The sequence below is a fragment of the Musca domestica genome, unplaced genomic scaffold, assembly GCF_030504385.1.
Source record: "Musca domestica strain aabys unplaced genomic scaffold, Musca_domestica.polishedcontigs.V.1.1 1284, whole genome shotgun sequence".
Taxonomy (NCBI): domain Eukaryota; kingdom Metazoa; phylum Arthropoda; class Insecta; order Diptera; family Muscidae; genus Musca; species Musca domestica.
Window position 1 is genome coordinate 1 of NW_026712170.1, and position 61,101 is coordinate 61,101.

Genomic DNA, 61,101 nt, shown 5'->3' on the forward strand with positions numbered 1-61,101 from the left:
ATTCAACAAAAAGTCCATAAAAAGGAAGACGAGTAGACAATGTTAAATGTTCATTCATAGTTTACAGAACTGCTTTATTTCTGGATAGACAAGTGGACAAACAAAGGAAATAAACTGCAGATGTGAGAAGCGAGATATAGACTCAAGGAAGACAAATATTCCATGACAAATGGTTGGCTGGAAAATATTTCGTTCCCTCTTCCTTTCCCCTCCATCCATCTCAATAAGCTACTTATAGGACAAAATTTAACTAAAGATAACAAAATGGACGTACATATATGAAGGAGGTCCTTTTTTAAGCACATCGAAGAGAGGAAAGTGAAAGGGGGGGGGGGGGGAGAAATGGCCATGGCTATGATGATATCATTTGGGTGTCAGGAAAAAAAGGCCAGACAGAAGTTGTTGGAGAAACATAAAAAAACGTCGTGTAAACGAATCACAAATTTTATTTGATGAACTTAATATTTGCCATATTTAAGGATTGCTATTTATCTAGTTGCTTACTGTTTGCCTAAGGATGTTACAGGATTTATCTAACATGGCTGGTAGTTATTCTTTAAAAACTTCAGGAAATGGGGACTAGAAAATTTAATTTTAATTTAATTTTAATTTAATGTAGGAATGTAGGTAATATTTTTAAAAATTATTTTTTGAAGGCCTACCCATGAATGTGGATTTTTTAAAATATTTTTTCTAGGATTAACTATAAATGTGAATTTTTTTAAAATATTTTTTCAAGGACTATGTACAAATATGGATTTTTTTAAAAGTAATTTTTCAAGGCCTACCTATAACGATTTCTATTTTTAAAATATTTTTAAAGGCCTACCTATAAAAGATGATTTTTTAAAAATATCATTTTTAAGGCCTATCTATAAAAGTGGATTTTTTAAATTATTTTTTCAAGGAATACCTATAAATGTGTATTTTTTGTAAATATTTTTTCAAGGACTATCAACAAACCTGGATTTAAAAAAAAAATATTTTCAAGGCCTACCTTTACAAGCGGATTTTTCAAAAATATTTTTTCAAGGCCTATCTATAAACACGGATTTTTTAAAAATATTTTTTCACACCCTAATTATAAACGTGAATTTTTAAAAATTATTTTCTCATGGCCTACCCATAAACGTGGATTTTTAATTTTTATTTCAAGTAGGCCAATAATTGTTAATTTTTTAAAAATACTTTTTAAAGGCCTACCTATAAACGTGGATTTTCAAAAATCATTTTCGCAAAGCCTACCCGCAAACGTGGATTTTTTAAAATATTTTTCAAGGCCAACCTATAAACGTGGATTTAAAAAAAATCTAGGACTACCAATAAACGTGGATTAAAAAAAATCAAGGCCTACCCATAAACGTGGATTTTTTTAAATATTTTTTCAAGGACTATCAATAAACGTGGATTTTTTTAAAAATATTTTTTTAAAGACTATCAATAAACGTGGATTTTTTAAAAATATTTTTTCAAGGACTATCAATAAAGGTTGATTTTTTAAAAATATCTTTTCAAGAACCTTTAACATACGCGGATTTTTTAAAAATATTTTTCAAGGACTATCAATAAATGTTGATTTTTTAAAAATATTTTTTCAAAGACTATCAATAAAGGCTGATTTTTAAAAATATTTTTTCAAGGACCTTTAACATACGCGGATTTGTCAAAAATATTTTTTTTAGGCTCAAATATAAACGTGGAGTTTTTAAATATATTTTTAAAGGCCTACTTATAAACGTGGATTTTTTTTAATATTTTTCAAGGCCTACTAATAAACGTGGATTTAAAAAAAAAACATTTTTTTCTAAAGGATTTATAATGTGAATTTTTTTAAAAAACATTTTTTTCTAAGGGATTTTAAATGTGGATTTTTTTAAAAATACTTTTTCAAGGACTATCTATAAATGTGGATTTTTTAAAAATATTTTTTCAAGGCCTACCTATAAACGTGATTTTTTTTTAATATTTGCTCAAGGACTATCAATAAATGCGGTTTTTTTTTAACAAAATTTTAGGAAGGACTATCAATAAATGTGGATTTTTTTAAAAATATTTTTTTAAAACCTACCCATAAACGAGGATTATTTTAAAATATCTTTTCAAAGCTTCCTATAAACGTGGATTTTTAAAAATATTTTTTCAAGGCCTACCTATAAACGTGGATTTTTAAAAATATTTTCTTGTTAAGGCATATAAACGTGGATTTTTTTAAATATTTTTTTAAAGGACTATCAATAAACGTAGATTTTTTTAAATATTTTTTTAAAGGACTATCAATAAACGTAGATTTTTTAAAAATATTTCTCATGGCATACCCATCAACGTGGATTTTTTAAAAAAAAAATTGTTGGCCTACTTACAAACGTTGATTTTTTTAAAAATATTTTTTCAAAGCCTATCTATAAACGAGGATTTTTAAAAAAACGAGGATTTTTATAAAAATATTTTTTTAAGGACTATCAATAAACGTGGATTTTTTAAAAATATTTTTTAAGGACTATCAATAAACGTGGATTTTTTTTAAATATTTTTTAAGGACTATCAATAAACGTGGATTTTTTAAAAATTTTTTTAAGGACTACTTATAAACGTGGATTTTTTAAAATATTTTTCAAGGCCTACTAATAAACGTGGATTTTTTAAAATATTTTTCAAGGCCTACTAATAAACGTGGATTTTTTAAAATATTTTTCAAGGCCTACTAATAAACGTAAATTTTTTTAAAAAACATTTTCTTCTAAAAGATTTTAAATGTGGATTTTTTTAAAAATATTTTTCAAGGACTATCTATAAAAATATTTTTTTAAAGCCTACCCATAAACGTGGATAATTTTAAAATATTTTTTCAAAGGCTCCCTATAAACGTGGATTTTTTAAAAATACTTTTTCAACATCCAAATATAAACGTGGATTTTTAACGATCTTTTTTTAAGGCATACCAATACACGTGGATTGTTTTAGTCCTTTAAATAGTCTTATAAATATCCTTTAAAAATTCTTAAAAAAATCCACGTTTATAATCCTTCAAATATAATTTAAAAATTCTTTAAAATATCCACGTTTATAGTCCTTTAAATATCCTTTAAAAATTCTTTAAAAAATCCACGTTTATAGTCCTTTAAATAACCTTTAAAAATTCTTAAAAAAAATCCACGTTTCTAGTCCTTTAAATATCCTTTTAAAATTCTTTAAAAAATCCACGTTTATAGTCCTTTAAATATCCTTTAAAAATTCTTTAAAAAATTCACGTTTATAGTCCTTTAAATGTCCTTTAAAAATTCTTTAAAAAATCCACGTTTATAGTCCTTTAAATATCCTTTAAAAATTCTTTAAAAAATCCACGTTTATAGTCCTTTAAATATCCTTTAAAAAATCCACGTTTATAGTCCTTTAAATATCCTTTAAAAATTCTTTAAAAAATTCACGTTTATAGTCCTTTAAATATCCTTTAAAAATTCTTTAAAAAATCCACGTTTATAGTCCTTTAAATATCCTTTAAAAATTCTTTAAAAAATCCACGTTTATAGTCCTTTTAATATCATTTAAAAATTCTTTAAAAAATCCACGTTTATAGTCCTTTTAATATCCTTTAAAAATTCTTTAAAAAATCCACGTTTATAGTCCTTTAAATATCCTTTAAAAATTCTTTAAAAAATCCACGTTTATAGTCCTTTAAATATCCTTTAAAAATTCTATAAAAAATCCACGTTTATATTCCTTTAAAAATTCTTTAAAAAATCATAGCTCTTTAGTCCTTTAAAAATTCTTAAAAAAAATACACGTTTATAGTCATTTAAATACCCTTTAAAAATTCTTTAAAAAATCCACGTTTATAGTCCTTTTAATATCCTTTAAAAATTCTTTAAAAAATTCACGTTTATAGTCCTTTAAATATCCTTTAAAAATGCTTTAAAAAAAGTCCAGGTTTATAATCCTTTAAATATCCTTAAAAAATTCTTTAAAAAATCCACGTTTATAGTCCTTTTAATATCCTTTAAAAATTCTTAAAAAAATGCACGTTTATAGTCCTTATCGATTATTTTAAATCTAATTATTTTGATTTTATAAAACATTGCCATAAATCAAAATTAAAAACGTGATTTCGAGTTAATGAAATATAATATTGACATGTAAATCGTGATGAGGCAAAAAATTTTCTTAAATATTAATAGAAATAATAGTGAATATGAATTTCGAAATAAGGTAAGCCATATTTGTATTGAATTTCCAATATTCAATTTTTTTTCTTACTCTCACATTCATAGTTGATGCACTCGCCAAAGGTTGGCCATTAAATGCCGACAAAACGTCACGACAAGTTTGACGTCAAAATTCGTTAACTGAAATTTAACGGAATTTTCATAATCGTAGCTCTGCACTGAGAGGGGAATTTTTTTTATAGCAGTAGCATTTTTGGGCTTGGAGAAGGAATAATAAAACAAAGTCACTTTCCACGAATCAGGCTAAAGTTATAATCAAATTTAAACATGTCTGGACGACTATGAAGATTTTACAAAGAAAATAATAAAATATAAAAAATTAAAAAAAAAAAAACAAAAACAGTTGATAAATTATTTTTATTATTATTATTATAATTTTTTTTTTTTGTTTTTGTGAAAAAATCGCGTTGGCCGAAAAACTGTTCTTAAAAAATTCAAATTTTTGTAAAAATTTTCTTTAGAAAATTTGACAAAATTTTTAAAAATCCGCCTTAATGAAAAGGAAATTCTGTTTGACCTTTTGAAAGCCAATACAATTTGTTTGTTTTTTTTTTTTTTTTTTTTTTTCAAAACTTTTTATTTGCAAAAAAACGCTAAAAACACTTGCCCACCACCAAGGTTCTATTTGTTTTATTTAATTTATTTATTATTTTAGTTTTGTTTTCTTTTTTTTTCTGCGAATGTGAGTTATTGGCCTGGGACGTTTCAAGTGCACTATAATTAGCATACCGGTCATACACGTCGATTTGTAGATGCACACACACAGATAAATAAGTGGTTAAAACTTTTTTTGTTTGACAGCCATGAATCAGTCATCGTTGTTTTTTCGGTAAGGCATTAAGTGTGGAACAACACGTGACCTATGGAAATTATGAAAAGGGAGTTTTTTGATTGTTTTTTGATTTTTTTGCTAAGCAAAAAATTAATAATAATTTTTTAATTAAAAACATATTGCAAGTATATTCCAGCAAGGTGGATTAAAAAATACTTTTTTAAAAACTATCAACAACGTGGATTTTTTAAAAATATTTTTTAAAAATATTTTTCAATTTTTTTAAATATTTTTTTTTTCAATTTTTTTTTTTAAAAATATTTTTTCAAAAAATTTTTTTCACTTTTTTTTTAAATATTTTTCAATGGATTTTTAAAAAATATATTTTTTTCAACAATGTGGATTTTTTTAAAAACATTTTTTCACCCAGGTGGACTTTTTACAAAATATTTTTTCAAAACATTTTTTAAAAATATTTTTTTTTTCATATTTTTTATATGTTTTTTCAACAACGTGGATTTAAAAAAAAATCAACAACGTGGATCTTTTACAAAATATTTTTTCAAAAATTTTTTTAAAAATATTTTTTCAATTTTTTTTAAATATTTTTTTCAACAACGTGGATTTTTTAAAAACATTTTTTTACAAGGTGGATTTTTTTTTAAAAATATTTTTTCAACAATTATCAACAACGTTGATTTTTTAAAAATATTTTTTCAACAACTATCAACAACGTGGATTTTTTAAAAATATTTTTTTCATCAATTATCAACAACGTGGATTTTTTAAAAATATTTTTTCAACAATTATCAACAACGTGGATTTTTTAAAAATGTTTTTTTCATCAATTATCAACAACGTGGATTTTTTAAAAATATTTTTTTAACAACTATCAACAACGTGGATTTTTTAAAAATATTTTTTTAACAACTATCAACAACGTGGATTTTTTAAAAATATTTTTTCAACAACGTGGATTTTTTAAAAATATTTTTTTTAACAACATGGATTTAAAAAAAAAACACTTTTTCAACAACTTGGGTTTTTTAGGTGGATTTTTTTTTTAAATATTTTTCAACAACGTGGATTTTTAAAAAAAAATATTTTTTCAACAATTATCAACAACGTGGATTTTTTTAAAATATTTTTTTCAACAACTATTAGCAACATGGATTTTTTAAAGATATTTTTTTAACAACAATTAGCAACGTGGATTTTTTTAAAAATATTTTTTTCAACACCTATCAACAACGTGGATTTTCTAAAAATATTTTTTTCAACAACTATCAACAACGTGGATTTTCTAAAAATATTTTTTTCAACAACTATCAACAACGTGGATTTTCTAAAAATATTTTTTTCAACAACTATCAACAACGTGGATTTTTAAAAAATATTTTTTGAACAACGTGGATTTTTTAAAAATATTTTATATTTTTTTTCAGGTACTATCAATAACGTGGATTTTTTTAAAATATTTTTGCAATTACATTTAACAACGTGGATTTTTTAAAAATATTTTTTCAACAACTATCAACAACGTGGATTTTTTAAAATATTTTTTCAACAACTATCAACAACGTGGATTTTTTAAAAATATTTTTTCAACAACTATCAACAACGTGGATTTTTTAAAAATATTTTTTCAACAACGTGGATTTTTTTAAAATATTTTTTCAACAACTATCAACAACGTGGATTTTTTAAAAATATTTTTTCAACAACTATCAACAACGTGGATTTTTTAAAAATATTTTTTCAACAACTATCAACAACGTGGATTTTTTAAAAATATTTTTTCAACAACTATCAACAACGTGGATTTTTTAAAAATATTTTTTCAACAACGTGGATTTTTTAAAAATATTTTTTCAACAACGTGGATTTTTTAAAAATATTTTTTCAACAACGTGGATTTTTTAAAAATATTTTTTCAACAACGTGGATTTTTTAAAAATATTTTTTCAACAACTATTTTTTCAACTTAGCACCGTGGATTTAAAAAAAAAATTAACAACTATTAGCACCGTGGATTTTTTGAAAATATATTTTAACAAATATTGGAAACGTGGATTTTTTAAAAATATTATTTCAACAACTATCAAAAACGTGGATTTTTTAAAAATATTTTTTCAACAACTATCTACAACATTTACTTTTTAAAAATATTTTTTTCAACAAATATCAATAACATATTTTTTTCAACATCACATTCAATAATTGAAAATATTTTTTCATATTTTCACTTTCACCAAATCTCGATATTCTGAACATCTTCTAAGTGAGTGCACAATGATTTGAAGACCAAAGGTCGAGAAGATTCAAGCAGTGATTAAACGAATTGTACTGCTACCATAAAATCCAAAACCTTATCTTGAAAAGAAAGCAAACAAATACTAATCCCAGATGGGCAAGATCAGATGGGTCAGTGGGGTCGCACTCTACGATCGGCAGTGGTTAGGGAAATGAGCCAGCAAAGCGCTTATCAGTACTGGAAATAATTATCATAAAAATTTCAAAACTTATGAAGCCCAAAATAATTGATAATATTTAGAAATTGTTAGAAAATAAAAACAAAAATAATAAAATAATTTTAAAAAAATTTGAATGACATTTTTTTTTAAATTTTGGAAATTCAATTGTTAAAATATAACATAACAATAACCTTTGGCATTCCATTTTAGATTTACAAAAAAAAAAAAAAAAAGAGCAGCTTTCATCTCAGCTTGGTAGAACTATTTAATATTTTTGACAAAGACTTTCGGAAGCTATTTGCTTTGATTGCCTTCTTTCTTTTGAAGATTGAGGTTATTCCCATTACATGAATACACACATACACATTTTCATAATTAACTGCTAATTATCAGAATTTCCGAATATTTGGATTTCGGTCGTTTTCCCTGTAAGCCAGGTTATCAACGAATTCTACGAAACAGCATTTTCCCAAAGATCATTTCGGTGTTGTTTACCAAACAATTAAGAGAGAAAACAAGAGAGAGAGAGAGGGAGAGAAATGTATTTTTCTATCTACGATGGGAAAATCCAGTACAGGGTTGCCATACGGATTGTGAATAAAAAATATTTTTTTAAAGAATATTTTTTAACGACTAACAGAGGCATGGATTTTTTAAAGAATATTTTTTCAAGACCTATCTCAGGCGTGGATTTTTTAAAGAATATTTTTTCAAGACCTATATCAGGCGTGGATTTTTTAAAGAATATTTTTTCAGACCTATCTCAGGCGTGGATTTTTTAAAGAATATTTTTTCAGACCTATCTCAGGCGTGGATTTTTTAAAGAATATTTTTTCAAGACCTATCTCAGGCGTGGATTTTTTAAAGAATATTTTTTCAAGACCTATCTCAGGCGTGGATTTTTTAAAGAATATTTTTTCAAGACCTATCTCAGGCGTGGATTTTTTAAAGAATATTTTTTCAAGACCTATCTCAGGCGTGGATTTTTTAAAGAATATTTTTTCAAGACCTATCTCAGGCGTGGATTTTTTAAAGAATATTTTTTCAAGACCTATCTCAGGCGTGGATTTTTTAAAGAATATTTTTTCAAGACCTATCTCAGGCGTGGATTTTTTAAAGAATATTTTTTCAAGGCATATATGAGGCGTGGATATATTAAAGAATATTTTTTCAAGGCCTATATGAGGCGTGGATATATTAAAGAATATTTTTTTAAGGCCTATATGGGGCGTGGATTTATTAAAGAATATTTTTTCAAGGCCTATATGGGGCGTGGATTTTTTAAAGAATATTTTTTCAAGGCCTATCCCAGGCGTGGATTTTTTAAAGAATATTTTTTCAAGACTTATATGAGGCGTGGGTTTATTAAAGAATATTTTTTCAAGACCTATATGAGGCGTGGATTTATTAAAGAATATTTTTTCAAGACCTATCTGAGGCGTGGATTTATTAAAAAATATTTTTTCAAGACCTATTTGAGGCGTGGATTTTTTAAAAAAATATTCTTTCAAGACCTATTTGAGGCGTGGATATATTAAAAAATATTTTTTCAAGACCTATTTGAGGCGTGGATATATTAAAAAATATTTTTTCAAGACCTATTTGAGGCGTGGATATATTAAAAAATATTTTTTCAAAGCCCATATAAGGCGTGGATTTTTTTAAAAAATATTTTTTCAAGACCTATTTGAGGCGTGGATTTATTAAAAAATATTTTTTCAAAGCCCATATGAGGCGTGGATTTTTTAAAAAAATATTTTTTCAAAGCCCATATGAGGCGTGGATTTTTTAAAAAAATATTTTTTCAAAGCCCATATGAGGCGTGGATTTTTTAAAAAAATATTTTTTCAAAGCCCATATGAGGCGTGGATTTTTTAAAAAAATATTTTTTCAAAGCCCATATGAGGCGTGGATTTTTTAAAAAAATATTTTTTCAAAGCCCATATGAGGCGTGGATTTTTTAAAAAAATATTTTTTCAAAGCCCATATGAGGCGTGGATTTTTTAAAAAAATATTTTTTCAAAGCCCATATGAGGCGTGGATTTTTTAAAAAAATATTTTTTCAAAGCCGGTTTTGAAAAAGTGTGTTATTCTGTATATATGTACCCTCTTTGAGTTTTTAAAATGGTTTTCGAATAGTTTAATTTCAAAAAAGATCTCAATTTTAGCGTGAAAATTGTGGCCAATTTCAAACTGCCTTGGAAATAATTAAATAAATCACTCTACTTTTTTTTTTGATTTTTGGGTTACGGAAATATTTTTATTTCTAATTTTTTTATTACAAAATTTAATTTTTTTTATAAAAAAAAATTGGTCGATTTTTGATATAATTGGTCGGTTATGAAGAAATGTATTATTCTGCATTTATATACCTTTTTCGAGAATTTTAAATGTTTTTCGATGGGGTTTAAGTTCAAAGAGGTCTTAATTTTGGCGTGAAATTTTGTGGCCGATTTCGCATGGCCTTGGAAATAATTAAATTAATTTCTTTACCAATTTTTTATTAATTAAATAATTTATTTTATTTATTTATTTTTTTTTATCAAAAACGTTTTTTTTTTTTTGGTTTTTAGTTACAAAATTTAATTTGTTTAAAAAAAAAATTTGGTCGATTTTTGGTATAATTGGTCGGTTTTGAAAAAAGTGTCTTTCTGTACCTAGCTAGCTTTTTTGAGATTTTAAAATGTTTTTCGATGTGTTTTAAGGCCAATGAAGGTCTTAATTTTCTTGTGAAATATGTGGCATATTTTGAATCGCCTTGGAATTAATTAAATTAAAGGCTTTACCAATTTTGTAATAATTATTATATTTTTTGTATTTGTCGGAAACGTTTTTATTTATTTTTTTTTTAGTTAAAAAAAATAGTTTTCCTAATAAAAAAAATTGATTTTTAATACAAAAAAAATTTGGTCGATTTTTTGTATAATTGGTCGGTTTAAAAAAAGGGTTATTCTGTACCTTTTTGTCGGAAATGTTTTTAAATTACAAAATTTAATTTTTTAATAAAATATTTTTTGGTCGATTTTTGCTATAATTGATCGGTTTTTAAAAAAGGAAATGTTTACGTTTTTTAGTTAAAAAAAATAGTTTTTTCAATAAAAAATTTATTTTTTAATAAAAAAAAAATTTGGTCGATTTTTGGTAAAATTGGTCGGTTTTAAAAAAATCTTTATTCTGTAGTTTTTTGTCGAAAATGTTTTTATTTTTTTAGTTAAAAAATTATTTTTTTCAATAATTTTTTTTTAATAAAAAAATTGGTCGATTTTTGGTATAATTAGTCGGTTTTGAAAAAAATATTTATTCTGTGCCTTTTTGTCGGAAATCTTTGTATTTATGTTTTTAAATTACAAAATTTAATTTTTTTAATAAAAAAAATTTTGGTCGACTTTTGGCTTAATTGGTCGGTTTTGAAAATAATTAAATTAACTTCTGTACCAATTTTGTAATTATTATTATTTTTTGTCGGAATTGTTTTTATTTATGTTTTTTAATTAAAAAATTAGTTCTTTTAATAAAAAAGAAATTTGGTCGATTTTTGGTATAATTGGTCGGTTTTTAAAATAGTGTTATTCTGTACCTTTTTGTCGGAAATGGTTTTTATTTATGTTTTTTAAATTACAAAATTTAATTATTTTAATAAAAAAAATTGGTCGATTATTGGTATAATTGGTCGGAATTGGAAAAAAGTGATTTTCTGTTCCTAGCTACCTTTTTGGAGTTTTTAAAATATTTTTCGATTATTATTTTTTTTATTTTTCGGAAATGTTTTTATTTATGTTTTTAGTTAAAAAATTAGTTTTTTTTGTATGAAAAAAATTTGCCCATTTTTGCTATAATTGGTCGGTTTTGAAAAAAATCGTTATTCTGTACCTTTTTGTCGGAAATGTTTTTATTTATGTTTTTAAATCACAAAATTTAATTTTTGATTAAAAAATGTATTGGTCGATTTGTGATATAATTGGTTGGTTTTGGAAATAATTAAATTAACTTCTATACCAATTTTGTAATTATTATTATTTTATTTTTGTCTGAAATGTTTTTATTTATGTTTTTTAATTAAAAAATTTGTTCCTTTAATATTTTTTTTAATAAAAAAAAAATTGGTCGATTTTTGGTAAAATTGATCTGTTTTGAAAAAAGTCTTATTTTGTACCTTTTTGTCGGAAATGTTTTTATTTATGTTTTTAAACTACAAAATTTAATTTTTTTAATAAAAAAATTTTGGTCGATTTTTGGTATAATTGGTCGGTTTTGAAAAAAGTCTTATTCTGTACCTTTTTGTAGGAAATGTTTTTATTTATGTTTTTAAATTACAAAATTTAATTTTTTTTAATAAAAAAAAAATTTTGGTCGATTTTTGGTATAATTGGTCGGTTTTGGAAATAATTAAATTAACTTTTACACCAATTTTGTAATTATTATTATTTTTTTGTCGGAAATGTTTTTATTTATGTTTTTTAATTAAAAAACTTTTTCTTTTAATAATTTTTTTAATAAAAAAATTGGTCGATTTTTGGTCTAATTGGTCGGTTTTGAAGAAATGATTCTGTACATTTTGTAGGAAATGTTTCTATTTATGCTTCTTTATTGCAAAATTTAATTTTTTTAATAAAAAAATTTGATCGATTTTTGGTATAATTGGTTGGTTTTGGAAATAATTAAATTAACTTCTATACCAATTTTGTAATTATTATTATTTTATTTTTGTCTGAAATGTTTTTATTTATGTTTTTTAATTAAAAAATTTGTTCCTTTAATATTTTTTTAATAAAAAAAAAATTGGTCGATTTTTGGTAAAATTGGTCGGTTTTGAAAAAAGTCTTATTCTGTACCTTTTTTTCGGAAATATTTTTATTTGTGTTTTTAAATTGCAAACTTTATTTTTTTTAATAAAAAAATGTTTGGTAGAATTTTGGTATAATTGGTCGGTTTTGGAAATAATTAAATTAACCTCATTACCAATTTTGTAAATATATTATTTTTTGTCGGATATGTTATTATTTATGTTGTTCATTTAATATTTTTTTAATATAAAAAATTTGGTCGATTTTTGGTATAATTGATCGGTTTTGAAAAAAATGGTTATTCTGTACCTTTTTGTCGGAAAAGTTTCTATTTATGGTTTTTTAATTACAAAATTTAATTTTTTTATTAAAAAAATTTTGGTCGATTTTTGGTATAATTGGTCGGTTTTGGTTATTCTGTACCATTTTGTCGGAAAAGTTTTTATTTATGTTTTTTAACTAAAAAAAATGTTTTTTTTTAATAAAAAATTGGTCGATTTTTGGTATAAATGGTCGGTTTTGAAAAGATGGGTTTCAATGGTTTTTAAGTTCAAGGAGACCCCTTATTTTTGCTGGAAATTATTATTCTTGAGTTATTAATTTTGGATTTTTATTTTTTTAATTTTTTCATTTTTTAAAATTAAATTATTATTACCTTTAAAGCGGCAACCCTATTATGTTTGAGATAGAACCGGCTTAATCTCTCTCACCCAAAAAGCACAGTCTCTCATCATTACAATCTGAACAGAGCCCAGCTCAAAACAGATAACCCGGAGTAGATAATGCCGGTCTCGCAACACAATCTGTTGACGCTCGCTCGCTCGCTCACTGACTGGCTCAACTCAGTCCGGCTCATCTGCCAACGACTACATTATAGCCCTGCACACAAAAATTCTAGCCAGTCTTCGTGTGGCTGTCAAAGCGGCAAGATCAACTTGAGTTCTCCCCCAGGGAGATTTATTTTTAATAAAAAAAAATTAATTTTTTAATTACGGGTTTTGTGACAGAAATTACGAATCTCGAGGTGCGATAATCAGAAACAAAAACGGTGAAGTAAATTTTGAAAAAAAAAAAACTCCAACGACATGACTTGTCAACGTAGGTCTACGTTGTGTCTCTTGCTGGTCTTTATGCAAATATTTGCATGCTGTCGGGCAGAAGGGTAAGTGCTGGTTATTACTTAATGAGGTTTCAAACCAAGTGACTGTATTTAGGTGTGTGTGCGTGTGTGTGTCTTGCCAATGTTTGTAACATGACTTTCAAGTGCGAAAAACAAAAAACAACAACAACAAAAAGTTTTGTTTTCTTCTGACTTGTTTTGGTAGGCCATTTGGGATTTCCCCCAACACTCGATTGTTGGTAGAATGTGCAACGGTGCCAATTTTATAATACAACATCAACAACAAAAACAAACACAAAAGCAAAAAAATCCCCCTCAGTCGCCTGTCTGAAAGCAAATATGGTTACAGTGTTTAGTCAGTCGTTCATTTACTTTGTGTGAATATTTAATTTCATTGGAAAATACACGAGCCAATTTTTCCCAGAAAAACAAAGAACGACGAGAAAAAAAAAACACAAAACGTATTTTAAACCTCAGAGACAGTTTGCCATAAATAATAATAAAATATTAATATGAAGAAAATTAAAACTGAAAATTAATATTATTTTAAGAATGGCTTTTTTCACTTTGGCTGTTGAAATTGTTTCAGAGGAAATGAGATTAAAATTAAAAATAATATAAAAAAGAAATTAGTTAGGCACGTAAAAAATGGAGATGGGAGAGTTATTTGGAGGAATATTCTTTTTTTTTTTTTTTTTTGATAAAGGAAAGGGGATATTTAATTAAAGAAAATAAGAAATTATTTAAAAATATTTTTTTTTTCAAAGCAATTCACTTTGAAGGGAGGTTGCCAGGTCCAAGAGGTCCTTAAAAAAAATTTAAAAAAAAAACTTTTTATAGGTGATCCTTGAAACTTTTTTTGGGATTCATGTAACGACCAACTAGATCGCAAAATAATATTTTTTTTTAATAAATAAAATTAATTTTTATAAAAAAAATTGATTTTTTTATACAAAAAATGGTTTTTCTAGATCCAAAAATAATAATTTTTTAAATGAAAAAAAATAATTTTTTAAATGAAAAAAATAATTTTTTAAATATAATTTTTTAATGAAACTTCCCCTTTAAATAAAAGAATTAAATAATTTTTTAAAAATATTTTTTTCGACGAAATTTACTTTGAAGAGAGGTTAAAAATATCTAAAAAAAAAGTTTTTATTGGTGATCTTTGAAACTTTTTTTGGGATACACGTAACGACCAACCAGATCCCAAAATAATATTTTTTTAATAATTTGTTTTAATAAAAAAAAAATTATTTTTTATTAAAAAAATAATTTTTTAATAAAAAAATTGTTATTCTATACCTTCGTACCTTTTTTGAGTTTTTAAAACATGTTTCAATGGGTTTTAACTTTAGAAAAGGTCTTAATTTTCGCGTATAAAAAATATGAAAATGGAGCAGTTATTTAGAGGAATATTATTTCTTTTGGTAAAAATTAAGAAATTGTTTAAAAATATTTTTTTTTTTTTTTCAAAGAAATTCACTCTGAGATCTAAGAGATCCTCAAAAAAAATCAAAAAAAAAAAAGTTTTTATTGGTGATCCTTGAAACTTTGTTTGGGGATGCAAGCAACGACCAACTAGATACCAAAATAATAATTTTTTAAATGAAAAAAATAATTTTTTAAATATAATTTTTTTAATGAAAGGAGGAGGATATTTAAATAAAAAAAATAAAGAAATTGTTTAAAAATATTATTTTTCAACGAAATTCACATTGAAGGGAGGTTGCCAGGTCCAAGAGGTCCTTCTTAAAAAATAGTATTTATACACGTAACGACCAACTAGATCCCAAAATAATGTTTTTTTAATTAAAAAAATTATTTTTTAATAAAAAAAATTGATTTTTTAATAAAAAAAATTGATTTTTTAATAAAAAAAAATTTGATTTTTTTTAATAAAAACAAAATTGATTTTTTTAAAAAAATATAGATTTTTTTAATAAAAGAAATATGTATTTTTAATAAAAAAATTGATTTTTAATAAATAATTTAATTTAATAAATAAAGAATTGATTTTTTTTAGTAAAAAATTGATTTTTTAATAAAAAAAATGATTTGTTTGAAAATTGATTTTTTTAAAAAGTTTTTATAGGTGTTCCTTATAACATTTTTGGGATACACGTAACGACCAACTAGATCCCAAAATAATATCTGTTAATAAAAAAATTGAGTTTTTAATAAATAATTGTTTTTTTTTAATAAAAAAAATTGAAAGAAAACCTTTTTTAAATAAAAAAATTGATTTTTAATAAAAAATTATTTTTTTTAATAAAAAACTTTGATTTTTTAATAAAAGAAATTAATTTTTTTAATAAAAAAAATTATTTTTTTCAATAATAAAATTGATTTAAAAAAAATATAAGTGATCCTTGAAACATTTTTTTGGACACACGTAACGACCAACTAGATCCCAAAATAATATCTTTTAATAAATAAAATTGATTTTTTTTTGTAAAAAAAATAGATTTTTCTAGATCTAAAAATAATATTTTTAATGAAAAAATTATTTTTTTTTTAATAATTTATTTTAATGAATGGGAGGGGATATTTAATTAAAAATTAATAAATTGTTTAAAAATATTTTTTTTTTTCAACGAAATTTACTTTGAAAAAAGGTTATCCTTGAAACTTTTTTGGAATACACGTAACGACCAACTAGATCCCGAATTAATATATCTTTAATGAAAAAAAATGTTTTTTTTAATAAAAACAAAATTGATTTGTTTTAATTAAAATTTTTGATTTTTTAATAAAAAATAATTTGTTTTATATAAAATTTGATTTTTTAAATGAAAAAATTGATTTTTTAATAAAACACGTAACGGGATACACGTAACGACCAACTAGATCCCAAAATAATATTTTTTTAAATAAAAAGTTGATTTTTTTTAATAAATACAATTTTTTTTTTTAAATAAAAAAGTGATTTTTTTATAAAAAAAAATTTTTTATAAAAAAATTGATTGTTTTTAAATAAAAAAAAAATTATAACAAAAATTAATTTTTTAATAAAAAAGTAACAAGTAACGATCAACTAGATCCCAAAATAATATTTTGTTAATAAAAAAATAATTTTTTTAATAAAAAAAAATTGATTTTTAAAAAAATTGATTTAAAAAAAAATGTAATAAAAAATTGATTTTTTTAATAAAAAAAAACTTTCTTTGATTTTTTATTAAAAAAAGTGATTTTTTAATAAAAAAAGAACTGATTTTTTTATAAAAAAAAATATTTTTTATAAAAAAAATTGATTGTTTTTAAATAAAAAAATTATATAACAAAAATTAATTTTTTTAATAAAAAAGTTGATTAAAAAAAATTTTTGGGATACAAGTAACGATCAACTAGATCCCAAAATAATATTTTGTTAATAAAAAAATAATTTTTTTAATAAAAAAAAAATTGATTTTTAAAAAAAAATGTAATAAAAAAATTGATTTTTTTAATAAAAAAAACTTTTTTTGATTTTTTATTAAAAAAAGTGATTTTTTAATAAAAAAAAAACTGATTTTTTTAATAAAAAAATAATTTTTTTATTAAAAAATTGTTTTTTTAATAAAAAATTGATTTTTAAATAAAAAATTGATTTTTAAATAAAAAAAAAAATTTTTTGCGATACACGTAACGACTAACTAGATCCCAAAATAATATTTTTTATTTAAAAAATGATTTTGAAATGATATGAAATTGATGATATGAAATTGATTTTTTTATAAAAAAAATTGATTTTTTAATAAACAAATATTTTTTTATAAGAAAATTGAATTTTTCAATAAAAAAAAAAACTTATTTTGGGATACACGTAACGAACAACTAGGCCCAAAAATAATATTTCTTTAATAAAAAAATATTTTTTTTTAATAAAAAAATATTTTTTTAATAAAAAAATTGATTTTTCTTCATTAAAGAAAATTGATTTTTTAATAAAAAAATTGGCTTTTTTTAATAAAAAAAAATGATTTTTTTAATTCAAAGAATATTGAATTAAAAAAAAACGATTTTTGTAAAAAAATAATTCTTTAATAAAAAAAATGTTTAATGGAAAAATTATTTTTTTTTGGTCGATTTTTGGTATAATTCGACTTTGAAAAAATTGTTATTTTGTACCTTCGTACCTTTTTTGAAATTTTAAAATATTTTTGCTTTAGAAAATGTCTTAATTTTTGGGTGAAATTTGTGGCCGATTTCGAATATCATTGGAAATAACTTTTCGTAAGGGAAAAAATTCTATTTTTGATTTTTTATTTAAAAATTTTGATTTTTCTAATCAAAAAAATTTTGGTCGATTTTTGGTATAATTGGTTGGTTTTGAAAAAAAATTGTTTTTCTATAGCTACATACCTTTTTCGAGTGTTTAAAACGAGATTCGTTGGAATTTAAAATGTAGGTATATTTTTAAAAAATATTTTTTTAATGAATATTTTTTTAAAATCTATCACAGGCGTGGATTTTTTAAAGAATAATTTTTTTAAAGTCTATCACAGGCGTGGATTTTTTAAAGAATATTTTTTTCAAGGCCTATATGAGGCGTGGATTTTTTAAAGAATATTTTTTTCAAGGCCTATATGAGGCGTGGATTTTTTAAAGAATATTTTTTCAAGGCCTATATGAGGCATGGATTTTTTAAAGAATATTTTTTCAAGGCCTATATGAGGCGTGGATTTTTTAAAGAATATTTTTTTCAAGGCCTATATCAGGCGTGGATTTTTTAAAGAATATTTTTTCAAGGCCTATATCAGGCGTGGATTTTTTAAAGAATATTTTTTCAAGGCCTATATCAGGCGTGGATTTTTTAAAGAATATTTTTCAAGGCCTATATCAGGCGTGGATTTTTTAAAGAATATTTTTTCAAGGCCTATATCAGGCGTGGATTTTTTAAAGAATATTTTTTCAAGGCCTATATCAGGCGTGGATTTTTTAAAGAATATTTTTTCAAGGCCTATATCAGGCGTGGATTTTTTAAAGAATATTTTTTCAAGGCCTATATCAGGCGTGGATTTTTTAAAGAATATTTTTTCAAGGCCTATATCAGGCGTGGATTTTTTAAAGAATATTTTTTCAAGGCCTATATCAGGCGTGGATTTTTTAAAGAATATTTTTTCAAGGCCTATATCAGGCGTGGATTTTTTAAAGAATATTTTTTCAAGGCCTATATCAGGCGTGGATTTTTTAAAGAATATTTTTTCAAGGCCTATATCAGGCGTGGATTTTTTAAAGAATATTTTTCAAGGCCTATATCAGGCGTGGATTTTTAAAGAATATTTTTTCAAGGCCTATATCAGGCGTGGATTTTTTAAAGAATATTTTTTCAAGGCCTATATCAGGCGTGGATTTTTTAAAGAATATTTTTTCAAGGCCTATATCAGGCGTGGATTTTTTAAAGAATATTTTTCAAGGCCTATATCAGGCGTGGATTTTTTAAAGAATATTTTTCAAGGCCTATATCAGGCGTGGATTTTTTAAAGAATATTTTTTCAAGGCCTATATCAGGCGTGGATTTTTTAAAGAATATTTTTTCAAGGCCTATATCAGGCGTGGATTTTTTAAAGAATATTTTTTCAAGGCCTATATCAGGCGTGGATTTTTTAAAGAATATTTTTTCAAGGCCTTTATGAGGCGTGGATATTTTTTAAAGAATATTTTTTCAAGGCCTTTATGAGGCGTGGATATTTTTTCAAGGCCTATATCAGGCGTGACTTTCATGAGGAATATTTCTTTAAGGGTTATATGAGGCGTGGATTTTTTAAAGAATATTTTTTTCAAGGCCTATATGAGGCGTGGATTTTTTAAAGAATACCTTTTTCAAGGCTTATATGAGGCGTGGATTTTTTAAAGAATTTTTTTTTCAAGGCCTATATGAGTGAATTTTGAATTTTTTTGAGAACCCAATGGAGATTTTTAAATTTACATCAAAGGTATATTTAAAAGGTGAGGTTTTTTTTAATACAACTCTCAACACTCTCACCGACATGATTACTGTGAGAGTAAGAAACTAACGCCCTATTCTCACTAAACCCTGATGCAGATGTAAGCATTTAAACAACACTTAGAACTTTTAAATGTGGTGTAGGTGTAGCATATTCAACTGGAAATCAGAAGGTCGTAGGTTCAAACCCTGGCACTTAAATTTTTTATTTATTTATTTTTTTTTTTATTTATTTATTTATTATTATTATTTATTTATTTATTTATTTTTTTTTTTATTAATTACGATTTTTTTTTCGTACTGATTCTTCAATATTGCTTTCAAAGGTTTCGACTACCATTCATTTTCTAAGAAATTATTTAAAAGGCATATAATTAATATCTAAGTGAATTCTCTTATTTTCATACAAAACTTAAAAAAAACCGGGATTGACTAATTACTTCGACAAATTTGACACTCCCACCAATAGATGTTAAATTCTAATATTTACTTCATATTTTAAGATAAACAAACAAACATCAGAAATCCGGTTTGTAATAATAAATTGTTTTAAATATTTACGCCGTAGCAGCTCGTAAAAATTGGCAATAAAATAAATTATAAAACATTACCGTTGCGAAATATTAACAATTATTCAAAAAAAAAAAAAAAAAAAAAAAAAAAATTGTATAACGCCAAAACACACGACCATCATGAATTCAAAATTAATTGAGTTGTTCTTGTCTCTCGATAATTGTTTTCGGAGACTCGTGGCTAATTAAACTGGAAAGATAATTGGAATTATTGTTTTTTTTTTTTTTTTTGTGGTTCTGAGAAATTTTGAAATAATATAGAGTCGGCAGCAGAGCTATGACGTAGATTTTTAAGTCAGTTTATCCAGTAGATGGACTTAAAAAATACTTTTTTGTTGGGTTTCCCCTGTCAAATATTTGGTGCTCGGACTCATCGATGCCCACTGTGATCAAATTGAATGATCAACTTTCATATTTAATTGATATATTTTAACACTTTCAAAATTGTCGATCTAAAAAAAAAACAGGAAATTACCTCGGCACATGAAGGTTGAGGCTAATGTCAGGTGGAAGTAATGACAATTTCAGTTTGAATTTTTTTTAATTTTTATTTATTTATTTTTTTTTTTTTTTTTGACAAATTGCAATTTTCTGAAATCTCAAATTGATAAGTTTATATTCAAATATTTCATGTCTAGGAAATTTGAAAAAAAAAAAAATGAAATAATTAATATTTTTTTTTGCGTTTTTTAAAAGATTTGAATTTTAGATCTTCAGACTCCCTTCAACTCGTCGGTGGAGATTCCCTTAAGCTTGTCTGTGGAGACTCTCTACCTTAACTTCTTTTTGTGTTCTTTAAAAATTCAATTCAATTCGCCAATGGAGATATCCTTGAGTTTGTCTGTGGAGACTCCCTCAGCTTTTTTGTGGAGACTCCCTTCAGGTTCATTTGAGGTACATCTCCCCTCAGCTTGGCTATGGAGACTCCTGCCTTCAGTTCGTCTATGGGAAACTCCCTTTTAGCTCGTTTATTGGAGACCCCCTTTAGTTCGTCTGTGGAGACTTCCTTGAGTTCGTCTGTGGAGACTCCCGCTACAGCTCATCTATGGGAGACTCCCGCTACAGCTCGTCTATGGGAGACTCCCGCTACAGCTTGTCTATGGGAGACTTCCGCTTCAGCTCGTCTATGGGAGGCTTCTACCCTCAGCTCGTCTATGGGAGGCTCCTACCCTCAGCACGTCTATGGGAGACTCCTCGCTTCAGCTCGTCCATGGGAGACTTCTAGCTTCAGCTCGTCCATGGGAGACTCCTCGCTTCAGCTCGTCTATGGGAGACTCCCGCTTCAACTCATCTGTGGAGACTTACGCTTCAGCTGGTCTATGGAGACTTCCGTTTCAGCTCGTCTATGGGAGACTCCTCGCTTCAGCTCGTCTATGGTAGGCTCCTCCCCTCAACTCGTCTATAGGAGACTCCCCGCTTCAGCTCGTCTATTGGAGACTTCTCGCTTCAGCTCGTCTATGGAGACTTCCGCTTCAGCTCGTCTATGGGAGACTTCCGCTACAGCTCGTCTATGGGAGACTCCCGCTTCAGCTAGTCTATGAGAGACTCCCGCTTCAGCTCGTCTATGGGAGACTCCGCATCAGCTCGTCTATGGGAGACTTCCGCTACAGCTCGTCTATGGGAGACTCCCGCTTCAGCTAGTCTATGAGAGACTCCCCCTTCAGCTCTTCTATGGGAGACTCTTCCTTTTCAGCTCGCCTATGGAGTCTTCCGCTTCAGCTCGTCTATCGAGACTTTCGCTTCAGCTCGTCTATGGGAGACTCCTGCTTCAGCTCGGCTATGGAGAGTCCTGCTCTATGGAGACTTACGCTTCAATTGGCCTATGGGAGACTCCCGCTTCACCTCGCCAATACCGGGATAGCCTCCATGTTTTTTCGGTTCCGTGGAGACTCCCCTCACCTTTTTTGGGGAGAACCCCTTCAGGTTCATTTGAGGTTCATCTCCCCTCAGCTTGGCTATGGAGACCCTCTTGAGATCTTCTATGGGAGACTCCCGCTACAACTCGTCTGTGGAGACTTACGCTTCAGCTCGTCTATGGAGTCTTCCGCTTCAGCTCGTCTATGGAGACTTAGGCTTCAGCTCGTCTATGGGAGACTCCCGCTTCAACTTGTCTATGGGAGACTCCCGCTACAGCTGTCTATGGGAGGCTCCTGCTTCAGCTCTTCTATGGGAGACTCCCGCTTCAGCTCGTTTATGGAAACTCCCTTCAGTTCGTCTGTGGAGAGACTCTTGCTTCAGCTCGTCTATGGAAACTTACGCTTCAGCTCGTCTATGGAGAATCCTACTCCAGCTCGCCTATGGATTCTTCCGCTTCAGCTAGTCTATGGAGACTTCCGCTTCAGCTCGTCTATGGAGAGACTGAGCTTGTCTATGGAGAGACTCCCGCTTCAACTCGTTTATTGGAGACTCCCGCTTTACCTCAGCTGTGTCGAGATAGCCTCCATGTTTTTGTGGGTTCCGTTCCAATTATTTTCAATTTTCATAAAATTGTTTTGGTGAAATTTCTTTGTTGGCATTTTTTCGACAAGTTCAAGGTTGACCACAGCTGAGGTCCTCCAAAAACCTCCCGAAAAAAGTTCTAACCAAAATTTTTAGTTTTAAAACCACAAAAATTAATTATCGAATCGCACAAGCTTTGTGTTTATTATTTAAAATTTATTTGTTGTTGTTGGAAATTGTCATTTGGTGACTAAATCACTGGCTGATTGCCGAACACTTTTTTGCTGTTCTTAGCCGTTTTGATGCCGGTTTAGCGGTTTTACAGCTGTTAGCAGTCAGGCCAAGCAATCAAATAGCCAGTCCCCCCGACCCTTCAGTTGGCCTGGCATGCCGCTCATTAATGTGACAGCGGGTGTCCATCAATGCGTGAGGCCTTTGGCGTTGTTGTGTTTTTTTTTAAACAAAAACTTGTTTTGTTTTTTATTTTTTAAATCGATGTTGTTGTTGCTGTTGTTTTATTGCTTTGTTGATTTATGATGATAAATTTACCAAAGTTTTGTGTTAATTTTTTTTTTTTTTTTTTTTTTTTTTTTGTTTTAAGTTAATGTTATTTATATATGGATTTGGAGGTTTGTTTTTTAATGTTGTATTATTACGTTTGTTTTGTTTTTTATCTAAATTTTTTTTTTGTTTGCATATTTTATTGTTAAACCAATTTATTATGATTTTAACATTGGCCGGCATCCCACGCATGATGATGGGTTAGGTGTGTATGAGAGAGTGTGCTTATTAGCCCATATACATACATAAATATATACAACTGAATAGTTTTTTAAATCGTTCAAATAAAATGGGGATTTTAAATATCGAAATTGGAGTTTCAAACAAATAGTGTCATTTATAAACGTAATTTTTTAAAAATATTTTTTTCGAACACCATCAATAAACATACATTTTTTAGAATATTTTTTCAAGCACCATCAATAAACATGGATTTTTTAAAAATATTTTTTCAAGGCCTAACAATAAACGTGGATTTTTTTTAAATATTTTTTCAAGAGCCCTACACAAACGTGGATTTTTTTTTTAAATATTTTTTCAAGAGCCCTACACAAACGTGGATTTTTTAAAAATATTTTTTCAAGAGCCCTACACAAACGTGGATTTTTTAAAAATATTTTTTCAAGGGTCATCAAGAAACGTGGAGTTTTAAAAATATTTTTTCAAGGGCTTTCAATAAACGTGGATTTTTTAAAAATATTTTTTCAAGGCTTAACAATAAACGTGGATTTTTTTTAAATATTTTTTCAAGAGCCCTACACAAAACGCGGATTTTTTAAAAATATTTTTTCAAGGGTCATCAATAAACGTTGATTTTTTAAAAATATTGTTTCAAGGGCTATCAATAAACGTGGATTTTTTTAAAATATTTTTTCAAGGGCTTTCAATAAACGTGGATTTTTTAAAAATATTTTTTTAAAGGACAATCTATAAACGTGGATTTTTTAAAAATATTTTTTTAAAGGACAATCTATAAACGTGGATTTTTTAAAAATATTTTTTTAAAGGGCAATCTATAAACGTGGATTTTTTTAAAATATTTTTTCAAGGGCTTTCAATAAACGTGGATTTTTTAAAAATATTTTTTTAAAGGACAATCTATAAACGTGGATTTTTTAAAAATATTTTTTTAAAGGACAATCTATAAACGTGGATTTTTTAAAAATATTTTTTTAAAGGACAATCTATAAACGTGGATTTTTTAAAAATATTTTTATAAAGGACAATCTATAAACGTGGATTTTTTAAAAATATTTTTTTAAAGGACAATCTATAAACGTGGATTTTTTAAAAATATTTTTTTAAAGGACAATCTATAAACGTGGATTTTTTAAAAATATTTTTATAAAGGACAATCTATAAACGTGGATTTTTTAAAAATATTTTTTTAAAGGACAATCTATAAACGTGGATTTTTTAAAAATATTTTTTTAAAGGACAATCTATAAACGTGAATTTAAAAAAAAATTCAAAGGCTTTCAAAAAACGTGAGTTTTGTAAAAATATTTTTTCAACGGCTATCAATAAACGTGGATTTTGTAAAAATATTTTTTCAACGGCTTTCAATAAACGTGAATTTTTTAAAAATATTTTTTCAAGGGCTTTCAATAAACGGGAATTTTTTAAGAATATTTTGATTTGGGATTTTAAGTCCTTCACATGCGTAATATGCACTCCAGAAGACTGATATTTGGTACAAAACATTAGATACTGCTCGAAAAAACCTCTGTTAAATTTTATCGAGATCGGTTCAGATTAAGATATAGCTCCTATATATACAGGGTGAGATTACAAAACTGCAACAAAGCTCAGACTGCTGTCATTTCTAAGCCAATCGTCCGACAGCTGTTGAAATTAACATTAAACAATTAAAACAACATTTTAATCTACTTTCAGCTGTCAATTCGAAAAAAGGTCGAGAAAAAAATTCATCAAAAAATGTGTAAATAATTTCGGTTTTTTTTTTTGCAACATTGATACGATTCTTTTATTGATGTAGAATGCAAATAGAGTTTTCTTTGCAATGGTGACTCACAATGAAATTCGATATAGAATATTTTCTCCATTAACACTTTTCCTAAAAAATGAAGTATAAAGGGAGATTTTGACTTAGATTGGAAACGAGATAAATTGGCTGTAAAAAACGTAAACACATAATTTTCTCTTTCAATTAATAAATTTCGAATGAAATTTTCTCTAAAACTATTATCCTAAGATATATGGTTTACTCCGAGATTCATAGTGAAATTTTGTGTAGAATATTTCTTCCTTTGACAATTTCAGCCTAAAATAAAATTTTATGTTACTTTCAGTGGTCGACTCGAAAAAAGGTTGAGAAAAAAATTGTTAAAAAAATTAGTAAATATTTTCAGTTTTTTATACAACATTGATACGATTCTTTTATTGATGTAGAATGGATATAGCGATTTCTTTCCAATGGTGAGTCATAATGAAATTTGATCTAGAATATTTCCTCCAATGACACTTTTCCTGAAAACTGAAGTATAAATGGAGATTTTTACTTAGATTGGAAACGAGATAAAATTGTCTGTAAAAAACGTAAACACATAATTTTCTCCTTTAAATTAATAAATTTCGAATGTAATTTTCTTTAAAACTATCATTCGTAGAAAAATGATTTATTCTAAAATTTATTGTGAAATCGTGTGTAGAATATTTTCTCTCTTGATACCTTCTTCAAAAAACTAAATTTTATGTCACTTTCAAGCTTTAATTCAAAAAAGGTCGAGAAAAAATGGACAAAAAAATAGGAAATATTTTTTTATTTTTTTATTTTTGGCATCATTGTCACTAATATATTCTTGATACTGAATGGATATAGGAATTTCTTTCCAATGGTGACTGATAGTAATATTTGATGTAGAATAATTATTCCTTTAACACTTTTCCCAAAAAATGAAGTGTGAAGGGAGATTTTGACTTAGATTTGAAACGTGTTTAATTGGCTGTAAAAAACGTAAACATATAATTTTTTCTTTTAATTTTGAAATTTCGAATTGAATTTCCTTAGAAACTATTATCCTCAGATATATGGTTTACTCTGAGATTTGTAGTGAAATTTTGTGAGGAATATTTCTTCCTTTAACAATATCCGCCTAAAACGAAATTTTATGTTACTTTCAGGCGTTAACTCCAAGAAAGGTCGAGGAAAAAGTAAAAATTAAATTAGTAAATATTTTCGGTTTTTTATGCAACATTGATACGATTCTTTTATTGATGTAGAGTGGTTAAAGAAATTTCTTTCCAATGGTGAGTCATATTGAAATTTGCTGTAGAATATTTCCTCCATTGACACTTTTCCTAAAAAATGAAGTATAAAGGGAGATTTTGACTTAAATTGGAAACTATATAAATTGACTGTAAAAAACGTAAACACATAATTTTCTCCTTTAGTTTATAAACATCGAATTTAATTTCCTTAGAAACTATTATCCTCAGATATATAGTTTACTCTGGGATTTATAGTAAAATTTTGTGTAGAATATTACTTCCTTTATCAATTTCCCCCTAAAATGAAATTTTATGTTACTTTCAGGCGTTAACTCGAAAAAAGGTCGAGAAAAAATTGATCAAAAAATTAGGAAATCTCTTCGGTTTTTTTGGCAACATTGACACGAATCATTTCTTGATATAGAGTAGAAATAGCGATTTCTGACCAATGGTGACCTATAATGAAATTTGATGTAGAATATTTCTTCCTTTAACACATTTTACAAAAAATTAAGAATGAATGGAGATTTTGACTTGGGTAGGAAACGTGTTAAATTGGCTGTAAAAAAAAGTAAACACATAATTTAATCTTTTTTCTCGAATTGAATTTCCTTGGAAACTATTATCCTCAGATATATGGTTTACTCTGACATTTACAGTGAAATTTTGTGAGGAATATTTCTTCCTTTAACAATTTCTGCCTGAAACAACATTTTAAGTTACTTTCGGGCGTCAACTCAAAAAAAGGACGAGAAAAAAATTGATCAAAAAATTAGTAAATATTTTCGGTTTTTTGGCAACATTGATACGATTCTTTTATTGATGTAGAGTGGATATAGAGATTTCTTTCCATTGGTGACACATAGTGAAATTTGATGTAGAATAATTCTTCCTTTAACACTTATCAAATGAAATGAAGTATAAGTGGAGATTTTGACTTGGGTTGAAAACGTGTTAAATTGGCTGTAAAAAACGTAAACAAATAATTTTCTCTTTCCATTTATAAACTTCGAAATAAATTTCCTTAGAAACTGTTATCCTCAGATATATGATTTACTCTGAGATTTATAGTAAAATTTTGTGTAGAATATTTCTTCTTTTAACAATTTCAGCCTAAAATGAAATTTTATGTTACTTTCAGCGGTCAACTCGAAAAAAAAAGGTCGAGAAAAAATCCATCAAAAAATTAGTAAATATTTTCGGTTTTTTATACAACATTAATATGATTCTTTTATTAATGTAGAGTGGATATAGAGATTTCTTTCCAATGGTGAGTCATAGTGAAATTTGCTGTAGAATATTTCGTCCTTTAACACTTTTCCTAAAAAATGAAGTATAAAGGGAGATTTTGACTTAGATTGAAAACATGTTATATTGGCTGAAAAAAAACGTAAACACATAATTTTTTTCATTTAGTTTATAAACTTCGAATTTAATTTCCTTAGAAACTATTATCCTCAGATATGTGGTTTACTCTGAGATTTATAGTGAAATTTTGTGAGGAATATTTCTACTCTTAACACTTTCCGCCTAGAACAACATTTTAAGTGGCTTTCGTGCGTCAACTTGAAAACGGCCGAGAAAAAAATTGATCAAAAAATTAGTAAATATTTTCGGTTTTTTATGCAACATTGATACGATTCTTTTATTGATGTAGAATGGATGTAGAAATTTCTCTCCAATGGTGACTCATAGTGAAATTTTATGGAGAATAATTCTGCCTTTTACACTTTTCCTAAAAAGTTAAGTATAAAGGGAGATTTTGACTTGGGTTGGAAACGTGTTAAGTTGGCTGTAAAAAACGTAAACACATAATTTTCTCCTTTGGTTTGTAAACTTCGAATTGAATTTCCTTAGAAACTATTATCCTCAGATATATGATTTTCACTGAGATTTATACGGAAATTTTGTGAGGAATATTTCTTCTCTTAACAATTTCCCCCTAAAATTAATTTTTATGTTACTTTCAGCTGTCAACTCGAAGAAAGGTTGAGAAAAAAATTGATCAAAAAATTAGTAAATATTTTCAGTTTTTTTGCAACATTGAAACGATTCTTTTATTGATGTAGAGTGGATATAGAGATTTCTCTCCAATGGTGAGTCATATTAAAATTTGCTGTAGAATATTTCTTCCATTGACACTTTTCCTAAAAACTGAAGTATAAATGGAGATTTTGACTTGGGTTGGAAACATGTTAAATTGGCTGTAAAAAACGTAAACATATTATTTTCTCTTTCAATTAATAAATTTCGAATGGAATTTTCTCTAAAATTATCATACCTAGAAACATGATTTATTCTGAGATTTATAGTAAAATAATGTGTAGAATATATCTTTCTTTAAGAATTTCCGCCTAGAACGAAATATTATGATACTTTCAGTTGTCAACTTGAAAAAAGGTCAAGAAAAAAATTCATCAAAAAATTAGGAAATATTTTCGGTTTTTTTTTTTTTTTTTGCAACATTGATACGATTCTTTTATTGATGTAGAGTGGATATAGAGATTTCTTTCCAATGGTGAGTCATAGTGAAATTTGCTGTAGAATATTTCCTCCACTGACACTTTTCCTAAAAACTGAAATATAAATGGAGATTTTGACTTGGGTTGGAAACGTGTTTAATTGCCTGTAAAAAACGTAAACAAATAATTTTATCCTTTAGTTTATAAACTTCGAATTTAATTTCCTTTGAAACTATTATCCTTAGATATGTGATTTACTCTGAGATTTATAGTGAAATATTGTGTAGAATATTTCTTCCTTTAACAATTTTCGCCTAAAACAGCATTTTAAGCTACTTTCAGCTGTCAACTCGAAAAAAAGGCCGAGAAAAAAATTATCAAAAAATTAGTAAATATTTTCGGTTTTTTGGCAACATTGATACGATTATTTTATTTATGTAGAGTGGATATAGAGATTTCTTTCCAATGGTGACTCATAGTGAAATTTGATGGAGAATATTTTTTCCTTTGAGGTTATCCTTCTAAAAAACTGTTTTGTAGGAAAAATTCGCATAAATTCACACAATGTACGATTTTAACCCTAAAACGTGTTTTAATAGATATGAGTTCCTGGCATTTAGGTAAGACTTAGACTTTCGGTATCTTCCGGGACCTATAGTAGAATGTTATGGCAAATAATTTTGTAGAATATTTTGAGTTGCTACAGATCCTTTTAATCGGAGTTTTTAACCATTTTTTTATAAAAATGACCAAAAAGACCCCTTTGTTGACTTGGTTGAGGGTTAAAATCTTCTACCAAAATAATCCTGGTATTTTTATCTGTAATAGTGCCGAAGAGACTATACACCAAAAATGGACGGATTTCGAGGAATCTTGATTCGAAAATCTAAAAAATAAGTGGAAGAAGGGGGAACTTACCCCCCTCTATTTGGGTAAATTTGTTTATGTAAAATTTCACAACGCCGATACACATGTATCCTATTTTTAGCTTTATTTTTATATTCTGCTGGATTTTCATTTTCCATTTTTTAATTTATTATTATTTTTTATTTCTTTAAAGAAATAAAAAAAAATTAAAATAAATAAATAAAAAATTATTTATTTTATTTTATTTTTTTTTTTGGCTTCAAAAATCTTATGCAACTTATTTTTTTAAAAATTGCAATCATAAATTTTCAAAAAAAAAAAAAAAAAAATATCGAGGTCAAATATTGATAACCCAAAACGGATATTGGTGTTTGGCAACAAATATTTGTTTCAAAATATTTAAAAAAATTAATTATTTATTTATTTATTTATTTTTTTTACTTTTTTCCAGCAAATATACCGTTATCGCACCCGGTACCATTCACTCGAATGACAAATACACCGCTGCAGTTGCGGTCCACAATCTGGCAGAGCCATGCCAAATAAAGGTGGGCATCACCGGCCCCTCATTCAACGAAAGCAAAACGGTCGAGGTCAAGGGTTCGGAAATCAAAGAAGTTGACTTTGCCGTACCCACCCTCGTCGAGGGTAAATACAATCTCACCGCTGAGGGTTTGAATTGTTTGGAGAATTTCAAAAATACCACCAAATTGGATTTTGCCAAATTCGAGACATATGTTCGCCTACAGACCGACAAGGGTCTGTACAAGCCTGGAGATGTTATCAATTATCGCGTTTTGTTTTTGGACAAAGATCTGAGACCAGGTAAAGCTGAGCCAGATACAGTGCTATGGTTCGAAGATGGCAAGCGAAATCGCATTAAGGAACTGAAGAATTTGGAAGTGGTGAAGGGTGTACATACGGGACATTTTCAGATTTCCGAATTCCCTGTAATGGGTAATTGGCGTTTGGTTGTGTCCAGCAAGGGTCACTATGATCGTGCCGTGTATTTTGAGGTCCAGAAATATGTCCTACCCAAATATGTGGTCAAGGCCGAGGCAACGGAATCGGTTTCGGTTAAGGATGGTGATATGCAGGTCGTTGTAAGGGCCAAGTAAGTGGAAAATAAAAGAGAGCGTTAGAAATTTCTCTCTCTCTCTCGCTTGACTTATTTAATACCAAGGAGAGAGGTGGAGTAAAATATTTGTTCTTCTTAAAATTTTTGAGAGAAAGAGAGTTGGATACATTTCTCCTTTTTGGCAGGAGAATGAAATAGGAGAAGAAAGAAAGAGAGAGAAAGGGAGAGAGAGAGAGAAAAAATTAAAAATACGAGGGATTTCTTCTTTGTCTTCCAAGAAGAATTCTAGTGAGCAAGAGAGAGGGTGAAATTTCCCATCCCTCTTTCTTCTTCCTTTTTCAACTCTTATCCCAAGAATTAGCAGATATTCCTTAAATCATCTATTGAACCCCTCCCCCCACCCTCCACAGATTTTCCGAGAAAACTAAATTCTCCCTCCTTCCCTCTTTTCTTCCAGAATTTTCGAAGTGGAGTTTCGTGAGAATGAGAGACGGATTCATTGCTCCCTTCTCTCCCAAGAATTTCGAAGAGCAAGAGAGACGGTGAATTTTCTCTCTCTCTCTCTCTCTCAGTTTCTTCTACTTTTTCCACTCTTTTCCCAAGAATTAGGAGATATATTTCTGTCCCTCTGTTGGCTCTCCAGAATTCCATAGAAAGATAAATTCTCTCTTTTTTTCCTTCTTTTCTTCCAGAATATCCGAAATGGAGTTTTGCGAGAATGAGAGAGGGACACATTTCTCCCTTCTCCCCCCAGAATTTCGGTGATAAATAAATGCTTTTTCCTTACGTCTGTTTTTCCAGAATTTTCGAAATGGAGTTTCCCCAGAATGAGAGAGGGATAAATCTTTCTCCCTATTTTAGAGTGAAAGAGGCAGGGTGATTTTTCACTTTCTCTCTCTCTCTTCTCTTTTTTTTCACTCTTCTCCCAAGACTAAGGAGGTATTTCTCTGATCCTCTATTGGCTCCCCAGAATTTCAGAGAAATATAAATTCTCTCTCCTTCCCTCTTTTCTTACAGAATTTTCGAAATGGAGTACGGGATATATTTCTCTGTCCCTCCTCCTCTCTTTTCTCCCAAATTTTTTTTTGTGGAGAACTTTCTCCCTTTTTCGTCAGGAATGTATAACTCAGAGAGGAAAGAGACAATTCTCTCTCCCTTTTGTCAAGGGAAAATGACGAAGATATTTCTAAGAAACCATTCCTCTTTCAATTCTCCCCTCTCTCCCCCCCCCTCTCTCCCCCCTCACTCTCTCCCCCTCCCTACCTCTCTTTCCACCCTGGAGTGCTAAATTTATTATTTTTATCTTCTTTTATTTCCCAGCTACACCTACGGCAAACCCCTGAACGGCAAGGCCACCGTAATTCTGACCCTGGGCTCCTACTACGACTTCGGACGCAGTATGGATGATGAGAAAAAACAACCGCCTAGCATTATTCGCACCGCCGACATGATCCAAGGCAAGGCCAAGATCGATATGAATGTCAAGCAATTGGAGGCCTATTTGCACAGCAAAGAATACTCCACCTATGCCACTATTGTGGCCACCGTGGAGGAAGAATTCACGGGGGTGAAAATCAACACCACCGCCAGTACCCAAATCTATCCCTATCGCTATGCCATGCACTGTGTCCATTATTACGAATGTAATTCCTTTGAGGCGGATAAGGAAAAGGAGGTTATGATCCAGTTGACCTATGTGGATGGTAGCCATTTGAAGGATACCAAGACCCCAGTGGAATTGGTCTACACGGAAGTTTTGGAAAAGAATTCATGGCATCAGCCACGTCACATGGATAGCGGTGAGGAGGTGACGACCACCCTTATGCCACCGGTGGGGGAGAATCGTACCTTCTCCTTTAAGGGTTTCATGAATGAAACCGGTTTTGTGACCTTCAAGGTTAAGTTGAGCGATCTGAAGGAATATGAAGGCTATAGCCATTATTATAACATTGAGGCCCTGTATCGCGATGAGAAACGTGACGTCAACAATGCCTATCAATATCGTGAGCCCAAGAAGGTGGATACCCCCGAAGAGAAGTTGCCCAAGGATTGGTTTAAATTGGAGGATAGATACTACAATAATCGGTGGGTGCTTGGGGTACCTTAAACGATTTTCGATTTTTAATGAATAAATTTTTCTTTCCAGTCCCAAGCTATTCCACGAGGAACACTTCACCGTCAACTCCAGCAAACCCCTGGCCTATTTGGACTTTAATGTTGTGGCGCGCGGCAATATCATCAAGTCGGGCCACATTGATTTGCCCAACAAACCCATGGTTCACAATATCAGTTTTACACCCGATTTGGTCTGCTCGCCAAGATTCTCGGTCTATGTCTACTATGTCGATGCTGAGGGTGAATATCATTATGCTGAAGATACCTATTATATTGATTATGAGCTGGAAAATAAGGTAAGTCCTGGAAAAGCCTTGGGGATAATGGTTATACTTTTTATACCCTCCACCGTAACACTGTAGCTTCCGCACGAAATGTAGTAGGGGGATAAAATTTTACTCAGATGTGTGCTAGGTCTGCAGGATTTTTGGTAATGAAAATGGGCTACATAGGTCCATGTTTTGGTATAGGTCCCCTATGGGTGTACCTTCCGATATTTGGTATTTTAAGGATTTTGGAGACATTATTTAACGGAATGGTTTCAAATTTCGTATTTGAAGTTCCTACCAGATGTTATAGTCTGTTACTGAAAATTGTGTCTGTAGGTTCAAGTCTTTATAGAGCCCCCATACAACGGTACCTCCCTTTATTCGGTATTTTGATGATTTTGGCGGCTGTATTCAACCGAATAGTTTCAAATTTCGTATTTGAAGTTCCTACCAGATGTTATAGTCTGTTACTGAAAATTGTCTCTGCAGGTCCAAGTCTTCATATAGCCCCCATACAACTGTACCTTCCTATATTCGGTATTTTGAGGATTTTGGCGACATTATAGGCCGGAACTGGTTCAAATTTGGTATTTGAAGTTCGTAATGGGTACTGCAGCCTGTCACTGAAAATGGCCAATGCAGGTTCAGGTCTTCATATAGCCCCCATATAACAGTACCCCCCGATATTCGGTATTTTAAGGATTTTGGCGACATTATTTAGCGGAATTCTTCCAAATTTTGTATTTGGAGTTCGAAATGGGTACTACAGACTTTCACCAAAAATTATTTATGCAGGTCCATGTCTTCGCATGGGTCTCCTTTAATCGTACATCCCTATTTTCGGAATTTTGATGATTTTGGCGACATTATTAATCAGAATTGTTTCAAATGTGGTATTTGGAGTTCGCAATGGGTATTACAGCCTGTCACCGAAAATTGTCTATGTAGGTCCACGGCTTCATATGGGTCTCCTTTAATCGTACCTCCCAATATTCGGCATTTTGAGGATTTTGGCAACATTATCCAGCGGAATTGTTTCAAATTTCGTATTTGGAGTTCGCAATAGGTACTACAGACTGTCACCAAATATTGTTTATGCAGGTCCATATCTTCGTATAGGTCCCCTGTAATTGTACCTCCCTATATCTAGTATTTTGAGGATTTTGGCGACATTATCTATCGGAATTCTTTCAAATTTCGTATTTGAAGTTCGTAATGGGTACTACAACCTGTCACTGAAAATTGTCTATGTAGGTCCAAGTCTTCATATAGCCCTCATACAACGGTACCTTCCGATATTCGGTATTTTGAGGATTTTGGCAACATTATTTATCGGAATTGTTTCAAATTTGGTATTTGAAGTTCCTAATGGATGCCACAGCCTGTCACCGAAAATTGTCTATATAGGTCCACGGCTTCATATAGCCCCCATATAACGGTACCTCCCGATATTCGGTATTTTGAGGATTTTGGCGACATTATCCTTTGGATTTTTTTCAAATTTGTTATTTAAAGTTCTCAATGGATACTACAGCCTGTCACCGAAAATTGTTTATATCGGTCCATGTCTTCATATAGCCCCCATACAACGGTACCTCCCGATATTCGGTATTTTGAGGATTATGACGACATTTTCCAATGGAATCCTTTCAAATTTTGAATTTGAAGTTCCTAATGGGTGCTACCACCTCTCACAAAAAATTGTCTGTGTAGGTCCAGGTTTTCGTATCGGTCCCCTATAATGGTACCTCCCAATATTCGGTATTTTGAGGGTTTTGGCGACATTATTTATCGGAACTATTTCAAATTTCGTATTTGAAGTTCCTAATGGGTACTACAGTTTTTCACCGAAAATTGTCTATATAGGTCCACGGCTTCGTATAGGTCCCCTATGGGTGTACCTCCCTATATTTGGTATTTTGAGGATTTTGGCGACATTATCCTTTGGAATTATTTCAAATTTGTTATTTAAAGTTCTCAATGGATACTACAGCCTGTCACCGAAAATTGTCTATGTAGGTCTACGGCTTCGTATGGATCTCCTCTAATCGTACCTCCCTATTTTCGGCATTTCGAGGATTTTGGCGACATTATTTAACAGAATTCTTTCAAATTTTGTATTTGGAGTTCGTAATGGGTACTACAGCTTGTCACCGAAAATTGTCTATGTAGGTCCAAGTCTTCATATAGCCCCCATACAACGGTACCTCCCTAAATTCGGTATTTTGAGGATTTTGACAGCATTATTTAGCGGAATTGCTTTAAATTTGGTATTTGAAGTTCGCAATAGGTACTACATCCTGTCACCAAAAATTGTTTATGCAGCTCCACGTCTTCGTATAGCCCCCATACAACGGTACCCCCCGATATCCGGTATTTTGAGGATTTTGGCGACATTATCTATCGGAATTGTTTCAAATTTGGCATTTGAAGTTCCCAATAGATACTACAGCCTGTCACCGAAAATTGTCTATGTAGGTCTAAGTTTTCATGTAGCCCCCATACATCGGTACCTCCCGATATTCGGTATTTTGATGATTTTGGCGACATTATCTTTCGGAATTCTTTCAAATTTCGTATTTAAAGTCCGTTATGGGTGCTACAGCCTGTCACCAAAAATTGTCTATGTAGGTCCACGGCTTCGTATGGATCTCCTTTGATCGTACCTCCCAATATTCGGTATTTTGAGGATTTTGGCGACATTTTCCAACGGAATTCTTTCAAATTTCGTATTTGTAGTTCCTAATGGGTACTACAGCTTGTCGCCGAAAATTGTTTATTTAGGTCCATGTCTTCGTATAGGTCCCCTATAATGGTACCTCCCTATATTCAGTATTTTGAGGATTTTGGCGACATTATAGACCGGAATTCTTTCAAATTTCGTATTTAAAGTTCGTAATGGGTACTACAACCAGTCACCGAAAATTATTTATGCATGTCCACGGCTTCATATAGCTCCCATACAATGTACCTCCCAATATTCGGTATTTTGATTATTTTACCGACAATTGTTGCCGGAACAGCTTCAAATTTCGTATTTAAAGTTCACAACAGATACTACGGCCTCTCACCAAAAATTACGTGTGCATGTCCACGTCTTCGTATAGCCCCCATATAACGGTAACCCCCGATATTCGGTATTTTGAGGATTTTGGCGGCTGTATTCAACGAAATTGTTTCAAATTTCGTATTTGAAGTTCTTATTAAGTCCTACTGCCTGTCACCGAAAACTGTCTCTGTAGGTCTTCGTCTTCATATAGCCCCCATACAACGGTACCTCCCCATATTCGGTATTTTGAGGATTTTAGCGACATTATCCACCGGAATTCTTTTAAATTTCGTATTTGAAGTTCGCAATGGGTACTACAGCCTGTCACCGAAAATTGTCTATGCAGGTCCACATGTTCGTATAGGTCCCCTGTAATTGTACCTCCCTATATCCAGTATTTTGAGGATTTTGGCAACATTACTAATCTTAATTGTTTCAAATTTCGTACTTGAAGTTCCTAATGGGTGCCACAGCCTGTCACCAAAAATTGTTTATGCAGCTCCACGCCTTCGTATAGCCCCCATATAACGGTACCCCCCGATATTCGGTATTTTGAGGATTTTGACGACATTTTCCAACGGAATTCTTTCAAATTTCGTATTTGGAGTTCGCAATGAGTACTACAGCCTGTCACCGAAAATTGTTTATGTAGGTCCATGTCTTCATATAGCTCCCATACAATGGTACCTCCCAATATTCGGCATTTTGAGGATTTTGTCGACATTATCCACCGGAATTGTTTCATATTTGATATTTGAAGTTCGCAATGGGTACTTCAGCCTGTCACCAAAAATTGTTTATGCAGCTCCACGGCTTCATATAGCCCCCATACAACGGTACCTTCCGATATTCGGTATTTTAAGGATTTTGGCGACATTTTCCAACGGAATTCTTTCAAATTTCGTATTTGGAGTTCGCAATGAGTATTACAGCCTGTCACCGAAAATTATCTATGTAGGTCCACGGCTTCATATGGGTCTCCTTTAATCGTACCTCCCAATTTTCGGTATTTTTATGATTTCGCCGACATTATAGGCCGGAACTGGTTCAATTTTGACATTTGACGTTCGTAATTGGTACTACAGCCTATGGCAAACATTTCCGAAAATTCCGAATTTTTTGAAAATTTAGAAAATTTTTCAAAAACTTTCAGAAATTTTCTAAAAAATTTCAAAATTTTTTTAAACATTTTTCAGAGATTTTCAATTTTTTTTTAAAAATTTTCAAATTCCTTCCAAATAGTGTAGGGTATTAAAACTGCGGCCAAGCCGAATTTTCAAAATTTTTCAAAAAATTTCAAATTTTTTTAAAAATTTTCAAAGTTTTTCAGAAATTTTCAAATGTCTCCAAATGAGGTTATTAAAACTGCTGCCAAACCAAATTTTGCTCCTTTTTCAATTCTCTAATTTTTTTTATTTCCAGATCAACATCACGGCCGCCGAACAAGTCAAGCCAGGCCAGGAAGTTGCCTTAAAAATCAAAACCGCTCCCAATTCCTTTGTCGGTCTTATGGCTGTGGATCAAAGTGTGCTGTTGCTGAGATCCAACAACGATATTCGGCCCACGGAATTCGGCTGGACTGTGGGCTCATATGTTACACGTACCCCTCATCAGGGTGGCTACTCCTACTACCCCGGCACCATTGTGGGCTGTGTTACCCTAACGAATGCCGATTATTTCTATAACTGGACCAAGCCGGAATATATGACAAGTGAGTTTCATTCCGCCCATCGGAAATATGCGATGTCGACAACACTAAAGGTATGTCTGTTTTTCTTTAAATTTAGTAGTGCCATTTGCCGCTGTGGAGCGTAATGATCTATCCCAAGATTTTGTACCACAGACAGGATCGGGCACCCGGGCCGGTCATCCACCCATGGTGGCCAGTGCTGCCGCTGGTGGTTTTGGTGGGGCGGCTGCTGATTCCTTTGGTGGCAGTGGACCTATTCAGGTGCGCAAGGATTTCGCCGAGACCTGGATCTTTGATAACATTGAAAAGTAGGTTGCAAGGGGTACCAGAATTGCGGAATTTTTATTAATTTCAAAAAAAAAAAAACAATTTTTTCCAGTACCGACAAGGAAGAATTCACCTGGTCCAAAAAAATACCCGACACCATTACCTCCTGGATGGTGAGTGGCTTTGCCATGAACAGCGAAAAGGGTCTGGCCGTGACAGGGGATAAAACCAAAATCACCACCTTCCAACCCTTCTTCATATCGGTGCGTCTACCCTACTCTGTCAAGCGTGGCGAGGTCATTAACATCCCAGCCCTGGTATTTAATTACTTGGACAAAACCCTCGACGTTGAGGTCACCCTGGACAATGCCGATGATGAATTTGAATTTACCGAAGTCAATAACGAAGTGATTGGCGATCAAAAACGCAGTAAAATGGTGCGCGTTCCAGCCATGGGTGCAGCGGGTGTGGCATTTATGATCCGCCCCAAAGTTTTGGGTAATGTAATGTTGAAATACACTGCCGTCTCCCCGGTGGCCGGTGATGCTGTGCACAAGTCAATGAAGGTGGTGCCGGAGGGTGTCACCAAATATGGCAATCGGGCGTATTTTGTCAATCTCAACAAGGAATCGGAAATGAAGGCTTCGTTTGAGCTGGAATTGCCCGCAGAGATTATACCCGACTCCCAACATGTTGAGGTGGGAGTTGTGGGAGATATCCTGGGACCCGTGGTCAATAATTTGGATAATTTAGTGCGCCTTCCCACGGGCTGTGGCGAACAGACCATGTCCACTTTGCTGCCGAATTATTTGGTCATGAAATATTTGGAGGTAAGTGATTGTCAATTCCCAGCTCTGGATTTCTGGGAGTTAGGGAATTTCTGTTTCTCTTTTTCATCTCTCTCTGTCGCTCACTCTCTCTTTTATATATCCTCCTCTCTTTAATCTATTTCTCTCCCCATTCCATTATCGCTTCTCTCTCCCCTCCCCCTCTCCAATATCTCTTCTTTCTAGCTTCTATATCCTTTCATGTCCTATCTCCTCTCTCTCTCCACGAAAATATCACTCTCCTTTCTCCCATCTATCTCATGTCTACCATCATTTGTCTCTCTCCTCATTCATTCTTTCTTCCATCCATCTGATATATCTTCCCTCTTTATCTTCTATATCTCTCCTCTGGATCAATCTCACCTCTCTCCTCATTTCTCTCTCTATCTCGCTCTCTCCTCTCCATATCCTACATCGCTTCTTTCCATCTCCTATCTCTCCATATCCAATCTCCCTTATCTCTTCTCATTATTTTCTCTCTTCTACCTCTCTCCATATTTTATTTCTCTCTTATATTCTCCCACCTCTCCACTTCTGTCTCTCTTATCTCCACCTCTTATCCCCTTCCTCTTCTCCAATCTGACTCCTCAACTATCTGTCTTCTCATCTATCTCTCACCCCTTCTATGTGTGTTCTCTTCTTTATGTTTCCTCCTCTCTCTCTCTCTCCCTCTCGCCAACAATATAACACTCCTATCCATAAGCTTTGCTCTCCAATATCTCTCTCCTCCCCCGCATATCTCGCCTCCTATCTACCTCCCTTTATACCTGTCGCCCCTCCACTAATTATATCACTCTTCTTTTTCTCTCTCCCCCTCCTGCAGAACACCAAACGCCTCACCCCCACCATGGAAACCAAGCTGCGCTACAACATGGAAAATGGTTACCAACACATGCTAAACTATCGCCATCCCGATGGCTCGTTCAGCTCCTTTGGACCGCATAAAATCGATGGACAACCCAACAATGGTTCCACCTGGCTGACAGCCTATGTGGCCCGTTCCCTGCTCCAGCTGGAAGACTACATTAAAGTGGACTCCAAGGTCATTGAAAAGGCCCTAGAATATTTGGCCCAACAACAGGCCCAGAATGGCTCGTTTAGCGAAAAATCTCAAGGCTTCTTCTACAGATCTCAGGCCAATCATGTCTCGTTGACCAGTACCGTCCTGCTGGCCTTGTTGGAAAACAAAACCTATGCCGAAAAATACTCCGCCCACATTCAAAAGGCTTTGAATTACATCAGTGAAAATTCCGACAAAGAAGAGTCACTGCATGCCCAGGCCATTGCCACCTATACCCTGGACAAGGCCCAACATGCCAAGGCTGGGGAGAAATTGGCAAAACTGAATTCTTTGGTGAAGACCGATGGTGATCGCAAATGGTGGTCCAGCTCGAATAAACCTCTGTCGCGCAGATGGTGGCTCTATGTCTACAGCAGTGATGTGGAAATCAGTTCCTATGCCCTACTCACGCTCCTAAATCAACCCACACCCAATCTGGATGAAGTTCTGCCCATTATCAGATGGCTCATTGCCCAGCGTAATAGCTATGGTGGCTTCTCCTCGACCCAGGATACCGTGGTGGGCTTACAGGCTCTGATACAATTTGCCAAATTGGCCGATTACGAACCAGCCAAAATGGTGGTCAATGTAGCCTCCAAGGGCGGTGACAAGGAGAAACAGGAAACTCTTAATTTGACCGAGGAGAATGATATACTCTATCAAAATGTGGAGGTAAAGGAAAGTTGGGATATAATTTTAAAACAAATAATAATTCCGTTTTTTTTTTTTTTGTAGATGCCCGACAAAACCAAATCCATTGACTTCACCGCCAAGGGCACCGGTACCGCCATGGTCCAGGTGGCCTATCAATACAACATTTTGGAAAAGGAACAGCCCAGCTTCACAATAACCACGGAAAAGCAACAGACTGCCCAAAAATCGGCGCTGCTCATAAATGTCTGTGTTGAGTACACAGGCGAGGGAGAAGCCTCTAATATGGCCGTTTTGGAAATTAACACCCCATCCGGTTATGTTGTGGAGGACGAGAGCCTGGCCGCCATCAAGGAGGTCAAGAGAGTTAGTGTGAGTATTTGAAAAGAGAAAATGTGAAAAAACATTTTTTTTAAAAAACCCACGCATTTTAAAAACTTTGAAAAATATTTTTTAAAATTCCCCGGCTGCTAAAGACCTTGAAAAAATATTTTTTTAAAATTCCCCGCCTCTCTGGATTTTATAAAAATTATTTTTTATAAAATCCACGCCTGTGATAGACCTTGAAAAATGTTTTTTTAAAAAATCCACGCCTGTGATAGACCTTGAAAAATATTTTTTAAAAAATCCACTCCTCTTTAAGACCTTGAAAAATATTTTTTAAAAAATCCACGCCTGTGATAGACCTTAAAAAATATTTTTTAAAAAATCCACGCCTGTGGTAGACCTTAAAAAATATTTTTTAAAAAATCCACGCCTCTGGGAGAGCTTGAAAAAATATTCTTTATAAAATTCACGCCTCCGGCAGAGCTTGAAAAAATATTCTTTTTAAAAAATCCACAAATATGGTTGTCCTCGAAAAAAAATATTTTTAAAAAAATCCACGTCTGTGATGGTCCTTGAAAAAAATATTTTTTAAAAAATCCACGTCTGTGATGGTCCTCGAAAAAAAAATATTTTTTAAAAAATCCACGCCACTGTTGATGCTTAAAAAATATTCTTTAAAAAATCCACGTCTGTGATGGTCCTCGAAAAAAATATTTTTTAAAAAATCCACGTCTGTGATGGTCCTCGAAAAAAATATTTTTAAAAAAAACCACGCCTGTTTTTGGTCCTTGAAAAAATATTTTTTAAAAAATCCACGTCTTTGGTAGTCCTTGAAAAAATATTTTTTAAAAAATCCACTTCTTTGGTAGTCTTTGAAAAAATATTTTTTAAAAATCCACGCCTTTGGAAGACCTTGAAAAATATTTTTGAAAAAATTCACGCCTCCTAAAAACCTTGAAAGATATTTTTTAAAAAAATCCACTCTTTTTAAAAACCTTGAAAAAAAAATATTTTTTTTTTTAAATTCACGACTCTTAAAACCTTAATTTTTTTTTTAAAAATCCCCACCTCTTAGAGACCGTGAAAAGTGTTTTATAAAAAATCCTCGCTTCTGATAGTCCTTAAAAAATTATTTTTTAAAAAATCCAGGCCTTTGATAGTACTCGAAAAAATGTTTTTAAAAAAATCCACGCCTGCGATAGACCTTGAAAAAATATTTTTTAAAAAGCCACGCCTGTTAAAAACTTTAAAAAATATTTTTTAAAAAATCCACGCCTCTTAAAACCTTTGAAAAATATATTTTAAAAAATCCACGCCTCTTTAAGGCCTTGAAAAATATTTTTTAAAAAATCCACGCCTCTTTAAGGCCTTGAAAAATATTTTTTAAAAAATCCACGCCTCTGATAATCCATGAAAAAATATTTTTGAAAAATCCACGCCTCTGATAATCCATGAAAAAATATTTTTTAAAAAATACACGCATCTGATAATCCATGAAAAAATATTTTTTAAAATATACACGCCGCTTAAAAACTTTGAAAAATATTTTTTAAAAAATCCACGCCTCTTAAAAGCCTTGAAAAATATTTATTAAAAAATCCACGCCCACTAAAAACCTTGAAAAATATTTTTTAAAAAATCTATGCCTCTTAAAAACCATGAAATATATTTTTTTATAAAATTCCACTCCTCTTAAGAACCATGAAATATATTTTTTTATAAAATTCCACTCCTCTTAAAAACCTTGAAAAATATTTTTTAAAAAACCCAAGCCTCTTAAAAACCTTGAAAAATATTTTTTTAAAAATCCGCGCCTTCTAAAAACCCTGAAAAATATTTGTTTAAAAAATCCACGCCTCTTAAAGCTTGAAAAATATTTTTTTTTAAAATCCGCGCCTTTTGAAAACCCTGAAAATATTTTTTTTAAAATCCGCGCCTATTGTAAACCCTGAAAATATTTTTTTTAAAATCCGCGCCTTTTGAAAACCCTGAAAAATATTTTTTAAAAAATCCACGCCTCTTAAAGCTTGAAAAATATTTTTTACAAAATCCACGCCCCTTTTAAACATTGAAAAATATTTTTTTAAAAAATCTTCACCTCTTTTTTTAAAAAATCCACGCATCTATGGGTCTTTGCTCTTAAAAGTCTTGAATCCACGCCTCTTAAAAACTTCGAAAAATATTTTTTATAAAATCCACGCCTCTTAAAAACTTCGAAAAATATTTTTTATAAAATCCACGCCTCTTAAAAACTTCGAAAAATATTTTTTATAAAATCCACGCCTCTTAAAAACTTCGAAAAATATTTTTTATAAAATCCACGCCTCTTAAAAACTTCGAAAAATATTTTTATAAAATCCACGCCTCTTAAAAACTTCGAAAAATATTTTTTATAAAATCCACGCCTCTTAAAAACTTCGAAAAATATTTTTTATAAAATCCACGCCTCTTAAAAACTTCGAAAAATATTTTTTATAAAATCCACGCCTCTTAAAAACTTCGAAAAATATTTTTTATAAAATCCACGCCTCTTAAAAACTTCGAAAAATATTTTTTATAAAATCCACGCCTCTTAAAAACTTCGAAAAATATTTTTTATAAAATCCACGCCTCTTAAAAACTTCGAAAAATATTTTTTATAAAATCCACGCCTCTTAAAAACTTCGAAAAATATTTTTTATAAAATCCACGCCTCTTAAAAACTTCGAAAAATATTTTTTATAAAATCCACGCCTCTTAAAAACTTCGAAAAATATTTTTTATAAAATCCACGCCTCTTAAAAACTTCGAAAAATATTTTTTAAAAAATCCACGCCTCTTAAAAACTTTGAAAAATATTTTTTAAAAAATCCACGCCTCTTAAAAACTTCGAAAAATATTTTTTAAAAAATCCACTCCTCTAAAAAACTTTGAAAAATATTTTTTAAAAAATCCACGCCTTTTAAAAACTTTAAAAAATATTTTTTTAAAAAATCCACGCCCCTTAAAAACTTTTAAAAATATTTTATTAAAAATCCACGTGTCTGGTGGTCCTTGAAAAATATTTTTTTAAAAAATCCACGCCTCTGGGAGAGCTTGAAATAATATTCTTTAAAAAATCCACGCCTCTGGGAGAGCTTGAAATAATATTCTTTAAAAAATCCACGCCTCTGGGAGAGCTTGAAAAAATATTCTTTAAAAAATCCACGCCTGTGAGAGACCTCGAAAAATATGTTTTAAAAAATTCAGGCCTCTTTAATACCTTGAAAAATATTTTTTAAAAAGTCCACGCCTTTTAAAAGCCTTCAAAAATATTTTTTTAAAAAATCCACGCCTGCGATAGACCTTGAAAATATTTTTTTGGAAAATCCACGCCTCTATAAGACCCTGAAAAAATATTTTTTATAAAATCCACTCCTATTAAAAACCCTGAAAATATTTTTTATAAAATCCACTCCTATTAAAAGCCCTGAAAATATTTTTTATAAAATCCACGCCTCTTTAAGGCCTTGAAAAAATATTTTTTATAAAATCCACGCCACACAAAAACTTTGAAAAATATTTTTTTTTTTAAAAAATCCACGCCACACAAAAACTTTGAAAAATATTTTTTTTTTAAAAAATCCACGCCACTTATGGAGCTTGAAAAAATATTTTTTATAAAATCCACGCTACACAAAAACTTTGAAAAATATTTTTTTAAAAAATCCACGCCACTTATGGAGCTTGAAATAATATTCTTTAAAAAATTCACGCCCCTCAAAAGCCTTGAAAAATATTTTTTAAAAATCCACACCTCTAAAAAGCATTAAAAATATATTTTTAAAAATTTCGCGCCCCTTAAAAGCTTCGAAAAATATTTTTTAAAAAATCCACGACCCTTAAAAACTTTGAAAAAAATTGTTTAAAAAATCCACGCCTCTTAAAAACTTGAAAAAATATTCTTTAAAAAATCCACGCCTGTGTTTGGTTCTTGAAAAAATATTCTTTAAAAAATCCAAGTCACTGGTATTCCTTAAAAAATGTTTAAAAAAAAATATAATTTAACTTTTTTTATTTTTCCAGAACGTTGAACTGAAAAATGCCAACTCCCTGCTGGTCATTTACTTCGATCATCTGTACAAGGATCAAAAGACTTGCATCCTCTACGAGGCCATTCGAGCCCATGCTGTCGCTTTACAAAAGCCTGCCCCTATCAAGGTCTACGACTACTACGATTCGAATAAAAAGGCAACCGATTTTTATGAAATCGAAACCAAACTCTGTGATATCTGCGAAGGGGAAGAGGAGTGCAGCAAATGCAAGTGAATCGAATCTGTGGAATAATAGCTGAAATATATCTACGAACAAAAAATAAGCTTTAAGAGATTAGAATGAGAAAATATTTCGTTGCCGCAAAAAAAGATGGAGGCACTTTGAAATTTTTGTTTTTTATACGAGAAAATAATTTAATAAAAAATAATGAAAAAATTAAAACTGGCTTTTTTACTGTTTATTGGTCGATGGAAAATATATTAAATGTGGTAGGCTTTGAAAACATATTCTTTAAAAAATCCACGCCTGAGATAGGTCTTGAAAAAATATTCTTTAAAAAATCCACGCCTGAGATAGGTCTTGAAAAAATATTCTTTAAAAAATCCACGCCTGTGTTTGGTCCTTGAAAAAATATTCTTTAAAAAATCCACGCCTGCGTTTGGTCCTTGAAAAAATATTCTTTAAAAAATCCACGCCTGAGATAGTCTTGGTCTTGGAAAAATATTCTTTAAAAAATCCACGCCTGAGATAGGTCTTGAAAAAATATTCTTTAAAAAATCCACGCCTGAGATAGGTCTTGAAAAAATATTCTTTAAAAAATCCACGCCTGAGATAGGTCTTGAAAAAATATTCTTTAAAAAATCCACGCCTGAGATAGGCCTTGAAAAAATATTCTTTAAAAAATCCACGCCTCTTATAGACCTTGAAAAAATATTCTTTAAAAAATCCACGCCTGAGATAGGTCTTGAAAAAATATTCTTTAAAAAATCCACGCCTGAGATAGGTCTTGAAAAAATATTCTTTAAAAAATCCACGCCTCTTATAGACCTTGAAAAAATATTCTTTAAAAAATCCATGCCTAAGATAGGCCTTGAAAAAATATTCTTTAAAAAATCCACGCCTGAGATAGGCCTTGAAAAAATATTCTTTAAAAAATCCACGCCTGAGATAGGCCTTAAAAAAATATTCTTTAAAAAATCCACGCCTGAGATAGGCCTTAAAAAATATTCTTTAAAAAATCCACGCCTGAGATAGGCCTTGAAAAAATATTCTTTAAAAAATCCACGCCTGAGATAGGTCTTGAAAAAATATTCATAAAAAATCCACGCTTGAGATAGGCCTTGAAAAAATATTGTTTGAAAAATCCACGCCTGAGATAGGCCTTGAAAAAATATTCATTAAAAAATCCACGCTTGAGATAGGCCTTGAAAAAATATTCTTTAAAAATTCCACGCCTGAGATAGGCATTGAAAAAATATTGTTTAAAAAATCCACGCCTTATATAAGCCTTGAAAAAATATTGTTTAAAAAATCCACGCCTTATATAAGCCTTGAAAAAATATTGTTTAAAAAATCCACGCCTGAGATAGGCCTTGAAAAAATATTCATTAAAAAATCCACGCCTGAGATAGGCCATGAAAAAATATTGTTTAAAAAATCCACGCCTTATATAAGCCTTGAAAAAATATTCTTTAAAAAATCCACGCCTGAGATATGCCTTGAAAAAATATTCTTTAAAAAATCCACGCCTGAGATAGGCCTTGAAAAAATATTATTTAAAAAATCCACGCCTGTGATAGACCTTGAAAAAATATTTTTTAAAAAATCCACGCCTGTGATAGACCTTGAAAAAATATTTTTTAAAAAATCCACACCTGTGATAGACCTTGAAAAAATATTTTTTAAAAAATCCACGCCTGTGATAGACCTTGAAAAAATATTTTTTAAAAAATCCACGCCTGAGATAGGTCTTAAAAAAATATTCTTTAAAAAATCCACGCCTGAGATAGGTCTTGAAAAAATATTCTTTAAAAAATCCGTGGGCCATCCCATTACATGTATCCAAATATTGAAATATCATTTGGAACAAATCTCCGGATTAAATGGCTCGTCACGTAAAGCAAATGTTTACTTTGACATTTAACGGCATTTAATGCTCCAACCTTTCAATTCACTTCTACAACCTTTCAAAAAAAAAATCATCCTCCACTTCCAAAAAATTACAATCTAATTTGCATGTAAAAATGGCAGGACCCCACCTCATTGCACTCCCACACACACACCCATGCAGCCATTTAGAAAAATATATGAATTTCTAACTACCCTCTTAACAAGTCTCGTTAGACTCGCTGCTCTCTCTCCTTTCCTGACCTTCCCATTTGCAAATGTGAGAGAGCACCGCGAAAGTCATTAGAATCCTAACCAAACCAGAAAAAAAACTGCCCTCAGGAGGACAATTGTTTATGCCACGCATTTTATTATATTTGAAAACGAATTAGACCGCAAGAAGGAACATGCAATTAAATGAGCAGCACCATTTGAGAGCAGGACTAAAGGGAAATAAAAAATTGGAGTTCTTTGTTCAGGCCTAGCGGTCAAATTTTAATTGCTTAAGGATTTGTGATGTTAACGGTGGTCATTAGGGGCCGCAAAATTGGATAGATGAAATATATTTGGAATTACGCATCTTAAAAAAATTTAAAAAGGCCCTTAAAAATATTCTTTAAAAAATCCCCACCTCCTAGAGACTTTGAAAAAATATTCTTTAAAAAATCCACACCCCAAGGAGAGCTTGAAAAAATATTCTTCAAAAAATCCACGCCTCATAAAGACCCTGAGAAAATATCTTTTAAAAAATCCTAATCTCTTAGAGACCTTTGAGAAAATATTCTTTAAAAATCCACACCTCTTAGAGACCCTGAGAAAATATTCTTTAAAAAAATCCCACCTCCTAGAGAGCTTGAAAAAATGTTCTTTAAGAAATCCCTGCCTTGGATAATCTTTGGAAAAATATTCTCTAAAAAGTCGATGCCTTGGATAATCGTTGAAAAAATATTCTTTAAAAAATCCATGCCTTGGATAATCCTTTAAAAAATATTCTTTAGAAAATCCCCACCTCCTAGAGACTTTGAAAAAATATTCTTTAAAATATCCACACCCCAAGGAGAGCTTGGAAAAATATTATTCAAAAAATTCCCCCCTTTTAGAGACCTAAAAAAAATATTCTTTAAAAGTTCCATGCCTTGGATAATCCTTGAAAAAAATATTCTTTAAAAGATGCATGCCTTGGATAATCCTTGAAAAAATATTCTTTAAAAAATCCCCACCTCCTAGAGACTTCGAAAAAATATTCTTTGAAAAAATCCCCACCTCTGAGAGATCTTGAAAAAATATTCTTTAAAAAATCCCCACCTCTTAGAGACCTAGAAAAAATATTATTTAAAAAAATCCCCACCTTTTAGAGACCTAGAAAAAATATTGTTTAAAAAATCCACGCTTCAGGGAGAGCTTGGAAAAATATTATTTAAAAAATCTAAACCTCTTAGAGACCTTGAAAATATATTCTTTAAAAAATCCACGCCTTTGGTAGTCCTTGAAAAAATATTGTTTAAAAAATCCACTACTTCGGGACAAAAGGCCACTTACTTAGGGGCTTTGTATTGGGAGAGGTACTAAGGAGCAAGATATGAAATGGACCATCAGGACAGGGGAAAATGGAGAAATGGGAAAAAATATATAATAGCTCCATTGGCTGGCTAAAAAAATAGAGAAGTAGAAAAAATATTATTTAAAAAATCCTCACCTCTGAGAGACCTTGGAAAAATATTCTTTAAAAAATCCACACCTGTGATAGGCCCTAAAAAATTATTTTTTAAAAAATCCACACATGTGATAGACCCTAATTTTTTTTTAAATCCACACCTGTGATAGACCCTTATTTTTTTTTTTAAAATCAACACCTGTGATAGACATTAAAATTTTTTTCAAAAAAATTCACACCTGTGATAGACCCTAAAAAATATTTTTTAAAAAATATAAAAATATTTTTAAATAATATTTTTTAAAAAATATAAAAATATTTTTAAAAAATATTTTTTTATTATCCACGCCATGGATGGTCGTTGAAGAAATATTCTTTAAAAAATCCAAGCCTATTTTAGAGCTTGAAAAAAATATTCTTAAAAAATCCAAGCCTATTTTAGACCTTGAAAAAATGTTCTCTAAAAATTCCCCACCTTTAAAAGACCTTTAAAGAATAATTTTAAAAAATTCCCCACCTTTGAAAGACTTTTAAAAAATATTTTTTGAAAATTCCTCACCCTTGTAAGACCTTCAAAAAATATTTTTAAAAACTCCCCACCTTTGAAAGACCTTCAAAAATATTTTTTTTAAGAAATTACACAACTTTGAAAGACCTTCAAAAAATATTTTTTAAAAATTCCTCACGTTTAAAATTCCCCACCTTTGAAAGACCTTCAAAAATATTTTTTTAAAAATTCCCCACCTTTGAAAGACATTCAAAAATATTTTTTCTTTTAATTACCCACCTTTAAAAGACCTTCAAAAAATATTTTTTTTTAGAAATTACACACCTTTGAAAGACCTTCAAAAATATTTTTTTAAAAATTCCCCACCTTTGAAAGACATTCAAAAATATTTTTTTTTAAATTACCCACCTTTAAAAGACCTTCAAAAAATATTTTTTTTAGAAATTACACACCTTTGAAAGACCTTCAAAAATATTTTTTTTTAAATTCTCCATCTTTGAAAGACCTTCAAAAAATATTTTTAAAAATTATCCACCTTTGAAAGACCTTCAAAAATATTTTTTTAAAAATTCCTTACCTTTGAAAGACCTTCAAAAAAATATTTTTTTTTTTAAATTCCTTACCTTTGAAAGACCTTCAAAAATATTATTTTAAAAATTCCTTATCTTTGAAAGACTTTCATAAAATATTCTTTAAAAATTCCCCACCTTTGAAAGACCTTCAAAAAATATTGTTTAAAAATTCCTCACGTTTAAAAGACCTTCAAAAAATTTTTTTTAAATTCCCCACCTTTGGAAGACCTTCAAAAATATTTTTAAAAATTCCCCACCTTTGAAAGACCTTCAAAAATTTTTTTTTTAAAACTCCCAACCTTTAAAAGACCTTCAAAAATATTTTTAAAAATTCCCACCTTTGAAAGACTTTCAAAAATATTTTTTAAAAACTCCCCAGCTTTGAAAGACATTCAAAAATATTTTTTTTTAAATTGCCCACCTTTGAAAGACCTTCAAAAAATAATTTTTTTAGAAATTACATACCTTTGAAAGACCTTCAAAAAATATTTTTTTTTAAAATTCTCCATCTTTGAAAGACCTTCAAAGAATATTTTTAAAAATTACCCACCTTTGAAAGACCTTCAAAAATATTTTTTTTTAAAATTACCCACCTTTGAAAGACCTTCAAAAATATTTTTTTTAAAAATTACACACCTTTGAAAGACCTTCAAACAATATTTTTTTAGAAATTACCCACCTTTGAAAGACCTTCATAATATATTTTTTAAAAAATCCCCACCTTTGAAAGACCTTAAAAAAGTATTTTTTTTTCGGAATTTCTCACCTTTGAAAGACTTTCAAAAAAAATATTTTTTTTTTTTTGAAAATTTCCCACCTTTGAAAGACACTCAAAAATATTTTTGAAAATTACTTAACTTTAAAAGACCTTCAAAAATATTTTTTTAAAAAATTACGCCCTTGGTAGTCCTTGAAAAAATATTCTTTAAAATATTCACGCCTGAAATAGGTCTTGAAAAAATATTCTTTAAAAAATCCCAACTCTAAGAGGACTTGAAAAAAAAATTTAATAAATCAACGCCTGAGAAAGGTCTTGAAAAAATATTCTTTAAAAAATCCATGCCTGAGATAGGTCTAGAAAAAATATTCTTAAAAATATTCACGCCTGAAATAGGTCTTGAAAAAATATTCTTTAAAAAATCTTCACCTCTCAGAGACCTTGAAAAAATATTCTTTAAAAAATCCCCACCTCTTAGAGAGCTTGAAAAAATATTCTTTAAAAAATCCACGCCTGTGCTTGGTCCTTGAAAAAATATTCTTAAAAAAATCCTCCCCTCTGATGGTTCTTGAAGGATTTTTTTTGCGAAATTTATAAATTTATTTATTAAAGCTAAGTGAAATGTGGAATCAATTTTCCTCAAAGTCCTGCATACAGTTTCAATTTCCTTTGAGTTCACTAGTTATCCATAGAAAAAGGGACTCAAATAGAAAAGAAAAAAATAATAAAGATGAAGCATAACATATTTCACGCCCAGCCATTCAAGGATCAGCACCTTGGCATCGCGCCTCAATTGGCAGTCTCGCACACACACACACACCAAGGATGTTATAAAACATGTCTCACACACACATACACACAAACACAAAATATTAACACTAATAACACAAAGTGTCAATAGTTGTCACAAATTGTGTCGACTTCCAGTTGTTGCTGTTGTATTTATTTTTTCTTTCTCTTTTCTTTCCATCCGAGAACAAAGAAGAACACCTAACTATAATGGGACAGCTCAGACGGCTGACTGGCTGGCTGAGTGACATTATCGCCCATGGTCCTCCCAGGAAAACACACTGGCACACACACACATACAGCCACGCAAACATTCATAGATATATGATTTTATTCATGAGTTCGACGTTATGGCATTTCGAATGGCTAACGAGAAATTATACCCTGGGCCATTTTGGAAATCAACGGCAGAAGGACCACGAAAAATTCTGACGAGGACACAGAGGCAAAAAATTTCTTATTTATATATATGTGTAAGGCCGGGTGTCTGCGAACAGAGTAGCATACATATGTCAAATACATGTATGACAATGAATGTTGAGATTATTATCTGGCCCAGAAATTACATGTCCTTGGTGGTAGGATCTCGCTACAAAATAGTGGCCATTGTGAGATTTTTCCAAAAAAAATATATTTTTTTTTTTCGATGAATTTCGACGGCAAGGAGGTGGGTATGATAAATGCTGAAGCAAAATAATTTAATAGTCTTACCTTAAATACTGATATAAAAAATTGAGAGAAGTTCCAAAAACATACCTGGAAGAAAAGAAAAAATATTTAATAATTTTTTGAAAGTCTATAAGGGGCGTGGCTTTTTTAAAAAATATTTTTTCTAGGTTCATAAAAAGCCTGGATTTCTTAAATAATACTTTTTTAAGCTCCATAAGAGGCGTGAAATTTTAAAAAAATATTTTTTTCAAGTACCAAACACAGGCGTGGATTTTTTAAAGAATATTTTTTCAAGGTCTACAAGAGGCGTGGATTTTTTAAAGAATATTTTTTCAAGGTCTACAAGAGGCGTGGATTTTTTAAAGAATATTTTTTCAAGGTCTACAAGAGGCGTGGATTTTTTAAAGAATATATTTTCAAGGTCTACAAGAAGCGTGGATTTTTTAAAGAATATTTTGTCAAGGTCTACAAGAGGCGTGGATTTTTTAAAGAATATTTTTTCAAGATCTACAAGAGGCATGGATTTTTTAAGGAATATTTTTTCAAGATCTACAAGAGGCATGGATTTTTTAAGGAATATTTTTTCAAGGTCTGTAAGAAGTATGGATTTTTTAAGGAATATTTTTTAAGCTTTGTAAGAGGCGTGGAATTTTTAAGGAATATTTTTTCAAGGTCTGTAAGAAGTATGGATTTTTTAAGGAATATTTTTTAAGCTTTGTAAGAGGCGTGGAATTTTTAAAAAATATTTTTTGAAGGTCGTTCAAAGGCGTGGATTTTTTTTGGAAAATATTTTTTAAAGGTCTTTCAAAGGTGGGGAGTTTTTAAAAAATATTTTTTGAAGGTCTTTCATAGGTGGGGAATTTTTAAAAAATATTTTTTTAGAGTCTATCACAGGCATGGAATTTTTAAAAAATATTTTTTAGAGTCTATCACAGGCATGTATTTTTTAAAAAATATTTTTTGAAGGTCTTTTAGATGTGGGGAATTTTTAAAGAATATTTTTCGAAGGTCTTTCAAAGGTGGGGAGTTTTTAAAAAAATATTTTTTGAAGGTCTTTCAAAGTTGGGGAATTTTTAAACAATATTTTTTGAAGTTCTTTCAAAGGTGAGGAATTTTTAAAAATATTCTTTGAAGGTCTTTCAAAGATGGAGAGTTTTTAAAGACAATTTTTTTAATATCTCTATGAGGCGTGGATTTTTAAAATAATATTTTTGCAAAATCTCTAAGAGGTGGGGATTTTTTATAAATATTTTTTCAAGTTCTCTATAAGGCGTGGAAGTTTTAAACAATATGTTTGGAAGATCTTTCAAAGGTGGGGAATTTTTAAAAAAATATTTTTTTAAGGTGGGAAATTTAAAAAAAATTTTTTTTGGGACTTTTACAGGCGAGGGTTTTTTTAAAAAATATTTTTTTAGGGTCTTTCACAGGCGTGGATTTTTTAAAATATATATGTTTTGGGTCTATCAGAGGCGTGGATTTTTGAAAAATATTTTTTGGAGGTCTATTAGAGGCGTGGATTTTTTAAAAATATTTTTTGGAGGTCTATCATAGGCGTGGATTTTTAAAAAATATTTTTTATGGTCTATCGCAGGCGTGGATTTTTTAAAAAATATTTTTTATGGTCTATCACAGGCGTGGATTTTTTAAAAAATATTTTTTTAGAATCTACCACAGGCGTAAATTTTTAAAAAAATATTTTTGAAGGTCTATCACAGACGTGGATTTTTTAACAAATATTTTTGAAGGTCTATCACAGGCGTGGATTTTTTAACAAATATTTTTGAAGGTCTATCACAGACGTGGATTTTTTAACAAATATTTTTGAAGGTCTATCACAGGCGTGTTTTTTTTAAAAATATTTTTTTAGAGTCTATCACAGGCGTGGATTTTTTTAAAAAATATTTTTGAAGGTCTATCACAGGCGTGTTTTTTTTAAAAATATTTTTTTAGAGTCTATCACAGGCGTGGATTTTTTTAAAAAATATTTTTTTAGAGTCCATCACAGGCGTGTTTTTTTTAAAAATATTTTTTTAGAGTCTATCACAGGCGTGTCTTTCTTAAATATTTTTTAGAGTCTATCACAGGTGTGGATTTTTTTAAAAAATATTTTTAAAGACTACCAAAGGCGTTTATTTTTTAAAGGGACTACCAAAGACGTAGGTTTTCTGAAGAATTTTCTTCAACGTCCATCCAAGTCGTGGATTTTTTAAAGGATATTTTTTAGGGTCTATCACGGGAGTGGAATTTTTAAAAATTATTTTTTGAAGGTCTTTCTTGGGTTGGGAATTTTAAAAAATTTTTTTGAAGGTCTTTCAAAGGTGTGGAATTTTAAAAAATATTTTTTGAAGGTCTTTCAAAGAGGGGAAATTTTTTAAAAATATTTTTTGAAGGTCTTTTAAATGTTGGGAATTGGATTTTTTAAGAATATTTTTTTCAAGGAATACAAATGGTGTGGATTTTTAAAAAATATTTTTTCAAGGATTACAAATGGCGTGGATTTTTAAAAAATATTTTTAGGGTCTTTCAAAGGTTGGGAATTTTTTAAAAATACTTTTTAAAGGTCTTTTAAATGTTGGGAATTGGATTTGTTAAGAATATTTTTTCAAGGATTACAAATGGTGTGGATTTTTAAAAAATATTTTTTCAAGGATTACAAATGGCGTGGATTTTTAAAAAATATTTTTTGAAGGTCTTTCTAAAGTCGGTAATTTTTAAAAATTATTTTTTAAAGGTCTTGTAAAGGTGGGAAATTTTTAAAAATTATTCTTTGAAGGTTTCAAAGGTGGGTAATTTTTAAAAAAATATTTTATAAAGGTCTTTCAAAGGTAGGGAATTTTTAAAAAATATTTTTTGAAGGTCTTTTAAACGTGGGGAATTTTCGAAAAATATTTTTTGAAGATCTTACGAAGATGGGGAATTTTCAAAAAATATTTTTTGAAGGTCTTTCAAAAGTAGGAAATTTCTAAAAAATATTTTTTAAAGGTCTTTAAAGGTGGGGAATTTTTAAAAAATATTATTTGATGGTCTTCAAAGGTGGGGAATTTTCAAAAAATATTTTTTGAAGGTCCGCCAAAGTGGAGATTTTTTAAGAAATATTTTTTAGGGTCTATCACAGGCGTGGATCTTTTAAAAATATTTTTTTAGGGTCTATCATAGGCGTGGGTTTTTTAAGAAATATTTTTTAAGGTCTCTAAGGGTTGGGGATTTTTTAAAGAATTTTTTTTCCAGGGACCTATAAAGGCGTGGATTTTTAAAAAATATTTTTTAAGGTCTCTAAGGGTTGGGGATTTTTTAAAGAATTTTTTTCCAGGGACCTATAAAGGCGTGGATTTTTAAAAAATATTTTTTCAATTACTGCCATAGGTGGGAATTTTTTAAGAATATTTTTTCAGGGACCCATAGAGTCGTGGATTTTTAAAAAATATTTTTTAAGGTCTCTAAGGGTTGGGGATTTTTTAAAGAATTTTTCTTCAGGGACCCATAGAGGCGTGGATTTTTAAAAAACATTTTTCCAAGGTTTCTAAGCGTTGGGGTTTTTTTAAATAATATTTTTTCAATGACCCATAGGGGAGTGGGTTTTTAAAGAAGATTTTTTCAACGACCAACAAAAGCGTTCTATGAGGCTTGGATATTTTTTCAAGTTTTCTATGAGGCTTGGATATCTTTTCAAGCTCTCCATGAGGCTTGGATTTTATAAAAAATATTTTTTCAAGCTCTCCATGAGGCTTGCATTTTTTTAAAAAATATTTTTTCAAGTTCCATAAGAGGCGCGGATTTTTTAAAGATTATTTTTTTGAGGATGCCTTGAATTCCTCCCTCGTAATGGAGCTATTATATATTTTTTCCCACTTCTCTATGTTCCCTCTCCTGATGGGCCATTTCATGTCTTGCTCCTTGGTGCCTCTCCCAATACAAAGCCCCCAAATAAGTAAGTGGCCTTTTGTCCCGAAGAAGTTGGAGGCGATTCCAATTCCATTGCCTGTCTTTTGAAATCGCCGTTGTATCTGTATTGGTGTGTGTGTGTGTGCGATATAATGTCATTGTCCATTTCAGTTTCGTTGTTGTCATTGTTTGCTGGAGTATCATCATTGATGCTCATCGATTCTTTTATTTGATATTGGCTTTGTGTGAGAGTGTCAGTGTGTGTGTGTGTGTAGGTTTGCTAGGACAATTCTGCTGTTGCTTTGTATTATTTGTGACATTATTGGCATTCAATTTGAGTTATCTGGGGAATAGCACTGCGAGAAGAAAAAGTCAAGTCGCAAAATGGAAGTCGCCTTTTCTGCACATTCAATTTTCCCCAAAAAAAAAGAAGGAAAAAATTGAGGGTTGCAGGAGAGGGTAACTTGGGGAAGGGGGAATTTATGGTTTTTTTTTTTCTTACATTGTAACAAAAAAATATGGAGAGAAAAAATCTTCCTTTGTATGAAAATATCCTGGCAAAAATTGTTGCATGTATTCCTGGACCCTCCATTCTCCCCTCCCCTCCCCTCCCTAAAAATTGTCCTCATTCGAAAAAGAAAAGGATATTGAAAAACTATCGAAAATATGCCATTGCCGTTTGTTGTTCTACGAAAAGTAGATTTAAAGTACTTTAGATCTGTCTCAACCACTCTCTCGCTCTCCGAACATCCTCTTGGAATATGGAAATTATGGCATTTGTTGTCATTGCAAGAAATATTATTTTTTTCTGATTTTATTTTATTTTTCTTTGTAAATTTACATTTACATTTTTCTATTTATTTATTTATTTTTCCCCATTGCAACAATTTCATTCAACTCCTTGTAATGCTTCAAGTATTTATTGATTGGCCTCTCTTTGTTTCTCTGAAAATGTATTTTTTGTAGTTGTTGCTGTTGTTGCAATAAGTTGTTAAAATATTGAATTGAAATTTTATGTTGTGGAATAAATTTAGAAAAATAAAAAAGTCCCCAGAATGATTCAATCGTAGGAAACATGATGTTGAAATGATTTATTTGGAGAAAGGAAAATACGACGTAGGAAGTAAGGATATGGCATAGATTTTGGAAAAATACCAAAAAAAAAATATTTATATAATTTTTTTAAGAAATATTTTTAACGAATATTTTTTCAAGGACTACCAAAGGCGTGAATTTTTTAAAGAATATTTTTTCAAGGACTACCATAGGCGTGGATTTTTTAAAGAATGTTTTTTCAAGGACTACCATAGGCGTGGATTTTTTAAATAATATTTTTTCAAGGACTACCATAGGCGTGGATTTTTTAAAGAATATTTTTTCAAGATCTACAAGAGGCGTGGATTTTTTAAAAATTATTTTTTCAAGGTCTACAAGAGGCGTGGATTTTTTAAAGAATAATTTTTCAAGGTCTACAGGAGGCGTGGATTTTTTAAAAATTATTTTTTCAAGGACTACCAAAGGCGTGGATTTTTTAAAGAATATTTTTTCAAGGACTACCAACGGCGTGGATTTTTTAAAGACTATTTTTTCAAGCTCTCCCGGAGGCGTGGATTTTTTAAAGAATAATTTTTCAAGCTCTCCCGGAGGCGTGGATTTTTTAAAGAATAATTTTTCAAGGTCTACAGGAGGCGTGGATTTTTTAAAAATTATTTTTTCAAGGTCTACAAGAGGCGTGGATTTTTAAAGAATAATTTTCAAGGTCTACAGGAGGCGTAGAGTTTTTAAAAATATTCTTTTTCAAGACTACCAAAGGCGTGATTTTTAAAAGAATATTTTTCAACAACTACCAAAGGCGTGGATTTTTTAAAGAATATTTTTTCAACAACTACCAAAGGCGTGGATTTTTTAAAGAATATTTTTTCAACAACTACCAAAGGCGTGGATTTTTTAAAGAATATTTTTTCAACAACTACCAAAGGCGTGGATTTTTTAAAGAATATTTTTTCAAGGACCAACAAAGGCGTGGATTTTTTAAAGAATATTTTTTCAAGGACCAACAAAGGCGTGGATTTTTTTAAAGAATATTTTTTCAAGGACCAACAAAGGCGTGGATTTTTTAAAGAATATTTTTCAAGACCACACAAGGCGTGGATTTTAAAGAATATTTTTTCAAGGACCAACAAAGGCGTGGATTTTTTAAAGAATATTTTTCAAGGACCAACAAAGGCGTGGATTTTTTTAAAGAATATTTTTTCAAGGACCAACAAAGGCGTGGATTTTTTAAAGAATATTTTTTCAAGGACCAACAAAGGCGTGGATTTTTTAAAGAATATTTTTCAAGGACCAACAAAGGCGTGGATTTTTTAAAGAATATTTTTTCAAGGACCAACAAAGGCGTGGATTTTTTAAAGAATATTTTTTCAAGGACAACAAAGGCGTGGATTTTTTAAAGAATATTTTTTCAAGGACCAACAAAGGCGTGGATTTTTTAAAGAATATTTTTCAAGGACCAACAAAGGCGTGGATTTTTTAAAGAATATTTTTTCAAGGACCAACAAAGGCGTGGATTTTTTAAAGAATATTTTTTCAAAGGACCAACAAAGGCGTGGATTTTTTAAAGAATATTTTTTCAAGGACCCACAAGAGGCGTGGATTTTTTAAAGAATATTTTTCAAGGACCAACAAAGGCGTGGATTTTTAAAGAATATTTTTCAAGGACCAACAAAGGCGTGGATTTTAGTAGTTCAAGGACCAACAAAGGCGTGGATTAAAGAAATATTTTATCAAGGACCACAAAGGCGTGGATTTTTTAAAGAATATTTTTCAAGGACCAACAAAGGCGTGGATTTTTTTAAAGAATATTTTTTCAAGGACCAACAAAAGGCGTGGATTTTTTAAAGAATATTTTTCAAGGACCAACAAAGGCGTGGATTTTTTAAAGAATATTTTTTCAAGGACCAACAAAGGCGTGGAATTTTTTAAAGAATATTTTTTCAAGGACCAACAAAGGCGTGGATTTTTAAAGAATATTTTTTCAAAGACCAACAAAGGCGTGGATTTTTAAAGAATATTTTTTCAAGGACCAACAAAGGCGTGGATTTTTTAAAGAATATTTTTTCAAGGACCAACAAAGGCGTGGATTTTTAAAGAATATTTTTTCAAGGACCAACAAAGGCGTGGATTTTTTAAAGAATATTTTTTCAAGGACCAACAAGGCCGGTGGATTTTTTAAAGAATATTTTATTCAAGGGACCAAGCAAGGCGTGGAGTTTTTTTAAAGAAATATTTTTCAAGGACCCACAAGGCGTGGGATTATTTATAAAGAATATTTTTCAAGGACCAACAAAGGCGTGGATTTTTTAAAGATATTGTCTCAAGGACCAACAAAGGCGTGGATGTTTAAAGGACGTATTTTTTCAAGGACCAACAAAGGCGTGGATTTTTTAAAGATATATTTTTTCAAGCGACCAGACAAAGGCGTGGATTTTTTAAAGAATATTTTTTCAAGGACCAACCAAGGCGTGGATTTTTTAAGAATATTTTTTCAAGGACCAACAAAGGCTGGGGGATTTTTTCAAGAATATTGTTTTCAAGGGACCAACAAAGGCGTGGATTTTTTAAAGAAATATTTTTTCCAAGGACCAACAAAGGCGATGGAGTTTTTAAAGAATATTTTTCAAGGACCAACAAAGGCGTGGATTTTTTAAAGAATATTTTTCAAAGGACCAACAAAGGCGTGGATTTTTTAAAGAATATTTTTTCAAGGACCACAAAGGCGTGGATTTTTTAAAGAATATTTTTCAAGGACCAACAAAGGCGTGGATTTTTTAAAAGAATATTTTTTCAAGGACCAACAAAGGCGTGGATTTTTTAAAAGAATATTTTTTCAAGGACCAACAAAGGCGTGGATTTTTTAAAGAATATTTTTTCAAGGACCAACAAAGGCGTGGATTTTTAAAGAATATTTTTCAAGGACCAACAAAGGCGTGGATTTTTAAAGAATATTTTTTTCAAGGACCAACAAAGGCGTGGATTTTTTAAAGAAATATTTTTTCAAGGACCAACAAAGGCGTGGATTTTTTAAAGATATTTTTTCAAGGACCAACAAAGGCGTGGGATTTTTAAAGAATATTTTTTCAAGGACCAACAAAGGCGTGGATTTTTTAAAGAATATTTTTCAAGGACCAACAAAGGCGTGGTTTTTTAAAGAATATTTTTTTCAAGGACCAACAAAGGCGTGGATTTTTTAAGAATATTTTTTCAAGGACCAACAAGGCGTTGATTTTTAAAGAATATTTTTTCAAGGACCAACAAAGGCGTGGATTTTTTAAAGAATATTTTTCAAGGACCAACAAAGGCGTGGATTTTTTAAAGAATATTTTTTCAAGACCAACAAAGGCGTGGATTTTTTAAGAATATTTTTTCAAGACCAACAAGGCGTGGATTTTTTAAAGAATATTTTTCAGGACCAACAAAGGCGTGGATTTTTTAAAAGAATATTTTTTCAAGGACCACAAAGGCGTGGATTTTTTAAAGAATATTTTTTCAAGGACCACAAGGCGTGGATTTTTTAAAGAATATTTTTTCAAGGACCACAAAGGCGTGGATTTTTTAAAGAATATTTTTTCAAGGACCAACAAAGGCGTGGATTTTTTAAAGAATATTTTTTCAAGGACCAACAAAGGCGTGGATTTTTTAAAGAATATTTTTCAAGGACCAACAAAGGCGTGGATTTTTTAAAGAATATTTTTCAAGGACCAACAAAGGCGTGGATTTTTTAAAGATATTTTTTCAAGGACCAACAAAGCGTGGATTTTTTAAAGAATATTTTTCAAGGACCACAAAGGCGTGGATTTTTTAAAGAATATTTTTCAAGGACCAACAAGGCGTGGATTTTTTAAAGAATATTTTTTCAAGGACCAACAAAGCGTGGATTTTTTAAAGATATTTTTTCAAGGACCCAACAAAGGCGTGGATTTTTAAAGAATATTTTTTCAAGGACCAACAAAGGCGTGGATTTTTTAAAGAATATTTTTCAATTACCAACAAAGGCGTGGATTTTTTTAAGAATATTTTTTCAAGGACCAACAAAGGCGTGGATTTTTTAAAGAATTTTTTTCAAGGATCACAAAGGCGTGGATTTTTTAAAGAATATTTTTTCAAGGACCACAACAAAGGCGTGATTTTTTAAAGAATATTTTTTCAAGACCAACAAAGGCCGTGGATTTTTAAAGAATATTTTTTCAAGGACCAACAAAGGCGTGGATTTTTTTAAAGAATATTTTTTCAAGGACCAACAAAGGCGTGGATTTTTTAAAGAATATTTTTCAAGGACCAACAAAGGCGTGGATTTTTAAAAGAATATTTGTTTCAAGGATCAACAAAGGCGTGGATTTTTTAAAGAATATTTTTCAAGGACCAACAA

At 30.2% G+C, this 61,101-nt stretch overlaps 1 protein-coding gene across 3 annotated transcripts; it reads left to right on the plus strand.

Annotated features, from left to right (window-relative positions):
• Positions 1-13,149: 13,149 nt before the first annotated feature.
• Positions 13,150-45,066, plus strand: LOC101889838 (murinoglobulin-2). 3 transcript variants are annotated; one of them, XM_005191835.4, is made up of 10 exons: positions 13,150-13,412; positions 29,883-30,545; positions 31,830-32,594; positions 32,656-32,920; positions 37,365-37,653; positions 37,733-37,940; positions 38,012-38,729; positions 39,550-40,458; positions 40,522-40,809; positions 44,809-45,066. In XM_005191835.4, exons 1-10 carry the CDS (start codon positions 13,336-13,338, stop codon positions 45,049-45,051), a joined length of 4,425 nt encoding a protein of 1,474 aa, XP_005191892.1. In that variant the 5' UTR covers positions 13,150-13,335; the 3' UTR covers positions 45,052-45,066. The 3 variants fall into 3 exon arrangements, with proteins under 3 accessions (XP_005191892.1, XP_005191893.1, XP_005191891.1); XM_005191836.4 differs by having other exon boundaries at positions 13,151-13,412; positions 37,365-37,703; positions 37,786-37,940; XM_005191834.4 differs by having other exon boundaries at positions 13,151-13,412; positions 37,730-37,940.
• Positions 45,067-61,101: the final 16,035 nt, after the last annotated feature.

Bases quoted from the DNA above. Each gene is read 5' to 3' on its own strand.
- LOC101889838 (XM_005191834.4), top strand. From the start codon at position 13,336: ATGACTTGTCAACGTAGGTCTACGTTGTGTCTCTTGCTGGTCTTTATG. The intron at 13,413-29,882 runs GTAAGTGCTGGT...ACTTTTTTCCAG, and splicing joins GCATGCTGTCGGGCAGAAGG to CAAATATACCGTTATCGCAC. The intron at 37,941-38,011 runs GTAGGTTGCAAG...AATTTTTTCCAG, and splicing joins ATCTTTGATAACATTGAAAA to TACCGACAAGGAAGAATTCA.